The sequence below is a fragment of the Rosa chinensis genome, chromosome 7, assembly GCF_002994745.2.
Source record: "Rosa chinensis cultivar Old Blush chromosome 7, RchiOBHm-V2, whole genome shotgun sequence".
NCBI classification, from domain to species: domain Eukaryota; kingdom Viridiplantae; phylum Streptophyta; class Magnoliopsida; order Rosales; family Rosaceae; genus Rosa; species Rosa chinensis.
Window position 1 is genome coordinate 24,348,827 of NC_037094.1, and position 72,089 is coordinate 24,420,915.

Genomic DNA, 72,089 nt, shown 5'->3' on the forward strand with positions numbered 1-72,089 from the left:
ACTATACTTCTAGTAGTGGCCCTGTTCTGCATTTGTTAATAAACATATGGTTTTTAAATGATTAGTACATGTGTTCTTTTTAGTAGATTTATTGGGTCTGGGATTTATATACATGTGGAGAGAATATCATCATTTGTAGTGTTAGCAAGAACCAAAAGGAAAGTGAATAGAATTAGGCAAATGGATTTCATGTAGTGTTCCAAAAGCATTCCTAAAGTTAATGGTAAATAGACTTGTTTCTCTCAGCTGGAAAACATATCATGCAGCGTTCTTTTGTCTGATAATGCTCTTACCTGTTACTAAAGAAAGAGATTTTTTCTCTCAAGAACTTGAATTGGAACAGATCGTCAAATTTTGTGGATGGATAAAAGTATGATTAAGCCCTTGAGATGATATTGGCTGTGTAAAGGATACATCTCATTACTCTTTTAAACAGTTGAGAATGACTCGCACATTCAACTGAACTCTAAGTTCAAAGTTATCCTTTTTTAAACGCCCATTTTGGAGACATTGTGACATTTTGTGCCTCTCTGTCATTTTATCTATTTAGTTGTCAAGCTTATGGTTCGTTGCTGTTTTCAACTTTTCATTTAGGGTCATAAAGAATGGCTTGCAGAGGTTCAATTTCTTGGTGTGGTAAGTCACCCAAATCTAGCAAAGCTTCTAGGATATTGCTCTATAGATGGAGAAAGAGGGATCCAACGGCTATTGGTATGTGAATATATGCCTAATAGGAGCTTAGAAGATCATCTTTTCAACAGGGTTTTGAACCCTCTTCCTTGGATCACGAGGTTACAATAATGCTTGGTGCTGCTCAAGCTCGGATTGGCTTATCTACACGAGGGACTGGAAGTCCAGGTGAATATAGTTTTCATTTATTTGACCTATGTGTGACCTTGCATTTCCTTTGAGTTTGTTTGGAATGTAGAACTACCATATCATGTGAACATGTGACTCATCCATGTGAATTTGACCAATGGAATACCAAATCAATATAATGACCTGCTTAAGCTAGTGAAGTATTAGAAGTAGGACTAGGAATGTAGCAACTACTTATTACGTCATACATCTTTTACTTGTTTGCTGCATTTATAGTGGCATCTCTGGTTTTGGAACTTAAATTGTATCTGCTAATAATATTATTGCCTTCAGTTACATACATGTTGGACACTGTCACTTCAGTAACTGTCCATTATCTTGATGTATTCTGTTCTCTAAAAGCTTTAGCTGTTGGGACCCTGTGGTTGTGTCACATAGTATAAGAGTTCTTGAGTTCAAAACCTTCAAATGACAATGCACTCTTCTTTGCTGTCTAGTACAAATCGAAATTGGACATAAAACTTGGAGTAATATAAGAAGCATGAACTAAATTGTCATTATGTAATTTCTGCGCGTTAATTGGTACCCACTGTTTACTTCAAAACACTAGTCCCCTGATCTTGTTCTTCCATTGCTGTAGCTGAAAGTCAATTAAGGGGAAAAATTTAAATTCTCGCTACTTAAAAATGCTCTCTGTGCTTTAATGTTAATGTTATAATACTACATCATAGATTTGGTTCAGCTCTGCTTGTGAGCCTGAAACAAAAGCTGTCTTCTATTTTTGCTTCTGCCCATCAATATCCAAATGCTAAAGCGTGTATTTAAGGATGGTAGATAATGGCTTACCTCGCATGGTAGCTCTTTATTTGTTTGAAGACAAGAATTTTTATGTACTTTGTTGAACCTTTTTTGTTGCATTGTTTGAATAGGTGATATATCGAGATTTCAAATCCTCCAACGTGCTCTTGGATGAGGACTTTAAGCCGAAGTACTCAGACTTTGGGCTTGCTAGATAAGGGCCAAAGGGTGACCGTACTCATGTATCGACAGCAGTAAGTAGATAATAGATGACTTATTTTATTACTACCCCAAGTTCTTTTAGAAATCAATGTCAACTTCATTTGGAGGTTGGCAGAATCTTGTTTAAATTGCAATATTGAGAGGACAATTGGTATTAGTTATTATTCGCCTTTCTGATTCTTTGCTTCTATTTAACATTTTCCCTGGTTCATATTGTATTTGCTTTTGTTATCGGGTGTAGGACTCATGGATATGCTGCCCAGAGTATGTTGAAACAGGCCATCTTTCCATCCATAGTGACTTATGGAGTTTTGGTGTGGTGCTATAGAGATCCTCACTGGGAGGCGTGTCTTAGAAAGACACCGGCCAACAGCGGAGCAGAAGCTTCTTTATTGGGTTAGACAGTACCCTGCAGACAGTAAGAAGTTCAGCATGATAATAGATCTGCTCCTGAGAGACCAGTATTCTATTAATGCAGCTCGGAAAATCGCCAAGCTGGCAGATAGCTGCCTGAACAAGAATGCAAAAGACCGGCCAACAATGAATCGGGTAGTAGAGATATTGAAGCAAGCTATACAAGATTCACAAAAGGGTACCAACTCTGTAAATAACAATTATTGATCTGCATAAATGAGTTCTTGATTTTATTATAAATATAACAAAAGTTTTGAAAAAGGAGAATGGTTGTTCATCCTCTGATGTGTTTGATCAAATGCAAAACATACAAAGAAGATAAGTTCATAAACAGGTTTCATATAGGGTCAAGTGCAATTGGCTCTTGCTGTATTGTATTACTTCAAAGTCTGTGATAGCACCTGCCAGATTCTTGGCTCTTTTATGCGTGAGTGATATATGGACTTCTGTATGATATGCTTCTATACTTGCTTGTTTGATTGTTTAATTAAAATTATTAAATATGTTTGGAGATTTAATTGTTTCCAATTATTGATTGAATACGTATTGTATACGGAAGATTTAAGTAAGAAACTAGGAATCTAGGATGGGACAAACTTGGCCGAAGATGTATATTCTTTTGAGTCCTTGACATGAAGATGTATATTCTCGTGTTTCTTAATCAATCCCAAAGCTCAATTAGGGGTGAAACGCAGTAAAGATGCACAAATTATTTTCATTGAAAAAGTTTCTGTTTGAATTTTGTGTTCATTTTCTGTGGCAGAACTTTTATTCTGATGGCAGAAACAGATTTGAAGTTCAATAGTAAAAATGCACACCAACTATTTGAGATTTTGCTTGTGCAAGCAAGCCTGTTTAGTCTCTGCTTAGTTTTCTACAGTTACCCGTCCGAGCTTGCAGGGTCAATGATGAATCTATTTTATTGATTTTGTACATTTGCTTTAGTATTTGTAACTTTTCAGCATTCAAGTCCACAAAGCAGACAATGTAGCTATTTATAGCCAGATTATAGAGATCTTTCTTTCGCTTTATTCATTACTAAACGCACAGGCTATATTTACATTATGAGTGGTAAATGTTGGTTGGGCTTCTGTGCTTGCTCGTTACCACTGCAATTGGTTGTTCAAGAGTTGGGAGCTCCAGCATAAGATCGGATTCATATCAAAACGGCCGAGTACAAGGCAAGAGCACTATAGGGGATACGTCAGTACAATCTTGTTCACCTACTCAGTTATTTTCATGATCAGTTGTACTCAACTGCCGTTAGATCTAAATCCAATGGTGGAGGATACTGATGGAAAGTAAATAAATTTCAATCACCTTATTGTTATCCAGTGATTTAGATTTTTTTTCTTTTTTCCTACTAGTCCCATTTTGCAATATCCAGACATGTTTTCTTTTGATTTGTACATACTTCCATACAAACGTCCAACTTATTTTGGTTAGAGTCAAGGTCAAGCAAGTCGATCGGAATTAATCCACATCAAAGTCTTGATCAAACTTTCGTGTTATTTTCATTCAGCTTTGGGATCCATTGAAAAACTGAATCCATCTAATTGAAAAAAAAATAAAATAAAAACATTAGAAACACTAAGAATACTTAATCAAAATGGTCTCATTAAACCATATGTATAAGGGTATAATCCGAGAGAGACGATACTCTTTATGAAAGAAAAAGAGTACTACACACTCTTAAAAACACAAAAAAAATTACAATATACTGCACTGCAAATTAATTGTTCCAACAATACAGTCCATATATATACAAGTCCATTTGGGATTTTGGGTCATCTTGTAACTTTTATATAGGTTTGATTGTGACACGACCATCTTTGTCTATGAAGAACTTGTGAATATGGACAAGATCAGCCATAACTACTTGTATATCTTAGTCAAGTCGAACAATTTCCAAAGACTTACCCAAAAGCAAGTCAATTGCAATTTTAACACACACGTATAGTCTCCAAAATCTGGTGTCACAAAACGAGCTGAATCAATTTTCTTGCAATAGTTTAACAATTAATTATCGAGCTATTTAAGTTGAGCTGAATTCACTTTCACAAACTGAAAATGATTTGACTGAGATTGGGGCTGTTTTGGAGGGAGTTCGTCTACTGCTGCAGGAGTTTGAGTTAGTGAATTGGAAGCATGTTCGTAAAAAAGCCAATCAAGTAGCCCATGAATTGGCTAGATCAGCTTTGAAGAGTGTCCAGTCCATGTTTTGATGGGAGCGTGGTCCTCCTTGGCTTAGTGAGTTAGTTGAGGCAACAAATGATGTTAGGGGCTGATCTCAGTTTCTGAGATTGTATTAGCTTTCCCTGTATTACTTGTTTGAGTTTAATAGAGAACTTTCCTTGAATCAAAAAAAAAAAAACTATCTATGGTTAGTCGGCAGTACCTTCTAACTATCTATGGTTAGTCGGCAGTACCCTTTAACCATCACCTCCTCGTCCAGTCGGCAGTACCCTCTGATGCGTCCTTGGTCGGCAGTACCCTCCAGGTGGCATGAGATGACTAGTTGGCAGTTCCCTCTAGTCATCGCCTATTTTTGAGATATGAGTATTTATAATGAGATTTATGGGACTATGAGATTTCTGAAAGGTGTTCGAAAATGGTGACCAAATTGCATCCACTATTGAACTACGAAATTAGACCTTGATTTAAATTTCTCTTAATTTTCTTGGATAAAATTGAAATTAATAAGCCTCGATTTAATAGGAGCCATTGATATTTTTTTTCCCTCAAATATGAGCCGTCAGATTCAAAATATATCTATTGCTGTTTAAAAAAAAAAACCGACATTAGAACCGTCCATATAAAATGGATGGATCATAGCCGTCCAAAACATAACCATTGTAAACTCACTCTGGTCAGCTGGGGACATGTATGTCAGGAGAGGCCCACCATAGCAGTCCAAATTCATGGATGTCTTCTCTCTCTAGCGCATTATGGCGCGTGCACGTCGTCCTCTTCATCCAGCCCAGCGCGTCCTTTTCAACCTCTCCATCGGGGTGTTTCGTTTGGAGTTGGCCTGACCCAGCCCACATGTGTGGCCCCAATCACTATAGCCAAGTCTTGGTTTTGAAAAAGTCTCATATATATATATATATATATATATATATATATATATATATAGGACTTGGTTTGAGTCCAAATTATATAATTCCAAGACCAAGTCCCCCTAAAACCCATTGTTGGAGAACCCAAAACATGTTTGAGTCTCAAGTCTGGTATGGCACCCTTATTGTTGGAGTTGCCCATAGTAGAAAATTTAGTCATGGATCCGGCTTCTCTAAAGTGCATAGTCAGTGAAGTTCGTAAAATTCGTAAAATCTCAATCTTCCAAATAATTCAACGATTAGATTTAGAACCACATCACTTAATTAATACTAGTTTATTGGTGTTTTTCTTTTTATACGAGTTACACTGCCGTTAACTCCAAAAATAAAAAAAAAAATTTCCGTTCAGAACCTCGTACAGCCGTTCACGATAATACTAGTTACCAGATATAGGATCCTCTCCTTGCAACAAATTAAAAGAAGAAAAGGAATGCTAACTTTTTCTTCCGTTTTGCTTTCATTTAGTCTCCGTCAGTTGATCTCTCACAAACATACTAAAGGGCTTAAGGCTATCAGATTTGTATATATTTCCAATAAATTGTTTCAGGTAATTATTACAGGGCCTTTAAAATTCAAATATACCTGCAAGGTTTTTCGTTTATAAAATTGGTCATGGGTGCTTCCCATGTTTTGGAAGTTGTTTCTTGTCATCTATGTTATGGTTGAGGTGAAGAATTGCTTGTTCAGGGGCGTTTCATCAGGTCCTGATTGCCCTATAGCATTTTCAGTTGGTTTTGTATGCGTATGCTCAGATCCTAGTCTTTTTATAACTTTGAAGAAGAGAGGATTTCTTTTTGATGTAGTTAACGGCAAACAAGTCTCAGTTTGAGCAAAAAGCCTCAACATAGATATTAGGTGATGTGGTTCTAAATCTAACCGTTAAATGAAATGGAAGATGGAGATTTCACGAACTTCAGGAACTTCACGGTCTTTGAACTTTAGAGTAGTCGGATCATATATTAATGGGAAAGGATCCTCTCCTAAGCAATGAAGTTGCCTAACCTACCTAAGCTTTTATCTATATGTTGACATGTGGATATAATGAATCCAACGGTCTACAACTTCTCTCTTTATTAGTCTCTTCCTTCACTCCTCTCTCCTCTCCTCTCTGTTCTTCTTTACGAGTCTGTCTACAGTGGAGACTAAACAAGTAGAGGAGAGTAGCCTGAGGCAAGCTCCAACAGATTGGAATATGATTTCGACACCATTTTCTCTTTGAGAAAAATTCAGTCACCGTCCCCAAACTATGCTGCCAAGGCCAATTTGATACCCGAACTCTCAAAAGTATCAATGTGATACCCAAAGACCTATTTTGACATCAACGTGATACTTCCATCCAAAATCTCTGACTGTGCCGTCAACTATGTGGCAAGGGTAAAATTGTCTTTCTTTACTAATTAATTATAAAAAAAGGAAAAAAAAAAACAAAGCAAAACAGATCGAGCTCTCTCTCTCTCTCTCTCTCTCTCTCTCTCTCTTTCTCTCTCTCTCTCTCTCTCTTCTATTCCAATCTGATCCTCTCTCCTTTCTATCACTGGAATGGATTTTTGGATTTATGAAGAACAGCGGAAATGGAGAAATTTTTTTTGATCAAAAGTGTTTGTGGCTTATGAAGAACAATCAGAGTAGCGAGAATCGCTGCCGATGTCGGTGACAAGGAGGAGACTCTAGTCCAGAGAGCTCAGGTGGAGGTGGACGAACTACTGGTCAGAGCGGTGGAGGAGAGAGTAGCGGTGATGATCCAGGTATTGAATTAGAATCTGGGAAAGAAAGCATCTCTTAAAAGCAAAACACGCAAATCCTTCTTGGTTCCAAAATCAAACTCCCAACTGCTCAAATCCACCCATCACAGAAATCAAGCTCCATTCTAGAAACCTTAGCAGCATAGTCTCATAGAAGTACCACAAAACCTCGATCTGTCAAATAATTCTCTCAAAGGCTCTGTCCCAGGTTGGTTCTTGTCTCATCCAACCTTAGTCGAAGTCAATCTCTCAAAAAAAAGTTCGGCAGCAGCTTCGGGTTTGATAACGGTTCGGTTTCCTCAGTCCAGAAGCTATCTCTCTCAGCAACAGGTTCACCAACTCTATTCTGCTTTCTGGTTTCCCACACCTCAAAATCCTCAACCTTTCTCACAACAATTGGGTGCTCTCCCTTCTGATCTTGCCAACCTCACTAATGTCCAACACCTAGACATTTCGAGCTGCAAAATCTCCGGCAGCTTGAAGCCAATCTCTATTCTTTGCGCATTGACCTACTTAGATGTCTCAAACAACTCCATGAACGGTTCTTTCCCTTCGGATTTTCCCCCAATTAGTCCCCTCAAACATTTCGTTCAATAATTTCAGAGGTATAGTCGGCTTAGAAGAGTACCAAAAATTTGGGAAAACAGCTTTCTACAAGACTCAACCTTTACATAAGAATAACAACTACCCAAACCAAAATAAACCCATAAGTGAATCCAATGATCAAAATCTGAGTGACCCATTACATTTTGCCTCTTCCAACCGTTTGTTGCCTGTGGTTTTTGTTGTTTCAATGTACAGTAACTATGTTGTTGTGTTGTCCAATTGGATTTATATAGTTAACAGTTGAACCCAAGAACCCATCCCTTCTTATTGATTCTCGAAACGAGCTGCTGTAATTTCCTTATGGATTTGAAGATCGAATTGCAGTGGATTTGGTTGAGGTGGAGATGTAGAGGTGTTCATCAATCAAAATTGGATGAGAAAGAAGGAAGAAGAGATAGAAATTGGAGAGGATCTTGGCAGCGTTGGTGATGGTTTGGGCGAAGGAGAAGGAGAGGAGAGAGAAGAAGAAGGAGACTGAGGTTGAAGAAGAAACATAAGCCATTTTCTTTGATTTCTTGAGCGGAGGAAAAGGAGTGAAGCTTGCGGCGGTTTGGCTAGAACAAAATCCCAAAAGAAGAAGAACAAGAAGAACAAGAAGAAAAAGAAATGAAAAGAAGAAGAAAAAAAATTAACAAAAAATTGGATAAATTGGTCATTTCATTTTTTTGAGGACCTACATGCTTGCCACATCATCAAGTTGACAGCACCGTCAGAGATTTTAGACGGAAGTATCATGTTGATGTCAAAATAGGTCTTTGGATATCACATTGATACTTTTAAGAGTTCGGGTATCAAATTGACCTTAGCAGCATAATTTGGGGACGGTGACTGAATTTTTCTCTTTCTCTTTACCTAAAACTCTAATCCATCAAAATACTCCATATCATTCCCTGCCCCAATAAATGATACATCCCAATTAAAGCAAAACCTTCAAGAATCTTCCCAACAGAAAATGTAGGGAAAATGCTCATTTGTTACCCAAAACACTCTAAGGGATTATTTCCCTTTACCCAATTAATGTTAAAGGAAAAACATATTGTGTGCCTTCGTCAAAGTGATTGATGGAGAGGGAATCAAGCAATTACCGATTAACATCAATCAGCATGAATTATGAACCAATCAGTAGTTAATGTCATCATTGTAATTGTTCTTTCCATTGTAATTCTCTCCCTATATAAAGGGGTTATGAAATGAAATGAGTAGACCAATTCCAATTCCCATTTTACTTTTACACGTTATCAACACGCTCAGAGCAAATAGCAAGAGAAAAAAAACTAAACCTTAGTTTTTTTTCTTTCTGCCGCACCAATTAAAAAAAAAAAAAAAAAAAACCGTGCAGATCGGTGACCGCCAGCCCACGTCACCGGCCTCCATCTCAATCCAACGGCTTTCCCCCTCGATCCCAGCCCTCCAGGCCGCTCGCTGCAGTCTCCGGCCTACAGCACCACCTGCAGCCCACACCCACGCCTTCGACCAGATCGGGGACCGCCCCTGAGCCTGCAACACCGGCTGACCAGCCATTCCAGCCGGCCTCAATCAAATCCCATCATGCACCGATCCATACCGGCCAGCAGCACCGATCTCAACCTGCAGCCCTGCTCCAGCCTACTCCGTCCTCCTACCCATGCGGCCAGCCCACAGCGCCGATCCCAGCACAGAATCCGGCAGCCCATCTGCAGCAGCGCCTCCGCCAAACGCTCGGATTGGCCAGCCGGGATCCGCTCGTCTCTTGCTCCGCCCGGCGCCCCTGCCTAGCCTAGCCCAGCGCCCCGCGCCCTCGTCCAGACCGGCTTCTGCAAGAAGTTTCTTCTTCCTGCAAACAGCAAAACAAACAGAGAGAACCAGAAAGACGAAGACACGAAGGAGGAGGAAGAGAGAAAAAAAACGAAGAGAAACAGAAAAAAAAGTGGTGACCGGGCTCAAAGATCAGACCCGGCCCAAAGAAAAAAAAAAAAAAAAACAGGGTGACCCGGCCCAAATTTAAAAAAAAAAAAAAAAAGAGAGCAAAAGTGACCTGGCCGAAGTAAAGACCCGGCCCAAGAAAAAGAGCAGGCCTCTGCAACCCAAAAAAAAAAAAAGCAAAAGCAAAGAAAAAAAAGAAACAGGCCCTGCGGCCCAGAAAAGAAAGAAAAAGAAAAAAAACAGGCTAATAAAAAGAAAAAAAAAACAAAGCCCACTGCTGAAAAGGGAGAGGAAGCGGCCTAGTTTCATAAGCCCAAAAACATCGCTATGCACGCCTACATCAACACGCGTGTGCGCTAGAATTGTTTTCTTTTTCGAAACCAAGTATGTTCTTTTTAATTTATTTTCATACTATGGTAAATTCTCATTATTTATTTTCTTGAGCATGCTATATATTTTATTGTTTATGCTTTTATTATAAATTTTTCGAGCAAGCTTAGTTAGATTATATTAATTATTTTACGCATGCTTTGTCATTTATGCTTTATATAATTATCTTTAAGCCATGATTATATATTTGATTTTTGAGCATGCCATATATATCATATATATTGTTATATATTATTTATGAAATTTTGAGCATGTTTTTATTTTATTTACGCTTATATAAATTATGTCTACACATGCTTTGTATTTTACTAATTGTTTACATTTTATTTTACGCATGCTATATTATTGCTATTATTATGTGTAATATATAATTTGTTGTATATTTGTGCAATTTGAGCATGTCATGTAGTTTATTTTTATATGCTATATTTAAATGTGCTATGATTATTTTTAATGCAACATATCAATACCGTTTGGCCATGATAATGAAATTCATGCGCATTATACACACACTTACTGTGATAAAGTATTTTCACATAGCATCAAAAAAAAAAATGTGACCATTACGAATCTTGGTCTTGAAATCTAATTCATATATTTGGAAAATAATTTACGTGGATGTTTTATGACTGTGTAATTTATATCTTCTCTTGTTTTATGTAGATGGCTGATCCAACTCAACCTGAGTTTGACATCTTGGACTCAGAAGGACTTGAGTACCATCGTTGGGTTTCCGATATGGAAACTGCCTTTGTGGCAAAAGACTACACTGCCACCATTACTGATCCCAAAGATGATGAACTATCTAATAAGGTGAAAGCAGATGCCTTAATTTTTTTGAGGCGACATATTGATCTAGCCTACGCTGGGAGTACCTTCAGTTGAAGACACCCAAAGCACTGTGGGATGCCCTTAAAGGACGTTTTGGGAACATTCACGATACTTTGCTCCAGGACTGGCTTTCAGTGGAATGGAATCCGCTTGCTTGACTATAAAAGGTCAATGACTTCAACAAGGACATGTTGCGTTTAAAGGCACGTCTCAATTTCTGTGGAAGGGAAATCACAGAAGATGATATGATCTACAAGACTCTTACCACCTTTCCTAATTCAGCTTTATACTAGCGAACCAGTATCAGTTGGATTAGACAACAAAAGAATCACAACATTCAATAAGTTGATAAGCCTACTGCAAGTGGCTGAGAGACAAAATAAGATTCTCTTGAATAACAATGCCAGGCCCACTGGGACAAAGAAATTCCCGAGGCTAATTATGGAAAAATGAAAGGTGGAAATAACTCCAATGCAAGGGGTTTAGACGTGTTGATCCCTACCCACGTGAAACCATGCACCACGTGGAAAGGGACATGGGGATCATGGCAACAAGATGCAAACGGAAAGAGTTGACAATGAACCATGCTATAGGTGTGGATTCATTGGGCATTGGTACAAGAACTGCCAAGCAAAAACAGAGTAGCAGCAAATTACAAGAGGTATAGAGAGTCTAAAGAACAAGTGGCTCACTATATGGAAGAAGGAGGTCATGACCTAGACGTCAACCTTACAGTTGCAGACTCTAATGGCAAAGAGGAACTTGCTAAGTCAATGGATGCTCTCAATCTTGACTGATCTGCTTTATTCATTTTATTTTCCAAAGACAGTTGTGAAGGCATAATGCCTCATTTTTAATTAGACTATTGTTTGGTCTTAAAATTTATTTTCAATCATGGATTGATGATTAGATTCTGAAGAAAGACCTTTGATTTGCTTATCGTTGGCTTATTAATAAATTTTGAATTTTATTCTGAAGCACTGAAACTATTCAAATTTATTTCTATACACATATTTACATGGTTCGAAATAGCACTATCAAGATGTAAGCAATACATCCAGAAAAAAAAATTATTAGAATGAAAAGAATACCATTCTACGCAAATAGAAATACTCTAAAGAATATGAGTTATATTTTCTAAATACCTCCCATTTATTTGTAGGAATGAATGGAGGAGAACTTGAGTGCTTAGATGATAGTGGGACTACCCACACAATATTAGAAATAGGAAATTATTCATTGAACTAATAGCCTATAAATTCTCTGTGACTACGATGATTGGATTATCACAACTAATAAAATGGCAAGGAACTGCCAAATTTTTGCTGCCTATGGCGCAACATTTCAAGTCACAGACGCTCTATATGCACCAAGAGCTAATCGAACTTGTTAATGTTTCAAAGCATTTGTGCCAACGGTTATCATGTAAAAACACACTGTGGAGAATGGAACTGAATACCTGATATTAACTCTAATGAATGTGGAAGGAAACGCATTTTAGAGAAATTTATGAGTCAATCTAGTGGACTGTACCCACTACGATTTGGATCATTGAATCCTATATTGTCACCAAAATGAAATGTGGGACCTGACTCATACAGGCTTTGCATGACCGCCTATGGCACCGAGGTCATGACATGATCCGTATTTTTAAAAAGCACTACACGGACATCCTTCTTTCGAGTGAAAAATGGGAGAAAAATCCGCCACACTGCAAGGTGTCGTTCTAGTATTGCTCAAATGCAGTCATTGCTTTCTGAAGTACCAGAAGCACTACCTCCTCCATTATGCCTCATTAACTATTTCAAAGGCACATCACTCGTTTTGCAAAGCCTGCTTTTTAGCAAAAACATGATCGAGACCTTCCTATGCTAAATACAAAACAAACATTCCATTCTTACAAAGGATACAAAGAAATGTCTGTGGACCTATCCATCCAGAATGCGGACCATTCAAGTACTTTATGGTTCTGGTGGATACTTCGACAATCTGGTCACATGTCGTTTTATTGTCCACCAGAAATGCTGCAATACTCCTAGCACAGATTATACGTTTAAGGGCTCGCCACCCTGATCACCCTATAAAGTCTATAAAGGCTTGATAATGCTAGAGAGTTTACATCAAAAGCATTTGATGATTATTGCATATCTATTTGGATCGATGTAGAGCATCCTGTACCCCATGTGAATACAAAATGGTCTCGCAGAAGCCACCATCAAAGGCCACAGATGGTGGCTAGGGCATCGGTTATGCGCACCAACCTGCCTATATCTGCATGGGGTTATGCAATATTGCACGCAGCTTTACTTATTCGTTTAGACCACAGATAGCCAACCATTTTCTGCGTACCAGTTGGTAACTGGATATGAGCCTGACACTTCACACTTACGCATATTTGGTTGAGCAGTATATGTGCCTATTGCGCCCCATAGCGGCACCAAAATGGTCCTCAGAGACGATTAAGTATTTATGTTGGATACGAATCCCCAACAATTATTCTCTATTTGGAACCTTGACAGGCGATCTCTCTACCGCTAGATTTGCGGATTGTTACTTTGATGAGACAGTCTTCCCGTCGTTAGGAGGAGATAGGAAAAGGATTTTCCAAGGGAACGACAGGAATTGTTGTGGTTTGTCCCCACTCTGTTCTCTTGACCGCACTTCACAAAGTGAAAGTGAAGTGAAAGAATAATCGATCTTCAGAACGTAGCAGATTCGATGCCTGATGCGTTTACTGATATCGTAAAAGTGACGAGATCACATATACCAGCTGCAAATGTGCCTGCAAGGTTAGAAGTCCCCAACAAGGGGCACGGTGCCGCAGATAGAGGCACTGCAACGCACTTAGTGGAGGTGTGGTTGAGGCCGTGGCTCCCCAAGGAAGAGGGGAGGTCACTTGGTTCGATTGACACTCACCCAAGAAAAGAGGGTGAGTAAGGCACAAACCAATCATCAATGTATAGAATCCCTCTCATGAGATTGTCTCTGATTATAGTTATTCCATGAATCAATACTGGAGGACGCTCCGATGTTTGAAATGATTCCAGAGAACAAAGAATCTCAAAGGATTACGAGAGTGTATGAGTTGATAGAAAGATCTTCCATACACATTGATGATAGATACTGTTGCTCAAGGAATCATAGAGCACGATGATATCGAACCACGCTCTATTGAAAAATGTCAACAAAGAGCATATTGGCCTAAATGGAAAGAATCAGTCCAGGTAGAATTAGATTCTCTGACAAAGAGACAGGTATTGGTCAGGTAGTGCTAACCCCACCAAGTGTAAAGCCTGTAGGACATAAATGAGTCTTTGTCAGAAAGCGTAATGAGAAGAATGAAGTCCTGAGGTACAAGGCTCGCCTTGTGGCGCAAGGTTCCTCACAACGCCCTGGAACTGACTACGAGGAGACATACTCTCCGTAATGGACGTTATAACGTTCCGCTACTTAGTTAGCTTAGTAATTTCCGAAGGACTGGAAATGCAGCTCATGGATGTGGTTACTGCATATCTCTATGGGGATCTAGATTCAGAGATATATATGAAAAGTGCCTAATGGCCTTACATTACCCAAGTCAAGTGACTCTAAACCACAGAGTGCGTTTGCAATTAAGTTGAAACGCTCACTTTACGGATTGAAACAATCCAGACGGATGTGGTATACCCGTCTAAGTGACTACTTGATTGGGAAGGGATATAAGAACTATGAATTATGCCCCTGCGTATTCATAAAGAAAACAAGTTCCGAATTTGCAAATTGTAGTAGTATATGTCATAACTGGTACTCTTGATGAAATAAGAGAAACCGCGAGCTACTTGAAATCCGAATTTGAGATGAAGGATCTTGGAAAATCTCGATTCTATCTAGGTCTTGAACTAGAACACCGAGTTTGTGGAATATTAATCCACCAGTCTGCATATGTCACTACTACAAAAATTGAATCAGACGACGGCTAAAAACTGTCGTCTGATGCGGAGCTGACTGTCGTATATCTCGCTGCCGTCTGATGAAACATGATTTAGAGAACTGTCATCTGAAGAACTCGGCATCCATGTCGACAGCATGTCGACAGACTGTCGATAGCTTGTCGACATCATTAACTGTCGTGTGAACGTCACTCAGACAACGGGCAACTGAAGAACCCGTTGTGTGATGGTGATTCAGAAGTCATTTTTTTTGTTAAAACTGTTGTGTGACTGTTATTCACACAACTAAAACATTGATTGCATCCATGATCTATATTACTCTCACACAACAGTTTTTATTGTATGGCTGTTGTGAACATTGTGTACGTACAGCAGAAAATGAAATCAAAAATCACCAAATGAACAGTAATTACCAATATATATCTAATATTGTTATAATCCACATAATTGTACTGAAACGTATTAGACAATATTGCCAAAAAGGAGCACTATACTACTCCAACACCAAAATATGGAGCACATCTATACTACTCCACTAGCAAAATAAGTGAATAAATGTACTTTAAATTCACTTTGGAGCACAAAAACACATTTCTAGCCTATTTCTTCACATAACTTGCGAGCTCATTACGCACTTCATCAATTTCCACTTGACCATAAACATGGTTGGCTCTCCTAGCCCACTGTAATAGTTTGAAATAACAATGAAAGAAATGTTAGAGAAGAAGCACATAGCACATATATAGAGCATAGAGTATGCAAACAGATAAAAGCCTCAAGGATACATTAAAATACCTATAGACTGCGCAGACTCAAGTCGGTCTACAACAATCATGCAAAACAAAATGTTATAAATTAAATGGTATGCATGTTAATAGTCTTTTTTGAATATGGTACATAACTACATTGTCCAACCACTGGAAATAGGGTATTGACTTCAACAGTTCAGCCTTCTAGGTTACTAAAATTTTCACTAGCCAATTCAAAAAAAAAAAAAAAGTACAAGCTATTTTTTCAGTGTTCGTGTATTAAATCTGATGCAATGAGTGTAGCTACTTCTTATAAAGCCTAAATAAAGTCATTTCTAGCAGCAGAACAATTCTTAAAACTTCCATATATAGTATATTAAAGTAGTTACCTTGATGGCTAAAGTAAAATGTTTTTGTTAAGACTAAGACTCCAGAACTTATGTTAATTATTTGCAGTCCCAACTCTATCCAGGAAGGTCCAAATAATTTCTGGAAACACATAGGTACTTCATTTACCTCAATTACAACGGAATCAAACCCCTGGGAAAACAGAACAATTGGAACATATGACCTTTTGCCTTAACATCTATACTGGATTCTCAATTCCCATACAATTAACACCAATATGCAACCAGGAGAAGAACAATTAACAACAAGAACAGCAAACATATGGCAACTGATTAACAAAATTATGTTTAAAGTTTGTGAGGTAGAAGATAAATTATCAAGTTACATTATATGGAAGAATACCTCTGCCTTTGATTCTACTAGAGCGGTCTCTGAAGACTCATAACACTTGCTGTATCTTGCAATAGTTCACTTCATACTGTAAAAAATTGGCACAGATAAACATCAGCAGCTATAATTTGTATAAAACAGGGTACAATTAATTTCATGTGGCTATAGCACTTGCATTGCAGCATCATTTCTAAGTTATTATATATGAAATCAGTATTAGATCGGCAACCGAATTAATGCTTCGTCTCAAGCTTAATGCAATCATACAAGAGATGCTCTAACCGAAAATATATGGTAGAAAGATACCAATGGAACCAACTAATTAACTAAAGACATTACTTTGTTTCACTAATCCTTGGAGAAAAGAAAGTATGGTTGCCAATGAAATGTCCCATAAAGACTGGGGACTGGAGAAAGCACCTTTACCTAAAGAGGAGACAGCATCTTCAGAGAAAGACTAATAGCTTAAGAGAGTAGGGATATTCAAATATTGTAATATCAGTGAGGACTAAGGACATATGAACTCTCACTCAAGTGCTAATTGATCTTCTATAACAGGTGGCTACACACAAGTCAAGACACTCAAACAGAGATTGTAGACTTATTTACGCAAGGTGAATAGGTTAGCAGAGATTTGAGACTTGGTTAATAGGTCATTAGAGAGCTCAACAACAAAATTCACAGTCTGGATATAAAATACAAGAACCAGCCAGACCGGCATTGCATCAGCATAAGGCGAAGACTTAAAGTCATGTAAGAATCCTCAAAATCAACCCATGTCCAACTTCACCAAAGGCACAAACGAGGAACAACCAAACAAGGGAGTTCTCACGAAACAAAAATCTCCTTTAAAGTCTAGTAGAGTAGATTATTTTTCTGCTATAGGTTTCAACGCTAGAGTGACCAGATTACCAGTAATGGAAACTGAAACTGAACCTTCCAGAGTAAACAAAACCTTTTACAGATACGCATCAACATTAGCTTACCAAGGTCCACTTCAGACTCAATTAAGATAGAAAAGAGGTAGCCATTGATTTAACAACAACAAGGTGACCAGATTTCAATTCTGGACTCGCATCCAACTTGTCACAAATAACACATTGTTTTGCAGAATACATAGCTTCAAATTGCTCATTAATCATCACTACCCACAGAGGAAAACCCCCAAACTCAACAACTATTAGTACTAAACAACTATTGAGCAACAATGTAGGATTGACATTCACACGAACCCAAAAGAAAACATGGGAAACAGAAGCACCCACTAGTCCATCTAATAGAATAAAAACAATAAAATATAAACAAATTATAGATGTGATGCAGACATTGAAAAATTTAAATCAAAGCCCCAGATAATTTCAACCAAAGACAAAAGGAAAATTATAATAAATAGAGTAAACATGATCAGAAACACATGCATGAACCTCAAAAAATTCAGAAAACTTAGCCCAAAATTAAAAAAAAGTAGAAAAATTACCCAGCACTGGAAAACTCAAAAAGCTTGCCAGTGTTAGAGAAGACGATGACAACAACCTCAGCATCGCAGAGAATAGCCAATTCCTGAGCTTTCTTGAGTAATCCAGCACGCCTTTTTGAGAATGTGACTTGTCTGCTGTTGGTGTTCTCAATCTTCCCCCTACCCATTTTTTTCTTCATAACCCCAAAAAAACCCAGAAAGCCAAAACCAATTAATAACCCCCCCCCCCCCCCCCCAAAAAAAAAAAGCCTAAAGGCCAGAGCTTTAGACTACCCAATTCATAAGAAATGAAGAATCTTTCTGGGTTGTGTCTCTGCCTCCCTCTCCCTCTCTCTAAAATCAAGAAAAGGAGTGGTCTTTCTGGGCCTCCAACTCTTGCTGCACCTGAGAAAATCTACAAATAGAACAACAATAAAGTATCTTAGTTAGAATTTCAAATAGGAGATCAAAACGAGACCTAAAGATGAACTACATGTGTCTTGGGTTGGCTTTACCTTCTCCATCACTTATCAAACCCCACCACAACACACAAACAACAGAATGAAGAATACCCTTTCCTAATCCCCAACAACCAAACAAAGAACATGAAGAAACAAACCCAGAAACCCATCCATAATTTGGGTCCTCATGATAAAATACTAGGCGCAGTTGACCCCATGATAATTACAAGAAAAAGATCAGAACTTGAGAGAACCCAACGGAAAACAGGACGTAATAATCAAAACTCATTTACAGAATCGGAGAGAATCAACAGAAAGAAAGTTTTAATACCTGAAATCGCATCCAATGTGGGAAAAAAATGGAGGCGCGCGAACAATTCGGTCTTGCATATGTGTATTCGCTTCACCAACACGCTCGGCTGGCTTAGTCAGCTCCGAGTTCTGAGTTTTCGCTCCAGGTTCTGAGTCTTACCAGATTTCTCCAACAGCTTCGCTCCAAGGGAATCAGGTCGAGCTGAATAAAATCGATCTCAGTTCAACGCCTCAAATCCCGTTCGCAGTCTACCATCGCACTCGAGAGATGAGATTGGTTTGGGAGAGTGACATTTTGGCGAGAGAGTGAGCTAGCTAGGGTTTTGGTTTTGGGTCGTCTGTTGAGAGTGAAGCGAGTCGAGAAAGGGCTTTGGCCTGTTTCGATCGGTCTATAGAGAGAGAGAGAGAGAGAGAGAGAGAGAGAGAGAGAGAGAGAGAGAGAAGAGAGAGTTTCGGTATTTGTGTCAGTCTAGTTACTTTAGTTCTTTTTTTTGCTGAAGTGTAGGGTTTCAACCGGGTTTGTGATGAGACCCTATCAATTTAGACAAGGACTCACACAACAGATTTATCTAAGATGTGTATGAATGCAGCCATCTAAATTGGGATAGTCTCCTATTAATTTGGCTTCCCTCTTTGGGAGCTGGAGGAAACATCATGGTGGGAAATCTCCCTCCTTTCTGTTAATCGTATAAATCATACCACAGTTTTATTGTTTCTCATTGTATGATAGCACCTGTTGGGCAAAATTTTAGACTTGAGATGGGATTTGGCACCACTGACATGGTGGAAAGTTGCCGCTCAATTTTTTAGGGTCATACAACAGTTCTGTCCTGAACGTTGTCTGAATTTGATTCATAATTCATATCAGACGACAGGTTTACAAAAACGACGTCCAAAAAAAAAAAATCAATCAGACGGCAGAAAACTGTAATGTGTCGTCTGATTCAATTTTGTAGTAGTTGTCCAAAGTCAGCGATATAACATGGACAAAGCACATTATGTTAGCACTCCATGATCGGTCGAAGTTTGGATGCAAGAAAGATCCATTTCGTCCAAAGGAAGATGACGAACAAGTATTGGGAGCTGAAATTCCCTATCTAAGTGCAATAGGCGCATATTGTACTTAGTCCAATTTACTCGACCAGACATTGCATTCTCAGTGAACTTGTTAGCTAGATTTAGCTCAGCGCCAACGCAGCGTCACTGGAATGGTATCAAGAACATTTTCGATACCTAAAAGGAACCATTGACTTGAGACTGTTCTTTCCCTATAGAGAGACAAGAGGGACTGCACATGGAACTGCAATCCCTAAAGGAAATGTTGATGGCGAAAACGCCACTCACTACACTAAAATGCCAAATGACGTTTTGGTCGGTTTTTGTTGACGCTGGATACATATCTGACCCACATATCGTTCCCAAACTGGTTATGTATTTACCAATGGGAACACAGCGATATTTGGAGATCAACCAAGCAAACCTTTGTGGCGACCTCCTCGAACCACTCAGAGATCATTGTTCTACATGAGGCGGTTCTTGAGTGTGTATGGTTAAGAACTATCATTGCACATATTCGAGGACTAGTGGTTTGAGTTCTATCACTGAAGAGCCTACTTGCATTACGAACACAATGCAGCTTGCATCGAACAGATGAAGCTAGGTTATATTAAGGGTGATAACACAAAACACATACGCCAAAGTTGTCCTACAATCAGCAACAACAGACTCTCCTCAAGATTCAAATGAATCAAGTAAGGTCTGAGGAGAATGTGGCAGATTTGTTCACCAAATCATTACCTAAGGATACATTGAGAAACATGTGAAAAGCATAGGAATGTGAAGACTTTCCAAGCTCCCTAGATTAATGTAAGTATCAGGGGGAGGTGTAGACGTCAGGGGGAGTCTAACACACACATGTCATACTCAAATGTAAAAGGTGCGTTGTGCTCTTTTCCTTCGACCAAGGTATTTTGTCCCACAGGGTTTTTATGTTACTTGGCAAGGTTTTTAGTGAGGCAACAACTCATGCACCATTTCGTCTTTGACTTGGCACAAGGGGGAATGTTAAAGGAAAAACATATTATGTGCCTTCGTCAAAGTGATTGACGGAGAGGAATCAAGCAATTACGATTAACATCAATCAGCATGAATATGAACCAATCAGTAGTTAATGTATCATTGTAATTGTTCTTTCCATTGTAATTCTCTCCCTATATAAAGGGTTATGAAATGAAATGAGTAGACCAATTCCAATTCCCATTTACTTTTACAATTAATTCTTTTTTTCTTCTTTTTATTTATTTTTGGGACTTTTTTGCCCTCTTCCCCCTCACCGATTTCTCTCTCCTCCCCCCTCACCTATCTCTCTCTCTCTCTCTCTCTCTCTCTCTCTCTCTTCTCTCTCTCTCTCCAGACGACGTCGGATTTCTCTCTCCCTCCCTCCATCCCTCCAGCAGGTCGCCCACGACACCTGCTCTCGCCATCGCGGCGCCGAAACTCGTCGTCGTGCTCTCCATGGCCAAGCTCGACGCTAAGCCAACGGTCCTCGTCGCTTAGAAGCTCGGCGAGGCCGGGGTTGACCTTCTGAAGGAATCGACGACGGACTGAAAACTGCTATCTGGGACTGAAAACTGCTATCTGCATTGTGCAGTCATAACCATAAAAGTTGTTACATTAGTGCCTCCCAGTAGACTTGTATTGGGGGCCAATGTGACTGCTTTATTATTGACGGACTGAAAACTGCTATTCCAAAGTAAATGTAGTGTTAAATTGCAGTAGTCGATAAATGAAAAAAATGTGTGGTTTGTGTCAATCTAGTGGGGGTAGTAGACAGAATATTGACCCTCAAATCTGGGTTTTTAGACATTATCTGTTGTTTTTGAGTGTGAATAACTTCTATATCTGTGAAACATAGGAAGCGGTGTAATGTTTGATGGTCTATTGGGGGCAGTAGACACATTAGTGCCACCCAGTAATGTCTTTCTTAGGAGACAGTAATCATCTCTTGTTGATTTGTTTGTTGATAAAGTGCAATACACTGTGAATCCTTGAAACTGGTGCAAGTTTAATGGTTTAGTGGGGGCAGTAGACATTACTGCCCCCAAATAATGTCTTCATACGAAGTCAGAACCCTTCACTAACTGTGCAAGTTTAAATGGTTAGTGGGGCAGTAGACACATTACTGCCCCCAAATAATGTCTTCGTTTTAAGTCAGAACCCTTCACTTAACTATCATTGACAGATTATTGTACTTTAATAAACTCAAAACAACATAAGACTTATCAAAACTCTAATTTCATGATTAATTAACCACAATTAAGAATTAGTGGGGGGCAATCATCTGTCTATTACCCCCTAATAGACCACAGTTTTGACGTCATCCGAGACCTGCAAGGGAAGCCCACACCAGATTCCGGCGTGGAGCTTCGGAGCTTCCGGACATCTGATGAACAAAACCGGTGAAGCCCATACCCGATTCCAGCGTGGAGAGCTTCCCGGACATCTGACGACAAAACCGGCGAAGCCCAGAGGGTTGGATCGTGGAGTTAGATGGCGTCATCCTCTGGTGGTCCGACGGTGGACGGAGTGGCGACGGTGGAGGCCGACATCGACGGTGGAGTGGTAGGCGTGGTGGCTCAGAGAGAGAGAGAGAGAGAGAGAGAGAGAGAGAGAGAGAGATAGAAATAGATGAGGGGAGAGAGAGAGATATGAGTTTAATTGTTAATTAAAATGAGGCAATACTGTCAAACACTGTTAGATTGGGTAAATGGGGTTAAAAAACTCTTGGTGGATAAGTGGCAATTTTAGCCAAAATGGGTAAGTGTCACAGCCCCAAAAATGTAATCCTAAGCAACAACATATATGTTTGAAGATAAGTTCAACAACATATTAATCTAGTGCTAAAGAATAGTTATATATATGTTCATGTTTTGACTATAAAGAATAGTTATATATGTTCATGTTTGACTATACTTCTAGTAGTGGCCCTGTACTGCATTTGTTAATAACATATGGTTTTTAATTGATTAGTACGTGTGGTTGTTTAGTAGATTTATTGGTCTCTGTGATTTTATTACATGTAATAACTTAATATAGCTTGTCAGTTGAACTTGTTGTAAACAGAAAAATTTATGAGAGAGAGAGAGAGAGAGAGTTTGGACACAGATAATCAGATTGTGTGTGTATTATCTCACCATGAGGGGTTTATATAGGAGTACCTGATGTATACAAATAGGCAATGTTTAATAGCAACGTCAATTACTCTTATTCACAATCCTATCAATCACTAATCTATAGTGAAAGGAAGGCATATATGACTCTCCATCTATTTACATGATATTAGCCATAATTATTTACAACACTCCCCTTGGATATTTCATGTCAATAGTGTTTCCTAGGCTTAGCGTTCTAAGTTGGCCTCGTCAAAACCTTGCCAAGTAATAAAAACCCTGTGGGAGAAAAACAACCTTGGTCGAAGGAGAAAAAAGAGCACAACGCGCGTGAATTGGAGTAGTCGTATCACAATAGAGATAGGTGAAGTCTTCTTATCATCATCATAAGTAGATAGTATGTCTACGAGAGGGATGCATTAGAGTGCTACACCAAACCTGGCCCGGTAAACCCAGTGGAGAAACCCGTGTCGAAGGAAAAAGATGAGCAAATGCAGATATGTCAAATCAAAGCATCTTCAGGATGTTACTATAATTGGAGTGACCATGCTAAAGATGTGCCTCGTTAAACTTGCCAGGTAACAAAACCCAGTGGGACAAAATAACCCTGGACGAGGACAAAAGAGTACATGATGGTCAATGGGTATGCTTCAGGATACTCCCCTTGATTTCGACTCCCCTGAAAATTACATGTTAGGTAATTCAGATAGTTTACATAGACCAATATCTTGAACATGCTTCTGGAATGTGTACATTGGTAGTGACTTGGTAAAGAGGTCTGCATGATTGTCTTCAAATCAAATATGCTTAACTTCAATCTTCTGATGCTCCTGTTGTTGCTAATTGAAGGAGAACATCTGTACAATATGTTGGTGTTGTCTCCTTTGATAAAACTCGTCTTTATCTGCTCTATGTAAGTAGCATTATCCTCGTAGATATGGTTGGTTCATCAGTGTGGAATGCAGTCCACATGTGCGAACATGCTTGTAACGCTTTAGCCATTACATTCACATACTGCTTCGTGAAGAGCTAGTATCTCATCATGATTCGAAGAGGTAGCAACAAGTGTCTATTTGTAGACCTCTAAGAAATTGCAGTATTCCCAATGGTAAAGACATAACCAGTCTGGAACATGCCTTGTGCGGGTCTGATAGATATTCTATATCAGCATATCCAACAAGGCAAGCATCATTCTGAGGATCAAGGGGGTTGATCCATTCCTTGATGCATAGGGTAGAATAAGCCCATATCCGCCTTACCTTAAGGTAGCGAAAAATGTCTTTTATGCCATTCCGGTGGCGGCGTGTTGCGCAGAGCTATATCTAGCTAACAAGTTCACATTGAATGAGATGTCCTGTCTAGGGCATTGAGCCAAGTACAAAATGCGCCCATTGCACTTAGATATGGGACTTCTAGCACCAATATCTCTTCGTTATCATCTGCAGGATGATACGTTCTCTCTAGACTTCAGACGACCATGGCTGTGCTTGCTTTTATCCTCATTAAAGCATCTTAACATCTTCTGGATATAATTTGTTAATGGACCAAAATTCATCTGCACTGTGCTCGGGCTCCAGGTCGAGACAATAATTTGTTCTCCCAAGCCTTCATCTCAAATTCCAACTTCAGGTGCTTTGCGGTTTCCTTGATTTCTTTAGGAGTATCGATCAAATTCATGTCATTACATAGACCACCACAATACCAAACTAGGAACTTGTTTCCTTAATAAACATGCATGGGCATAGTTTATTATTCACCTATCACATCCCGATTAAATATTCACTTAGACGTATACCACCTCCGTCTGGATTGTTTCAATCCATAAAGTGAACGCCTCAAAACTAATGAAGAGCGTGTTCCGTGGTCTAGAACTATTTGCATCGGGTAATTAAGTCCTTCAAGAACTTTTTGTATATCTCTGTATCGTGATCCCCATAGAGATAAGTTACGACCACATTCATAAGCTGCATATTTCTGTTTTCGAAACTACCAACTGAAAAGGTAGTGGAACGTTATGACTCCATTACGGGAGAATACGTCTCCTCGTAATCAACACAGGGCGTTGAGAAAATTATTGCGCCACTAGACGAGTCTTGTGTATCACAATCTCTTTTTCTCATTACGCTCCTTACAAATACCCATTAAATTCTACGGGTTTAACATGGGGAGTGTAGGAACAACAGGTTCAAACACCTTTCTCTTTATCAAGGAATCTAATTCGACCTGGATTGCTTATTTCCTTTTTGGCCAGTCGTCTCTTCGTTGAATTTGATCAACAAAGCAAGGTTCGAGGTCATCGCATATTATAGTTCGGTGGCCACCGCAAAAACTAATATATCATCGATGATGATCTCATTCCATTCCAAATCTCACTAAATTTACCGAGATCGGATGGGGTTCAAATGTTGGAGCGTCCCCCAACATCGTCTCTTCTAGGACAGACCCATAATCGATTATCTCATGAGATGATCGGTTTGTGATTGCGATTTAGAGGATTCATTTGTGCCAAGTTTACCCCTCTAGGGATAAGAATCCTCGAACCTAATGGTCTACCTCACTTCAGTGGCAGGACATATGACTGGTTAGCCGCCATGGTCGTACTCGTCCATCTGGGACGATACATCCTACAGGCGTCTATCCTTGCAGCACATTTGCAGCAGGTATATATGATCTCGTCACTTTAGCTAGATCAGAGAAAGCGTCTGGAATATTTTGGGCTACACTCTGTAGATCTAGAATTCTCCGCACTTCATTATCACATTGTCGGTTCGGGGATCAAGATGAGACATAGTGGGGACATCCACGTCAATTCACGTCGTTCATCAGAACGGTAACGTTCTTATCTCCCCTAACGGCGGAAGACTGTCTCATCAAAGTGACACTCCGCAAATCTAGCGGTAAAGAGATCGCCTGTCAAGGCTCAAAGAGCACATAATGGATGAGATTCATAATCGACATGTATGCCATCCTTTGTTGAGGACCCAATTTGTACGTTGTGACGGCAACAATTGGCACGAGGACTGCATACCCAAATCACGTAAGTGCGAAACATCAGGTTCGTATCCAGTCACCAACTGTAATGCGGAGTAAGGTTGGGTAGTAGTGGGCCTCAACGGACCAACATAGCTGCATGCAAGATTGCATAGCCCCACACAAAACTAGGAGCTTGTGCGCATTACCAAGATTCTATTTGCGAGACCATCTTGGGTGTGAACATAGGAACTATATGTTCAGCATCAATCTCAAGGGATATGCAATAATCATCGAAAGACTTCGATGTAAACTCTCCGGTATTATCAAGTCTTATAGACTTTATGGATAATCCGAGTGTGAACCCTCAATTTCATGATTGGGTGAGAGTTTAGCAAAAGCAACGTTTCTTATGGACAATAGTTAACATGTGATCACTTTGTCGATACATCAACCAAAACCATTAAATTTTAACTGGTCCACATGGTGGTTGGATATGTCCACAAATTCCCTGCATTCTGTGCAGAAAAATGGTGTATGTACTAGTCTTTGCATATGATGGTCTAGTATGGCATAGCGTTCATTATATACAAGACCCTTATTCAGAAGGGGTGCACCTACGATGAATTGAGGATACGGTGCATCATACTTTGACCTGGGTGTCCCAAAAGTCATGCCATCGCAAGTAGTTGCTTGAATTAGTTAGCTTCTAGCTAACAGATTCAATTCTCCAATGTACGCTTCTGGCCGCACACTCAAAGGTTATGCAAAGATATTCCACGCATTTTTCTCAGTGGTTTCAAGTGGTAACTGTTGGTTCGAATATCCTTAATACTCAATAACGTTCTTCTGGAACGTGGAGATTATAAGGCCTCATTAATGGTAGGTTCAGTACCATTGGACAACATATGGTGGGTTTTGCCATAGCCCTCTATCAGGTTGGATTGCCCTGATACGGTTGTCACAGAGGTATGAATAGACAATAAGTTTGAAAAACATCTCCGATCTGGGAGTATGGTGTGTGTAATACACTTTTAACCAGACAACAAACTTCCCCACAGAATATGTCTATTCATTTATTTAATTCAATGGATCACATGTATAAATAAGTTTATTGAATTAAATACATTCGAACATAACCACATTTTCATAATCCAAAATGATTGAAAACATAAATCACCAAAAATAATCCGAAGATGTTTCATTCATTAAGATGAAATAGATATGACACAAGGGACCAATTATACCCATGTCTTCGAGTTCTAATCCTCGGTATGTTCAGTAACTGCCTGAAAATCCATGATCTCTAGTGTGGAATCGATAGAAAATTACCTCTTCAATAAAGTTGGTATTTCGAGTTCCGCGACCGGCGTAATACTCATCTACTGCTTCGGCTATCGCACAACAGGTGCGGGACCAGCAGTCAATTCCTCCACATCGATAACAAAGATCATGCTGATTCTGTGGCAGCGGGCCGGACCAGTGTTCCTTTCAACTCGGGCTTGCTGAGTTATGGCATCATGGTTCCTACCACATGGGCCTTGGCCACATGGAGCTGATTACATGGCCTCTTGGACTTTGGCCAAGTGGCAGACGGTCATATGGGCTAATTTCGTTCTGCCAATCATGTCTTGCTTCAAGCAAGAAATGGTCATCTGATGGTGAAAGTGCTCTTCCAGAGCGACCCAAAGAGTCTGTATATCCTCTTCATCGGATACTCAACTTGGAGTGTTTACTCCATATGTTTCCTTTTGAAATTATGGCACTCATATTAAAACCTCAATGACGACATTGTTAGCATTGATTGTTGATCTATCTTCTTTGCAGTCAGATGAATTTTCACATCTTGAGTTCACTTTAGATAGTTTCTTCTGGAGACCTCCAAAGCAACAAAGTCAAACATGTTGAGATTTGACATTTCTTACAGGAAAGGAACAAATAATATTAGTGCTTTGGGTAATATCATCCATAAGCAAGTAATGAGAACTTCAGGTTCTATAACATGCGGATTAGACATGTAAAATCTACTGGTTTTATCATGTGTGGTGAATTTATGAAGGAAACTTCAAGTTTCTTAAATGGCATTATCGAAACTACAAGTTCGATTTATGTATGAACTACTGGTTCATCAGATACCTGCATTTTCTACACATATATTCTAATGCGAAAATTTGGACAAGTAACACAATAATATTGAATGAGCAAATTGAAAAATCTCACAAATTGGATAAATAAAATCACAAATCAATTGAGATATTAATTGCATGCTAGTAATTAACAGATTAATTATCACACAATTATGTGAATAAATGCTTCTGGCAATTAATTACACATATTAAATATGGTGAATCTATTTACAATATGAAATCATTTTTCCTTTTATTTTGATTCTGCTGGACCAAAGAAGGAGTGGGCTTGATAGTGAAGCCTATCGAGCTTAGTCTGCGGGCTCGTGACCTAGGCTTTCATGCGCTAGTCAAAAGTATGTGAGGCCTGCTGGGCTGCTAGGTCCTGCAGAGGGAGAGTGGGCCTGCTGGGCTCAGGCTAGTCTGCCAAGGAATGAAAAGTTATTACTCAACCCTTTCGGTAACTCCAATTGAATACGACCAGGTAAGGAAAGATGAGGTTTAGGTGGAGCGAGGCTCGCTTAAGTACACAGCCTCATCTGAACCTTTCCTAGACATCGCATCCAACTGGATGAGCCTAGTTTGAGAAGATTCATAACTTTTGTCATGGTAACATGTAGTGAGCTTCTATTCTGGCCTTGCAACTTGGGCCTGAGCTTCTGGCTCGAATTTGTTGCTATGACTTTGGGCTTGATTTGAGCTTCTGACTCAGCCTCATTAATATTCACAATTATAACATAACCAAATTCAATATATGTTATTAAATCGTAACATAAATATATTAATGCAGCGGTTATATACCTAGGAAATGGGTTCAAATCCCATTAATGCTTCTGGCATTATGTACAGGTAATAAATTTGGCAAATGCTTCTGGCACAATGTTTATGTAATAATCACGTAATAATTTAGCCCATAATGCTTCTAGCATAAAGAATTATAATGGCAGATTCAAATTTGTGTAACCAAAAATTAAGCCCATAATTCTTCTATCATAATTCACGCAATAATTCAGAATTGTCTCAATGTGATAATGAAGTGATTGTGTAATGAGCAAAATTACAGTGGTAATGAGCATAAATTACAATGGTAATTGCTTAGATAAAATCAATCAAAATCAAATCACGGGTTGATCAATCACCAATTAATTGCCTCAAATCTGCTTCTGGCAGAATTAATACTAAATAATTGTAACACATATTAACTGCCATAGTGGTACAGTGGACAACATGTTGAGTGGTACCTATTTTAGCTGGGTCGAATCCAGCAACTGCATAATATGTTTTTTTTCTTTCTTGTTGAATTGATGTACTGATATTGATTTGTACTACTGGACCAAGTACTACAGATATATAGTTGCAGTCCATAAATTTTCTCTTTTCTTTTCCAATCAAACAATCCCAAACACATGAACAAATATATACAAATACGTATACCAAATAAATAAATCATGTAGGATTTGCTAGGGTTCATGCATTATGGTGATTTTTCATATTCATCAATAGGTCAATCAATAGGTTTTGGAAACGTTACTTGATGAAGGACGGATAAATCTTCAGCTTATGTGTGCAGAACTGAGAAGGTGTTCTTCAGCCAATCCAAGAACTATTGCCTCTTCTGGTAGGAAATCCCGAATCTCAAAGCTATTCGATCCAAATCTTAGAGCTAGTTGTGAACACGGAGCAGATTCTCTTCTGAAAGCTGCCACTTCAAATGGTGTACAGGTCTCAAAACGACTCCAATATGGCTGAAATTTGGAGGTCAGAGAGAAGAGCAGAGACGAACAACTTTGATGAAGGAAAGATTTGATCTGAGGTCCCGATCAAGAGTTTCGGGGCGTGCAAACAGGCTGCAGCAGGGTTTTTTTTCTGGTTAGGGTTTGGGTTAGAGCTTCGTGCTGATAACGTGTTGTAAACAGAAAATTCTAGAGAGGAGAGAGGAGAGAGAGAGAGGAGAGATTTTGACACAATAATCAGATTGTGTGTGTATTCATCTCACCATGAGGGGGTTTATATAGGAGTACATGATGTATACAAATAGCAATGTTTAATAGCAACGTCAATTACTCTTATTCACAATCCATCAATCACTAATCTATAGTGAAAGGAAAGGCATATATGACTCTCCATCTATTTACATGATATTAGCCATAATTTTACAACAGAACTTAGATTTTCATTGGATTTATAAGAAACACTATGCAATTCCTCCTGTTACTGCTTCAATATAATCCCAAATACATGGTAGCACTAGGCATAGAAATGGGGCGGAAAAAGGGCATGAGTTTACCAACCCATCTGTCATTCCTAATTCTGGCCAATTGGAGTGGAATGAAATGGAAGTTAATAATCAATAGAGAATGTGCTAAAGTGAGTAGGGAATAAAAAGGCTAAATGCGACCTAATTAATGATTTCTATCGAGGTTGAAAGAAATCTGAATGTCTTCTATTGATCAAGTCACTGAAGTTCTGTGGCATACATTAGTTATTTAGTTAACGACCCTACATGTAGTCTGTGGTATATGACAATTGTGGACCTTGGAATCCATCGGTGCTGGAACTCTAGGAATGTGGAGAGTATATCATCAATTGTAGTGTTAGCAGAAACCAAAAGGAAGTGAATCTAATATAAGGCAAATGGATTTCATGTAGTGTTTGGAAAACCATTCCTAAAGTGAATGGTAAATAGACTGTTTCTCTCAGCTGGAAAACATATTATGCAGCGTTCTCGTCTGACAATGTCTTACCAGTTACTAAGAGAGAGATTTTTGCTCTCAAGAACTTGAATTGGAACAGACTGTCAAATTTGTGGAAATGTACTTTATATTGAGAATGGATAAAAGTAATGATTAAGCCCTTGAGATGATATTGGCCTGTGTTAAAGATACATCTCATTACTCTTAAACAGTTGAGAGAGACCCGCACATTCAACTGAACTCTGAGTTCAAGTTATCCTTTCCTAACACTCATTTGGAGACATTGTGTGCTCTCTATTATTTTATCTATTTAGTTTTCAAGCTTATGGTTCTTTGCTGTTTTCATATAGGGTCATAAAGAATGGCTTGCAGAGGTTCAATTTCTTGGTGTGGTAAATCACCCAAATCTTGTAAGCTTCTAGGATATGCTCTGTAGATGGAGAAAGAGGGATCCAATTACCGGCTATTGGTATATGAATATATGCCTAATAGGAGCTTAGAGGATTATCTTTTCAACAGGGCTTTGAACCCTCTTCCTTGGATCACGAGGTTACAAATAATGCTTGTGCTGCTCAAGGATTGGCTTATTTACACGAGGACTGGAGTCCAGGTGAATATAGTTTCATTATTTGACCTATGTTTGACCCTGTATTTCCTTTCAGTTTGTTTGGAATGTAGAACTACCATATCATGTGAACATGCGACTCATATATGTTATTTTGACCATTGGAATACCAAATCAGGTGACCTGCTTAAGATAGTGTAGTATTAGAACCACGACTAATGATTGGAATGTATCGACTACGTATTACGTTATCCATCTTTTACTTGTTTGCTGCATTTATAGTGGCATCTCTGGTTTTGGAACTTAAATTGTATCTGCTACTAATATAATTGCCTTCAGTTACATAGATTGGTGGAAACTGTCACTTCAGTAACTGTCCATTATCTTGATGTATTCTGTTTCGTAAAAGCTTTAGCTGTTGGGACCCTGTGGTTGTGTCACATGCATAAGAGTTCTTGAGTTCAAACCTTCGAATGACATTGCACTCTTGTTTGCTGTCTAGTACAAATTGAATTTGGACATAAAACTTGGGAGTAATATAAAAGAAGCATGAACTAAATTATCATTCTGTAATTGCTGCGCGTTAATAGTGCCCCCTGTTTACTTCAACACGCTAGTCCCCTGATCTTGTTCTTCCATTGCTGTAGCTGAAAGTCAATTAAGGGGAAAATTTAAATTCTCGCTACTAAAAATGCTTTATGTGCTTTAATGTTAATGTTATAATACTACATCATAGATTTGGTTCAGCTCTGCTTGGGAGCTTGAACAAAGTCATCTTCTATTTTTGCTTCTGGCCATCAATATCCAAATGCTGAAGAGTGTATTTCAGGATGGTAGATAATGGCTTACCTCGCATGGTAACTCTTTATTTGTTTGAAGACAAGAGTTTTTATATACTTTGTTGAACCTTTGTTGTTGCATTGTTCCAATAGGTGATATATCGAGATTTCAAATCCTCCAACGTGCTCTTGGATGAGGACTTTAAGCCGAAGCTCTCAGACTTCGGGCTTGCTAGAGAAGGGCCAAAGGGTGACCGTACTCATGTATCGACAGCAGTAAGTATATAATAAATGACTTATTTTACTACTAGCCCAAGATCTTTAGAACTCGATGTCAACTTCATTTGGAGGTTGGCAGAATCTTGTTTGAATTGCATATTGAGAGGACAATTGGTATTAGTTATTATTCGCCTTTCTGATTCTTTGCTTCTATTTAACATTTTCCCTGGTTCATATTGTATTTGCTTTTGTTATCAGGTGGTAGGGACTTATGGATATGCTGCCCCAGAGTATGTTGAAACAGGCCATCTTCCATCCATAGTGACTTGTGGAGTTTTGGTGTGGTGCTGTATGAGATCCTCACTGGGAGGCGTGTCTTAGAAAGACACCGGCCAACAGCGGAGCAGAAGCTTCTTTATTGGGTTAGACAGTACCCTGCAGACAGTAAAAAGTTTAGCATGATAATAGATCCACTCCAGAGAGACCAGTATTCTATTAATGCAGCTCGGAAAATTGCCAAGTTGGCAGATAGCTGCCTGAACAAGAATGCAAAAGACCGGCCAACAATGAATCAGGTAGTAGAGATCTTGAAGCAAGCTATACAAGATTCACAAAAGGGTACTAACTCTGTAAATAACAATTTTGGGGCATCTGGGTCTAAATTGGGTAGAAAGAACCCAAGTTGAGGTGATATAAGAGAGAACCCTGTGATCAAACGAAAGCATTATTAATAGTGTCTGTTGTGACTGTTCTATTTAAATTTTTTAACAGGTTGAGATGGATGGATAGTGGAAATGGGAGTTTTGTAAAAGTTTCAATTTTGCAGACTTCAAATATTTTTAGCCTCTCTGTTTTTACACCCTTCATATTAATCGAAGTTAGGGGCTCTGGTCCAACATAGGGTGGTTTGATCACTACTCGGTGTACTACTTGAGGGGGTTCAAGTACAATTGGAAGGTCATTATTTCTACTTTTTGTTTCCCTGAGATTGAGGCTGTGAAAGTTTGAGCAAAGAATGCAGAAAAGAGGGAGTGAAAAGAATGACAAAAGAATCGATCACTCATTAGAAAGGGTAGTTGATTTTATAAGGCTTTGATAATTTCACCACCTCACTGTCAAATGATCTCTTGGAGCTACAATGTGCACTTTCTTGTTTGCTGGTTAGTGATGTATGAACCTTGAAGAAACTACTGTACAATATACATCCGTTTTTGGTTGCTTGTCTTAGAAATTAAGCGAAATTGTTATATCCTGTCACATTCTCATATTTGTTATCTTACATTAGAAGTTGTGCATTGTGAAAAGGAAAGAAAGAAAGAGCGAAATGCAGCTACAAACTGAAGAAACAGAAGGCAAAGAGATCTCAAATCGAAAAAGCTCCCATATCCTGGTTACTGCATGTGGAGTAGGCTACTAATTCCTTCCTCCACATAACAGTAGGCTGCAACTTATAAGATCATTTTCTAAAGAAAAAAAACCACACTACAAACATTTATGTAAGTTCAAAACAATAAATGATGATCTGCTAGTATTATTAGATAAATCCTATCTTTTGTACTATACATGAATTTGAAATAGGCGCATCCATGAAGACTTTAGCAGTGAAGTGTCACAGACTCCCCAAATCTTCTGAAGAATCCAAGCAATGCACTATCGTAATAAAATCCTTGGTTTCTGATACCATCAGTTTTCTCACTTCCATTGCCACTAGAGATAACAGGATCTTGAGTAGTCCATATCTGGGGGACTTAAGTGTTAGCTGTGGTCTGCAAAGTCAAAAATTCCCAATAGATGCAGAGTAATAAAATCTCTGAAGTTTGAATTCTTCCTGACAAGTTATTGTATGGTAAGTCCGAGGCACTAAGAAATTTCAAGCTCGAAAATCTTGTAGGATTCTACCGGATAGCTGTTTTTTGAAGAATCAAGAAACGCCATCATCTTCAAGTGACCAAAGTTGTTAGCACCCTTGCCTGTCAAGTAATTTACGTGAGAGCTGGAGAAGCACATTCCTTTTGTTTGGAGGAAATGGTTGTAGTAAGTTGTTAGATTTCAATTGAATTGTAATCAGGGTGCAGTTTTTTTTTTTATGATAGGTTGGAATTTCTCGGGATTTGATTCACAGAGCGCTAGAATAAACTTCCAATACTTGTTAGGCACTGAAGCGGATATTCCAAAAATTGCAGAGATGAAGATAATGATGCTCCCTCTGCTCTAAATCCAATATAAAAAGAAAAGAAAGGAAAAGAAAAGAAAAGAATGGTATGCGTAATATGAAATGTTGGATTCTCATCTGGACACAGGCTGAAACACCAAGACACATGGATGATTATTATAGTGATCAAGTTAGATTGACATAAATGAAACTTCTGGAAAACAAGTTGAATAACACAAACATGATCAAGTTAGATTGGAATAGATACATTGAAATGCTCTGGAATGGAACAATATTTAATTGCAGCTAATTACTTTGAAATCAATTGAGAAATCTAGGTTTAAATTACAGCCAGAAAGATTAGGAAGCTAAATAGAGGTCTTGTTGCATGGAATCAAAAGTTATAGCAGCTCATACTACATACAATCCATTATTCATACACATATCTCAAGAGAAACAAGCATAATATTTATTTCTTGCCGGAAGAGAAAGCAACAAAATCTGAAAACCTTTAACATTAAGCCTTGAATTTGTTGGAGAGGAAAGATCCCACATTGGAAAAGTGACAAATAAAATATAACTTATAAGTGGGTGGATCTCACCCAATTGTACCGAGGCCTTTTGTGATTAAAACCCAACACCTAACTGGTGGTTAAGTTGGGACAGTATCGGTACAATGGTGGACCACAGCCACGCTTGTCGCTGTTTAACATGGTATCAAAGCGGGTCCTTCTCCAATTGCGTCTCCATGTAGGCACGTATCATGAGCCCAAATTGGGGTTCCCTGTATTGCCATCAAAATTACCAAGTGTCCAATGTGGGCCTTGGATTGTATCGACCAAGTCTCCGATATGAGACTTGTGTCCCAATTTCTAATGTGGAAATTGGATTAATTAATTTCACGTGCAGACCTAGAGTTAGGTTGCACGTGAGGGGGCGTGTTGGTATCGGTACAATGGTGGACCACGGGCCACGCTTGTCGTTGTTTAACAGAATTTGTCCACTTCTGGGAAATTAGGGTCATCAACAAATCTTTTGTGTTTCCAAACGATTGTTATACTATAAATTTGAAGAGTTTTAAGTATATCTAGCCAGAAATATAAACACTAGAAAAAAATAAGGATTATGTAGCTTAGTTTACCATTTATCTTTGAAGTGTCCTCCGCACTTTTGCCTTGTACACAACAGTTTTGACATAAATCCAATCTTTTGCATTGTCCAGGAATCTGAAATAAGCATATCTCCAAGAAGTCTTAAGCTATAAACTGCCGCAGACCATCCAAAATCCAGTGACAAATCCCAGCACTGCACTAATAAAGAATCCAAGGTTTATGAGACCATCACTAACCTGTTCTTTGTTATCAATTTCAGTTCCTCTCGTGATTCCATCATCTTGAACTGTTCCTTCTCCTGGACAACTTTGTGTTAGCGGTGGTCCACAAAGTCCACGATTTCCCATATATTGAGAAGCATTAAAGCCCTGAAGTTGGGTGCCTGATGGAATTCTTCCTGACAAGTTGTTGTGTGACAAGTCCAAGACACTAAGAAAGTTTAAGCTCGCAAAACTTGTAGGAATTTGACCAGATATCCGGTTTCTTGACAAATCAAGAGATTCCAACATCTTCATGTTACCAAAGTCTTTAGGAAGCTTTCCCGTCAATTTGTTTCCAGACAGGTTCAGAGATTTCAACTCTGTCATACTTGCTATACTAGGCGGAATTTCCCCAATCAAATAGTTGCTTGAAATGTCAATGCTTCTCATACCATCAAGATTTTTCCCAAACTCAATTTCTATTCCTTTCCACACAAGTTCCACAGTAAAACTTCTACTTCCTCCAGTATCATGAGCCAAAGCGGTAATGTTATTCAAGCAATGCGGCAAGCTTCCTGAAATATTGTTGTGAGAGAGGTCCAAAACATTAATGGCAGCTAGACTGCACAGGGAGAAGGGTATGATTCCATTAAACTCATTTGACCGTAAGCGTAGAATCACCAAGTTTGGTAGGCTTTGGCCAATCCATGTTGGTATCTTTCCCGACAATTTATTGTTGCCGAGGTCAACCATCAATAATTGGGTAGAGTTCTCTAAAGAAGGCAATTCTCCTGAAAAGTTGTTATCATGTAAACGCAATATCCCAATTGACTGTAGATTGCCTAACCAGCTTGGTATTTTTCCAGATAATTTATTCTTTCCCAAATTCAACAGTTGCAATTCTTGACATTGCATCCAACAATTAGGAAGCTCCCGAGACAATAGGTTCTTAGAAATGTCAACATACCAAATACCTAGAGCACAGAAGGAAGACAAAGGTCCTGAAAAACTGTTATTCGCGCGCGAGATACAAATACCTGAGCATAGGAGGAAATGATGGCAACGCGATATAAATAGATTAGAAGACAAGCCAACTTCACTTAAACTTGTCAATGACAGATTCGGTAGTTTCCCATGGATTTGGTTCATAGAGAGATCTAACCACTCTAAGCCAGAAAATAGATCCCAAAACTTATGAGGTAATGATCCTGATAGTCCAGCATTAGAGAGAGAAAGCCTAAAAAGATTTGTCTGCGTTAGAATCCACTTGGGAAAAGCTGGGCCCACCTTGCAAGAGGACATATCTAACTCACCAGTAAGCTGAAATGGTGGATTCCAATCAGAGCTTAGGTTGATAGAGAAACGATTACCAGAAATATCCAAAGTCTGTAAACGAGAGAGGTTCAAAAAGTGGGCCTCTGTTATGACACCACTCAAAGAATTCCCGAAAGAATTAATGTTTCAAGGCTAGAGAGTTGCCCGACACTCTCGGGTACAGACCCATTTCCTTGATTAGCGCCAAGATACAACTCTCTTAACTTTGAGAAACGTGTGAAATCCGGCAACGATCCCCAAAACTGGTTCCCTGCCAAGGCCAAGGTCTCAAGTGTGTTCTCAGCACAAGACAAGGTTTTAACAGAGTCCTCAATGTTTTCAGACAATTGGTCAACGACTCTAAGCTGCATAAGTTTTGAAAGCCTTTTGGTATCCCACCTTCAAGTTGATTGGAAGAGAGATCAATATGGACAAAGTTGCTGCTGACATTGGCTATCCAATTAAATATTGAAGAATTCAGAGAGTTATAAGAGAGGTCAAGGAGTTGAAGAGAGGTGGAAGAATTAATAAAGGCAAGTGATCTTGGATTGACATCAGGAAGGTTACACTCGGATAACTCGAGCTCTCTCAGTAAAGTGAGCTTGCTCAAAGATTCTGGCCAATTCACAGCCTCAGACAAATTCAGCCATGACATGTTCAGGTATCTCAAGGAAGAAAGATGAGATAACCACTCAAGATTTTCTGAACTAACAACTTGGTTACCGTAAAGATCAAGAGTGTGCAAATTAGAGAGGTTTCCAAGTTGGGGAGGAACAGGTCCACTGAAATTAGCTTCTGCAAGTTTGAGTTCTTTCAATTGACCCAGAGAGCCAATGAATTTGGGAATCATCATTCCTTCAAAATCATTGGAGGAAAGATCAAGAGTGTGCAAATTAGTGAGGTTTTCAAGTTGGGGAGGAACAGGTCCACTGAAATTAGCTTCTGCAAGTTTGAGTTCTTTCAATTGACTCAGAAAGCCAATGAATTTGGGAATCATCATTCCTTCAAAATCATTGGAGGGAAGATCAAGAGTGTGCAAATTAGAGAGGTTTCCAAGTTGGGGAGGAACAGGTCCACTGAATTTAGCATATGCAAGATTGAGTTCTTTCAATTGACTCAGAGAGCCAATGAATTTGGGAATCATCTTTCCTTCAAAATCATTGGAGGAAAGATCAAGAGTGTGCAAATTAGAGAGGTTTCTAAGTTGGGGAGGAACAGGTCCACTGAAATTAGCATCTGCAAGATTGAGTTCTTTCAATTGACTCAGAGAGCCAATGAATTTGGGAATCATCATTCCTTCAAAATCATTGGAGGAAAGATCAAGAGTGTGCAAATTAGAGAGGTTTCCAAGTTGGGGAGGAACAGGTCCACTGAAATTAGCATCTGCAAGTTTGAGTTCTTTCAATTGACTCAGAGAGCCAATGAATTTGGGAATCATCATTCCTTCAAAATCATTGGAGGAAAGATCAAGAGTGTGCAAATTAGAGAGGTTTCCAAGTTGGGGAGGAACAGGTCCACTGAAATTAGCATCTGCAAGTTTGAGCTCTTTCAATTGACTCAAAGAACCAATGAACTTCGGAATGATCATTCCTCCAAAATCATTATAACTGAGGTCCAAGTAATTTAGATATGGCAATTCAAGTAGTGAAGGACTAATTTCACCTCTCCATTTAGTGGAATCGTAATAACTATAAGAGAGATCTAGAATGATGACATGACCTGTTTGGTTGTTGCATGCTATTCCTCTCCACTTGCAGCAAGCTTTCTCACTTTTCCAAGAGGCAAGAGCATTGGAGTCATCCACAAGGCCTTGTTTGAACTGGAGAAGAGCATGCCTTTCACTCTCCAAGCACATGATGTTGTTAGAGCTTCCAACATTTGAACAACAAATAGCAGAGGCAATGGCCAGGCACACAAGCCCAACCAAACCAGAATGCATAGACCCACCACTCATTATACTGAAAAACATGATTATGAAGATGATATGCAACCTGCAAAGTGAAGTATATATAGTTGAAGCAAAAGGATTTTGGAAACTACATATGTATAATCGTGGAAACAGCAATGGAGTTGCTTCATTGACTGACTTGATCGGCATAATTTGGAAATTGGTTTTTTCTTCATTGATTTTCTAAGATGTAATTCAGTTAAACTCTAAGATGTAATTCAGTTAAACTTTGCTCATCAAGATGGTGTTTTCCCTCGTTGTTTAAGTTTTGAGGTCGCATTATAGGCTCAACATGAATTGGAATTATAGTATTCTTATAGCTGACAGATTAGTTTGAATCAGTTTTTTGGGGGAATGATGTGGTGTCTGAACCTGGACAGTAGATGCTCTACTCCCTCCATTTGGGTGCATGTTAATTAGTCTTTTACTGCTTTTATATATTTGGCACTCTTCTCCGCGTACTTGAAATTAAATGTGAATTGAAATAGCTGCATGAAATGTCATTCACAATGTGAATTCTTGTTTAAGTTTGAATTTTGATTCATGTATCAAGTAGGGATCTCTGTTTAGATTGTGACTTATTCAGGTTTTGGGTGCAGGTTGATGGCATCAGGTGGGCAGTGTGGAAATCCCTTCATTTGTTAAAGCTTGAGAAAACATTGTCTTAAGGCCTTACTGGAAAACTCCTTCGGCCATCTTCGGCTGTTTTCAGGTCATCTTACCTATCCTTGACAGCAGAATGTGTGTTCCTGAGGAGTTCAGATATTAACTTTAAAACCTTTATATGCTGACTTGCATTGAAGATACAGCTTTCTGCTGTGACATAGTTGTTATTCATAGTTGCTGTGCATGAATTAGATAATGTAGTTGCATGCTTAATCTGTTTTGGAGTGCCAAAGTTGATCTGAGATGATTGATGGATAAATATCTTGACTTATATATTACAATGACTGGATTTTGCTGTTTGGAAATTCTTTGGTTGTTCACCCCAAAATGAAAACTAGCTGATTTTCAGTTAGTAAGTGCCAGTGCGTACATTACCCTTTTCTTTCTTCAAAAGAGAAGTATTTTGTAGTTAAGGAACAATCAAGTCAATTTATGGTCACATAGATATATGTGCTGATCTTCTTACCATTCTGAAATAGATAGGATGATATGACAACTATGAGTTTTACTGATAACTAAAGGCTGGGGAGGAAATTTCTGTAATTGATTTGATTCACAAACGTGTTGAGATTGCTTCTTTGTAATTCTGTAATCTTATTACCATTCTGGAATAGAAAGGATCATATTGTACTTGGGCATTTGGCGGTTGTTTGCAGTGTATTGGTACACAGCGGTGGGGTGCATGGTGGACATTACTAGGCCTTTATCAGGCCGATGCTTTCCAATCATTGGTATCTGGTTCTTATTTTTCTGTCATGCATCCGCTAAAATGTGCAGACAATTTTTGCATTTGTGGACAACTTAAATTTGATTGTCATGATTTTACTACATCAATCTTAGTTGTGGTTTTTCATTCAGAAAGTTTCAGAAGCATGTAGGACACAAAGTGGGTAACTTAGGTTGTTAATCATCGCTGAGCATTATTCTGTTACCATGCCATTAAGATTTGTGTTTCTCATGAACAAATTTGATGATGAGAGGGTAACCAGAGAAGATATAAAGAGGGCACTAGAAGAGCAGTGTGGTGGTGAGGAAGATGTATTTCTTATTCTGCATGCACTATTGCATCTGTTTTTCCTGCTTAAATATATTCAGTAAAATGTTAATCCTCAAGTTCTAGTCCTTTCTCTTAATTTTCTCATGCTTCGACAGCTACCCTAGACAGACCCTGGGTTTAACACTCCTTTCAAATTTACAAAATATTCACACGCTTACATGCTGGTGTACGTAAGTGAAACTGACAAGGACAAAATACTCTTTATATATGTCTATGTATAATCTGGTGTACATGGGTTTAATAACACTCCTTTCAAATGAACTGAATGTATCCATAATCTGGTGTACATACACGTGCTTGCTGCATATGTTCATTGGCATTATAGACTTTAAGGGGTGTATTTATAGGGGAGGGAGGGAGCGAAAATAACTACTTTTGTTGTGCTGGTACATTCTATATCCTGAATAATGTTCATACTAGCATTGCTGGGTGGGTGGAATGTGAAGTGAACAGAGTCAGACCCAAAACTTATAATGCTATAGTTTCCGTTCATTCATTTGACTTCTAGTTGAGAACATCCTTGCTTTGCAGTATGGAAAAGTTGTGCAAGCTCTAAGAAGAGGCGACCTCCGACTTCTTCGGCATGCTTTTCAAGAGCATGAAGACAGGTATGAATTGCTTTCATTGTGAAAAGCTGGAGATTGTACTGCATTCTCTATGAGATTCAAATATATCAGGTTCTTTAGGTTTGCTGTATATCTTGTCCTAGAGAAGCTAGAACTTCAGGTCTATCAGAGATTGTTGAAAAAAAGATGTAAGTTCCCAAGCAACTATAAATCCGCCCTCTAACAGTATAATTTCTCTGAAGATTCAATTCATGATGATGCTTTCTTCATTGTGCAGTTATATTATCCAAAAGCAGAAGGACCCAAGAAAAGCTCACCAGCTGAAGTTGGAAGTAATTGTCAAAGCATTGAAATGGTCATTGATGTGGATGAGGTACTTGCTCTGCTGTCCCTTTCAATCTTGTTTTATTTCCAGTTTCTGTTGTTGATAGGCTATTTAATCAAATATCTGGTCAAATTTGTAGGTGGAGGGCATAATGGCGATACTAATACACAAAAGTCTGGTAAAGGGATACTTTGCACACAAGAGTAAAGTTGTGGTTTTAAGCAAGCACTGATATCCAACTCTTATGCAAGTCCATAACAATAAATTATACTCTGCTAGTATTATACTATTATTAACTTGAAAGACTCTAAAATATAGTTGAATAAACATAACAGAATTAGAAAAGAACTAGAACAGTATTAGCTTTACCATTCATCCATGGGGTTTGCTGTTCCTTTTTTCCATGTACACCGTCATTGTGATATAAATTCTATCCTTGTACCATCCGATAATTTTAGGTTGCCATACTAATATAATAAAATTCTAGGTTTCTGATACCATTAGTTTTCTCACTTTCTTTGTCAGTGGAGAATTGGAGATACCAGGATCTTGAGACTTGAGTAGTCCCATCTTTGGGGGATTTCAGTGTTAGCAGTGGTCTGGAAAGTTCAAATTTCTATTTATGCAGAGGAATTAAAACTATGAAGTTAGAATTCTTCCTGACAATTATTTTATGATTAGTCCAACGCTTCTGCCTGTCATGATGATGAAATAATAAATTTATCTCAGATTTTCCATGCAATGTTATCTTTATTTTTCAGAACGGCTAGTGTTATGTTTCTGCTCTGACCTACTCTATTGTACAGAAATATGCAAACCTAGTGGCTAATAAGTGGTTGATGATTTGGCCTTTTGACATTTACTTTGGTTGCTTTATCAGAAGTTGTCAACTAATTTGCTAAAACACTCAAAACGGTATTAGTTTGTTAAATTAAGCTACGTTAATATTTGCATGAAGCCCTTTTTCTTCTTCATGGTAAAGATGGTAATTTGAAGGGACATTGAACTTTCCTACAAGAACTAGTTTCTTGTTCATCAGCAAAAACAAGAAGCATTCTAAAGTCTTGAAATTAGGGAGGTTTGAGCTCAACAGGGATGAACTGGTGGCTGTTAAAACTCAATTCAAGAAAGAGATAAGTGAAGTAAAGAAACCAGTTTGATATAGATCTTTAGTTTTGTGCATTTCTATGAGCTGCAAAATATTTATACATCTCTAAACTCCACCTGCCTGCACCCTCTTTTTTTTTTTCTTTCACATATGTAGACATGATATTGTTTGTTTCCAACATTAAGTATATCAGAAAGGGTTAGTATGAGTCTTCCATTTCCCGCAGGGTAGCTATATTGAAACAATAAGCAAAGAAAATAGAAATTAGAGCTGATATATTGGAAGTTGCAGATGCTTTCACTAAGAAGCATGAACGCATATTACTTGACACACTGGACTAGGTTGACAACTATTCTCAAGAGTCGTCTGAACATCCCCTAAACTAGAAGACAACTTGGTTTGAATGAACATCAACTGACCATTCAGGTAATGAAGAAATATACAGGGAATAGTTTAACCATCTTAAGCCTCAGCATCTGATGCCAAGTATGGCTTGCTTATAATTAATTACTCCTTTTATCCCTCACTCTTTCCCTTTGCTTTTTTCCCACTATATAATAGTAATTAACTATATACTCGGATACTCAGTTTGTACATAAAGATGCACTTAAAACAAATTTTCTACACAAGAACAGTTTCCTTTTCTTCCTGGACATTCTTCTCTTTGATAAAACGGACAAAAAGGCCGGTGCCAGTGGAGTTGCACTCTGACAGTCTTTCATAGTTTCATTCCATTGAGGAACTTTAACTGTTTGGTTAATTTTTCCATTTTTTCTGTCTGTTTTATTCCACTTGGTTTTTGTCCATTACTGCTTGGCTGATTCGCCTGATTGGTTTTCTTAGTCTTGGATGTTGAATGATTGTGATGGTAGCATTGAATGGTCTTATAATCTGATCCGAAAGAGTTGTTATTATTAGATTGTGAATTATATTACCTTGTTATTTTGGGTTTGAATTATTCCTAAAGAATTATATATATATATATATATATATATATATCTCTATATATATCTTCATGTTTTGACTATACTTCTAGTAGTGGCCCTGTTCTGCATTTGTTAATAAACATATGGTTTTTAAATGATTAGTACATGTGTTCTTTTTAGTAGATTTATTGGGTCTGGGATTTTATATACATGTGGAGAGAATATCATCATTTGTTGTGTTAGCAAGAACCAAAAGGAAAGTGAATAGAATTAGGCAAATGGATTTCATGTAGTGTTTCAAAAGCATTCCTAAAGTTAATGGTAAATAGACTTGTTTCTCTCAGCTGGAAAACATATCATGCAGCGTTCTTTTGTCTGACAATGCTCTTACCTGTTACTAAAGAAAGAGATTTTTTCTCTCAAGAACTTGAATTGGAACAGATCGTCAAATTTTGTGGATGGATAAAAGTAATGATTAAGCCCTTGAGATGATATTGGCCTGTGTAAAGGATACATCTCATTACTCTTTTAAACAGTTGAGAATGACTCGCACATTCAACTGAACTCTAAGTTCAAAGTTATCCTTTTTTAAACGCCCATTTTGGAGACATTGTGACATTTTGTGCCTCTCTATCATTTTATCTATTTAGTTGTCAAGCTTATGGTTCGTTGCTGTTTTCAACTTTTCATTTAGGGTCATAAAGAATGGCTTGCAGAGGTTCAATTTCTTGGTGTGTTAAATCACCCAAATCTAGCAAAGCTTCTAGGATATTGCTCTATAGATGGAGAAAGAGGGATCCAACGGCTGTTGGTATGTGAATATATGCCTAATAGGAGCTTAGAAGATCATCTTTTCAACAGGGTTTTGAACCCTCTTCCTTGGATCACGAGGTTACAAATAATGCTTGGTGCTGCTCAAGCTCAGATTGGCTTATCTACACGAGGGACTGGAAGTCCAGGTGAATATAGTTTTCATTTATTTGACCTATGTGTGACCATGCATTTCCTTTGAGTTTGTTTGGAATGTAGAACTACCATATCATGTGAACATGTGACTCATCTATGTGAATTTGACCAATGGAATACCAAATCAATATAATGACCTGCTTAAGCTAGTGAAGTATTAGAAGTAGGACTAGGAATGCAGCAACTACTTATTACGTCATACATCTTTTACTTGTTTGCTGCATTTATAGTGGCATCTCTGGTTTTGGAACTTAAATTGTATCTGCTTAAAAAATAATTGCCTTCAGTTACATACATTGTTGGACACTGTCACTTCAGTAACTGTCCATAATCTTGATGTATTCTGTTCTCTAAAAGCTTTAGCTGTTGGGACCCTGTGGTTGTGTCACATAGTATAAGAGTTCTTGAGTTCAAAACCTTCAAATGACAATGCACTCTTCTTTGCTGTCTAGTACAAATCAAAATTGGACATAAAACTTGCGAGTAATATAAAAGAAGCATGAACTAAATTATCGTTGTGTAATTTCTGCGCGTTAATAGGTACCCACTGTTTACTTCAACACACTAGTCCCCTGATCTTGTTCTTCCATTGCTGTAGCTGAAAGTCAATTAAGGGGAAAAATTTAAATTCTCGCTACTTAAAAATGCTTTCTGTGCTTTAATGTTAATGTTATAATACTACATCATAGATTTGGTTCAGCTCTGCTTGTGAGCCTGAAACAAAAGCTGTCTTCTATTTTGCTTCTGCCCATCAATATCCAAATGCTAAAGAGTGTATTTAAGGATGGTAGATAATGGCTTACCTGACATGGTAGCTCTTTATTTGTTTGAAGACAAGAATTTTTATGTGTTATAAAGTAGGGAGAAGATAGGGAGAGGATAGTAGGGAGGAAGTAGAAGTATATCATTCAGTCTCATTAGCCTCCTTTATATAGAGGTAGGGTTTACATCAAAGTATACAACTAATGAGTATTTACATGGACATCCACATAGATAATAATATTTACAACACTCCCCCTTGGATGTCCACCAATGAATGATGGTATTGGACGCGCTTATTGTTGCCTCGTTAAAAACCTTGCCAGGTAACAAAAACCCAGTGGGACAAAAAATAACCCTGGTCGAAGGACAAAAAGAGCACAACGCGCATATGTCCTAGGTAGCATGCTTCTGGATGCTCCCCCTGATGAGAATCTCCCCCTGATTGTTGCAAGCCTCATTTATGTATGCGATAAGCTACATGTACCATGTATAGTAGTTTGACGTGTCTATCACCGAAGTGAGACCACGTGTGCTTTGCATATAGGGCTCATCACAAATTTTCATACCTGCAAAGTTTAAGCAATACCAACAAAGCTAGACGATTTTCAATAAGTCTTACCTCATATAATAAGGTTAGAAACAATCTCATATGCTCAAATTTATTCACTAAGTAATAGCTAAACAATATAAAGAAATTGATACATTTAACTTTGTATAGCTTAAAACATTGAAAATCATTATGGCATGCCTAGCCATACACATCAATATCTTTGTGTATTGATATGTCTCATATAAGCTCTTCAAGAGCTCTAAATAATTCATAACTTTGCGAAAGTTAGAATATGCTGCAACATTATAATCATAATTCGAATTTGATAATAGTCTCGTCATTGTACTCATTAAGGCAATTTAGATCTCGTTGACTAGAACGAAATGAGTACATATGAGCTAGCTTTAGACTCTTTGATTCCATGAGTGAGCTTCAGACTCTTTCAACCTTTCATGGACTTGCATTTGAATCATTCATGTATTTGAATCCCTTGAGGATTTGATAAGAAATACACTTATTATGACACTTTGCTTTTGAGATTTTGCTTTTAGCAATGTGTCTTCACAATATACGATGACAAAGTGTCATAAATCTCTCGTCAATATAACAGCTATATGTAACACTGTATTTATAGAAAATTGTCATTCATAGAAGGGAAGATATTCATAATCTCATGTCTCTATAAATAGACATTGTGTCATAGTGATTTATCTTCACTTTTGATAAATACCCTTTTGTAACTTGTAGGGTTAGAGGTCCAAGTATTTCATCACGTTTCAAATATTGAATTTCATTGGAATTGCCTCTTTCCAATTTGGCCAATAATATACTTTGTCGACATTTATGGTGAAACGTGGTATAGCGTCCATACAGCCCTTAAAGATTTTGGTAGCTACCAAATGTAAATTATCATCGATGATCAACAATCATAGATCCCACACATTCTTATATGCATGCATTAGCTATAATAAGCTTATTGATATTGGGTACCCATGCCACTTCTGGGCATACATTGTCGCTTCTAGGACAATCATCTCTCATAGATGAATTATGTAGCGAATGTGGATCTTTTTACTTATAATCTCATATAGAGCATTATAGGGCTTGTATAATCTTCCCTGTTTTGGGAATTTAAAACTTTAGACCTGGTGGATACAATCCACACAAATTCACGCCGTTATTCAAATGACAGTAGTCTTTCCTCCCCTAACGGCTGGAAGACTGTCTTATTATGACCATGCTCAAAAGATGCATTCAAAAATCTATCACTTTCTTTGGAGTGAAGGTGTTCATTGGCTGGTGGCGAACCCAAACCAAGTTTTAGGTCAAAAATGTTTTGTCCATTAGCATCAACCATATTGATTTATTATTGTATCACTAAGACATCATTTCCGAATGGCGTACTTACACCCTCTGTATGTGTAGCCATCTTAGGAGCTGTGATATTGTTTAATGACATTCTCTTCAGGAGAACCATGTCAATTGGATACATTTGCATCCTACAAATCAAATGGAGTCTACATTGTTTGTATTAATATGGTTGGTCTCAAGGACTTTAACCCAAGCAGATGCCTTTGCATTGAGCATATAATTTTGTCACTTTCTTTTATCAATTCACTAGTTTTGATATTTCTCAAAGTCAAAATGAGACGGTGGATAAATATCTCACACCAATTCATATTGTTCTTCAGGAACAATATTTCTCCCCCTCATTGTAGGAGGATTGTCTATTAAAGTGACAACTCGCAAATATGTAAATAAACAATTTGCTTGTGAGTAAGATTAGCAATCATCAAACTTGTAAGTGATTCCATGCAACATGGTAGACAAAAGATGAAGTAACCGGTCATGCCAAAATAGTGTATTTGGTTCAAGGAACTTCAGGTTCATGACATCATATGCCTTAATTTACTGCAGAAAATTCAATACAGTATATATCCGATGGCATAAAGTCTTCTCCAACCATATAATAAGCAAATAATGCAACAATATTTTAAATTCGGTAACATGATAGTAGCTCATTTGGAGCCATAGATCAAGATCTACAACTCTTGATATGGTTGTTACCTTAGCTTCAGTAAACATTAATTATGAAATACTGATAATTGGAATGGACCAACTTCATTTTGAACTACTGGCCAAAATGATATACTCGAAAATTTCGAGTTAAAGACTACAATCCATAATAAAAGAGTAACTTTATTAGTGAAGAACCTCAAGTTCACTGTCACGTATATATTAATTTGTGTAGTCATAAAGAGGAGGGACTTCAAGCCCTCATATAATTGGAGATCCAAGAAACTTCAGGTTTCAATTTTTTTTTCAATTTATAACAACCTCTTAAGGAACATCAGGTTCTAGATAATCGGATTAAGAAACATTTAGTTTCAATGGGGACTTTAGAGGTTACAATAAATCTAAGGAATAACACAATAGTGCTTTCAACTTTGCTTATTGTAAGCAAAAGACATCAGAGATGTGAGATGAATCTCAATGTTCTTACTAGTCAATGCAATTTAATTTGACCAGTGCCCTTTCGAAAGTGGCTTGATAATCATCCACCATATAGTGTACCATAGGTGACACACACCCAATTTACAATTTCCTCACATATGTGGATGTTAGGACAATATTTACATTGACTCCTGATTTTTCTCTTGCCATGATCCACTTCTGGTGGCATTTCATGGTATAGCCATGTCAATCGGCTTTCTTACTATACAATGAGATCTATGAGACGGGGAGATTACACATCTCTAGTAATATTGGAGGCATAGAATGCAAAGGGACAATAATGTGTGCTCTTCTGGAGCCATCAATCAGATATGTAAGATCTGAGATGATTGTTATATTAAGCTCATAAGCATAAACCTTAATAATGTTTTCTGGACACCATGGATAAAATTGCATTGCCTAGAAGTGACTCAAAACATAAGTTTGAAGATGACAAAAATCAATTGGTAAGAATTGAACAGTAGATCTCATAGGATATACACGAAGCTTCTGGTCCGTGTTATACAGGTAAAACATGACGTTTAATTATTGTATTGTTGTTTGATGTAGATTAACATCAAATGCATTTTGAACTTCTGGCCAAAATAATATACTCGAAATGTCGAGTTTAAACTTCATGACCATGACTTATGAGTGAAGGACTTTAGATGGTCATCTAGTTAGTATGATCATTGAGGAGCTTCAGGTCCTCATGTAATTAAGGATCAAGGAACTACAGGTTATGATCTCTTTTAATTACAAAAGTCACGATCACAAATTTGGAGTATATTCATACTCATTCGTCATAAACCAACGGTCAAATATCTGCTTACTTTTAAATTGGTGTCAATAAAATCCCCTCAAAACTTCAGGTTTGGGGTTGACCGAGATTAAAACTCTTCGATAAATTGTCCACATATCCACTCGAAACTTATGGCTCGAGTTTGCACAATTAGAACTTCAGGTTCTAAGGTGGAATGCTTTAAGCAGGCATAAAGAAAAATGTATCAATCGACATATGAAAATTTACTCGAAACTTCTAGTTTGAGTTGACATAAGGTCATATAAACTATGAATGAATTGTATGTGTAATCGAAGCTTCAGGTTCGAATATTTTTTTTTTCTATGAACTGCAAGTTCTAAAATTTCGTAATTTGAACTTCGGGTTCAAATAAATTTGATGCTCGAAACTTCGGGCTCGAGGTGACTAAAGTGAAGTTTCAAGTTCACTTTTAACTAATTTATATTTGGGTTAAATACTGTTTACTCCCTGAACTTTCAGGGAAAACACAGTTCAGTCCCTCCCTTTTTAATTTCACACGTTTACTCCCTCATCTCTCAATTTTTGACCAATAGGTCCATTCCGTTAACTTACCCGTTAAATTGTCATTAAGTGGCTGACGTGGCATCTCTTTCGCAATAAAATGTCTATTATACCCTCTCATACCCTTTTTTTGTTTGGTACTGTTTACCTCTTCTTCTTGTTCCAGCTCTCTCTCCATCTTTCTGTTTCCCAATCTTCCTCAGAAAATCAGATTGCCCAATCTTCCAGTTCTCTCTTCATCTTTTTTTCCCCCCTCTGTAACGCCCCAAACCGCACCTCACCAGCTTGGGCACGTCACAGTGCCGCGGGGCTCTAAAATATAAACCGAAAGCTCGATTCATATTCTAGAGGACCGCTAGGCTTTTTATTTGTAAACTTTTCGTATAAACACAGCGGAAACTACAAATATTTTTTTTAGGTGAAAACTTGAATTGCTAGCAACTATTGTGTTTGTTCAGAACTTGGATAAAGACGTACACGGGGTACGGATTTCAATGAAAGAGAATCCAACTGAGTTTAACCTGGGGCTAGATAACAACAAGCTCCGAAGCACGAAGTTTGAGAAATATAAGTTAACACAACTCCAGACAAGGGTTTACCGAACTTGTTATGCACACCCGGCTCCATCCGCTATTGTCCCATCACCAATGCACAGTACCTGCATTCATACTGTTGTAGGGGTGAGCTTTCGTCCTCGCTGCTCAACAGGAACTCTAACTCGACTAGGCATGAAACCAATAAATAAATTTTGGAGCTCCAGTATGAAAATAGGCTTAAACCAAGTACTTGAAAATGAACGACAAACTTTAATATTTTCAACGTGAAAACTGATGCATGATGCTTAAATAAATACGGCGCCAAATCCAAGTGTTACCTGATGGCCGGTCCCATAGACCCGCTACACGACCTTACCTCAAATTAATTTATCACCAGGTAAGCGTAGCGAGAACGTCCACTACCTAGCTACACACACGTACCGAGTCTGTGATTGCAGATACTCGGACGACCGGTATAGCTAACCCTCCGGAGGTTTAGGGGATCGAACCCAAGGAAGTCAATGCCCCTTTCGCTCTCAAGCCATCACATCTCTCACAATTTGGTTAGTATGCATTGCATTTTAACATAACCAAACCGTACTACCCATCTTGCATCATTTTAACACAAGATATAAGAAAATAACTAACCGAGGAGAGTCCTGAATCCCTACCTGGATTCCGATGCTTTCTTTCACGTACTCCAAGAGTCGCGAACCTTCCGTTCCTCGGGTAACTGGAATCCTAAATTCCGACATTTCGATAGTTAATATCTTATTGAACAAGTATATGAAATCACGACGATTAATAAATCGTCCAAACCAACCTTTCCTGGTTTGACCAGGATTGACCATTTTAACCATTGTTTGACCAACGTTTGACCATCTGAGACTTGTTCGATAATTAACCCAAATTACCGAACCTTTACTTATTTTCCTTTCTTTGCTTATTACCATTTCATATAATGCTCATACAACGGAAATTATAATAAATTTCCAATCTCGTCAACGAATAAGTTCGACTTCACTTAACGATTGTGTCGCGTAGTAATTCGACGGAATTACTAAGGACACCCAATATTTTTCCAACATAATTTCGACTCAATATGGATGTACCTAGTTTACTCTGGACACCCAATACTAGAAATTGATCTTTTCCAAACTTTTCTCAATCATCTAAAGTCTCATCAACACAACCATTTCAATATTACCAACAGATCCATCAGTTCACTCCAAATTAATCCATAATTCACAAACTACCAAAACTGCACAACTCGATTAAACTAGGAAAAACACCACAGTTCATCCAATATGCCAAACGTGCCAAAGGTGCAGAACTTCGATTTACCTTCGATAGCACAAATTGCAGGTGAAAAACCCAGGCTCCCCTTTCCCGGAACCCGGCTAAAAACACACTGCCAAATCGATGTCCACCAATGCACAGCTTCTGAAATTTCAACTTCACCAAAGCAACAACCCATCAACAACGTCACAACAATCACAACACACCAAAGCCGAGAGTAACTCAACTAACCTTATTTTGATCCTCAACGTTTTCTGGAAAACTCGACGAGGCTCACTCGTGAAGAAGTACGGTCTGGCCGTCACCAACTCGAAATTTCCAGACTTTAACCTCAATCAAGGTCAGTCCTCGCCTATAGATGCAGTCGAGGTGGAAGACAAACCCAGAGGTGCCAGAGAGCGAATGCGCCCTGAATGGTGGCCGGAAACTTGCAGAAACTGGCCAGAGCAGTCACTGCACTCACCGCCACATCTCCCTCCTCGTTCCGTGCATGGACGATCAGAAGCTACTGGGATGTAGGCGATGCAGAGGCGAAGGGAATGGTGGGTATGCGCCGTCGTGCGGTGGCCGGAGGACGGAGTTCCGGCCGGGTTTTCTTTCTCGGGTCGGTGGCGTCCGGTTCTGGTTCTATTCTCTCTCTCTCTCGATCCTTCTGGCTCTCCCAACAGAACACATGGATATATAGACTGATCCAATTAAGGATGAAAGGCTAGGATCAAGAGGTGGAGTCGGTGGATGGCTAGGATCACGCCATCTGTTCCTAATTTCTTAATTTAATTTCTCAAAATTCCTCAACTTCAGAAAATAGTTAAAAATAGCTCGGGTATCCGGAAAATTCCCCGAAAATTTCCACGAACTCGCTGTGCCGTATACTTTACCATCCACCTCCTAAATTGAGGATTTCACCCCACGAAATTTCTGAAAATTTTTCCCGAGTACTTTAACTTTTATCGAAATCGATAAGTCAATTAGCGAACTATTTCATTTAAGCTCGAGAACTTTTCCGGGGCTCACACCCCTTCTCTTCTTTCTTCTCTTCCTCAGCAAGAGAGCTAGAAACTTTGGCTTCAAATAGTAGCGCTTTTGATTTCCACTTCTGCAAACCAATTTCTCCTCCACTAGTACTGCAGGCTCTCCTAGAAAAACCAGAGTCAGGAAGAGTAGTATGTGTCCGACAAAGCAGAAGCTCCGGTAAATTTTAACTAATCAAGTACCATAAGCTTTTCTAATCATATAAGTTTGTATTAGCTTTTATGCAAAACAGCAAAGATTCCATTACCTTAAAAGTTGAAAACTTCAAATTGATCATTATCGATCACAAAAGTCTCAAACAACATGAATGAATCAAGAATTCAAAACCAAAGCTGGGTTCTTTTCTGAGAAATCTAACAAACACGTATAAATGCGATTCAAACCATTCAAGTCGGAGAAAAAATATATATACAAGCTCCACGTATATGTAAAATTTCAGTTTATTATCAATATTCTCAGTAACAAATTGACGAACACAAAAACAATGAAAATGGAAAATGAATGAGCAGACCAACCTGTGTTAATGTCTCCTCCGCCATCTCTCCAATTCAATCCAGAACAAGGATCAATAACCCCTCGAACGAATCTCGACCACCCTCATCTTCTTCGATCAAACGATCAAATTAAGCAGCTTTCTCGATTGTGGGTAGACCTGGGAGGGATCTAGAGGGAGGGAGGTGGAGTTTCCGGAGGATATGGCGGTGGAATTGGCTTCGAAGACGGTGGCCATTTAAGATAAAATTTGGAGGAGAGGAAACTGAAATCAAAGCCGAGGAAGACGATGATGGCGAGTGGTGCCCCAACCAAGAGCCCGATGAAGATGAAGAAGAAAACGAATCTCCGCCTGAGGGGAACAGGCTTCGCGCCTTCTCGATTCCAGTGCTCGAAGTCCCCATAGCCGCCGTCGACGATGACAATGAGGAGTTCTTCGATGTGCGCGGCTCCGGATTTGACTATTTCGAGGTCTTCGGAGGCTTCGAAGGCCTGGATTTGGCAGTCGCGTACGACGACCTAGTCAAGCAACCCTACGGCGGAGACGGTGGTTCCTCTGACGAAGCTTGGACTCTCAGCAGAATCTGGGTCTCTCTTAGGAGAGTCGAATCATTCTGTGAAGAACCAAAGCTTTACAGATGGAGATCCTTACTATTCATTTGATGGCAGCTCTGAGTTTGGCATCTCATATAACAAAGCTCTTAAAAAAAGACATAAGGAAGAAGAAGTGGGGAAGGTTGCAGAGGAGAGGTTTCTAGAGAAGAGAGAGCTGAAAGAAGAAAGAAGAAGAAGAGATAAAAAGGCCAAAAAAAAAAAAAGTGAGGGTATAATGGACTTTTTGACGCGGAAGGATTGCCATGTCAGCAATTTAACGGAGTTTTTGAACGGAGAGTAACGGAATGGACCTATTGGTCTAAAATTGAGAGATGAGGGAGTAAACGTGTGAAATTAAAAAGGGAGGGACTGAACTGTTTTTTCCCATAAAGTTCAGGGAGTAAACAGTATTTAACCCTTTATATTTTATACTCAAAGCTTCGGGTTTGAGTTTTACTATTAGAACTTCAGGTTCTACTATGAAATTTTGAACTTCTGGTTCAAAAATATTACACTCAAAATTCATATGTTCGAGGTATAGGACTGCTGGTCCGTATGAGTAACAAAAAAAAATTAATTTAAAAGATAAGTACTGTAATGAAAGTACATAACAAAATAGAAAAATTGCAGGGAAGAAAAATAAATAGATAAACTATGCAATAAATTAATTGTGGAAACTTCTGGTTCCATTAATGAAGAAAATACACAGAACTTCTGTTCTGCTTCACTTCACAAAATGATAACTCTTTTTTTTTTTTCCTCTAATCACACAAGAACATAATTTTATCTTGTGGAGAATGTAGCTTCTAGCTTTACATTCAAAATTGAACTTCAAATTCACATTGTCGTGCGGAGGAGGGAACCCCAATACCCAAACATTTTGAGGAACTTCCGGCCCTCTTATAATTATTGGGGATAAAAAAAATATGTGAGTTCATATACCCAATTATATAACTCTAAGGATCTTCTGGTCCTCGTAATTGTATAAATTTATGAGACTTCATATCGCAATTTTTCCACTTTGAGGAACTTTAGGCCCTCGTGTAATCATATAAAGAAAATATTTTGATTGCATTGAATTTACAATGGTCATTGAAATCCGTCTATGAGCAATAAAATCATATCATACGTCCTTACCTTTTGAGCATACTTATGCACATAATCGTAGGATTGTATAACCTGGATATGAAAAAAATATTGATCCGCCTTTGGGAGTTATTGATCCTGCCATAAATTGAATCAACATAGATAGTGGTCATCACTCTCATCACGTCAAGATTGCTTCTCATATTAATCAATTCATAAATACATGTGCAGATGACAACATAAGGCATATACTAATACTTGTAATCATGAAATATATGACGAATCAGGATTGATGCCTAACGACAATTGAGGGAAACACACAAAAAATCTTATGAGTGTATACTGACAAAAAAAAACCCCCAGAAAATGCTATTAAATAGACAAGTAAAAACTAATGCCTCTATTGCACCTTATGGGATAATACGTTGGGTTTTGGTTGCAAAACCAAAAATAAAGGAGAGGCATGATTATTGACAAAAAAAATTGAGATTGTTAGAAAGGAAAACGGGTATGATTCTATTTGCTTGATCAACCAAAACTTTCAGCAATTATACTCATATATGAGAAAAAGAACACATGTATATCAGTATATAAAGCAGGAATTGATGGCACCGTAATGATTATATATAAGATTAAAGCATAGATCATGGATCATGAAATAAACTCATGAAATAAAGCAGGAATCGATGGCACCTTAAGAAATAAACTGATATGCATAAATGACATAGATCATGAATAAACTCATAGATCACAAGTTATAGTTAATAGCAACAACGTTGCACCATAAACTCGTAGATCATCATAGAGTTTTCAAAAAATAATAGCAGAGCGTGCTGATAACGTGTTATAAAGTAGGGAGAAGATAGGGAGAGGATAGTAGGGAGGAAGTAGAAGTATATCATTCAGTCTCATTAGCCTCCTTTATATAGAGGTAGGGTTTACATCAAAGTATACAACTAATGAGTATTTACATGGACATCCACATAGATAATAATATTTACAACATTATGTACTTTGTTGAACCTTTTTTTTGCATTGTTTGAATAGGTGATATATCGAGATTTCAAATCCTCCAATGTGCTCTTAGATGAGGACTTTAAGCCGAAGCACTCAGACTTTGGGCTTGCTAGATAAGGGCCAAAGGGTGACCGTACTCATGTATCGACAGCAGTAAGTGGATAATAGATGACTTATTTTATTACTAACCCAAGTTCTTTTAGAAATCAATGTCAACTTCATTTGGAAGTTGGCAGAATCTTGTTTAAATTGCAATATTGAGATTTGAGAGGACAATTGGTATTAGTTATTATTCGCCTTTCTGATTCTTTGCTTCTATTTAACATTTTCCCTGGTTCATATTGTATTTGCTTTTGTTATCGGGTGGTAGGGACTCATGGATATGCTGCCCCAGAGTATGTTGAAACAGGCCATCTTTATTGGGTTAGACAGTACCCTGCAGACCGTAAAAAGTTCAGCATGATAATAGATCCGCTCCTGAGAGACCAGTAATCGCCAAGCTGGCAGATAGCTGCCAAAACAAGAATGCAAAAGACCGGCCAACAATGAATCAGGTAGTAGAGATCTTGAAGCAAACTATACAAGATTCACAAAAGGGTACCAACTCTGTAAATAACAATTATTGATCTGCATAAATGAGTTCTTGATTTTATTATAAATATAACAAAAGTTTGGAAAAAGGAGAATGGTTGTTCATCCTCTGATGTGTTTGATCAAATGCAAAACATACAAAGAAGATAAGTTCATAAACAGGTTTCATATAAGGTCAAGTGCAATTGGCTCTTGCTGTATTGTATTACTACATATCATAACATAGTGATCGTATATGTTTAAAGGCTATGAAACCTTCAAAGTCTGTGATAGCACCTGCCAGATTCTTGTTTCTTTTATGCGTGAGTCATATATGGACTTCTGTATGATATGCTTCTATACTTGCTTGTTTGATTGTTTAATTAAAATTATTAAATATGTTTGGAGATTTAATTGTTTCCAATTATTGATTGAATACGTATTGTATACGGAAGATTTAAGTAGAAGAAACTAGGATGGGACAAACTTGGCCGAAGATGTATATTCTTTCGGGTATATGTTTTGAGTCCTTGACATGAAGATGTATATTCTCGTGTTTCTTAATCAATCCCAAAGCTCAATTAGGGGTGAAACGCAGTAAAGATGCACAAATTGTTTTCATTGAAAAAGTTTCTGTTTGAATTTTGTGTTCATTTTCTGTGGCAGAACTTATATTCTGATGGCAGAAACAGATTTGAAGTTCAATAGTAAAAATGCACACCAACTATTTGAGATTTTGCTTGTGTAAGCAAGCCTTGTTTAGTATCTGCTGAGTTTTCTACAGTTACCCGTCCGAGCTTGCTGGGTCAATTATGATGAATCTATTTTATTGATTTCGTACATTTGCTTTAGTATTTGTAACTTTTCAGCATTCAAGTCCACAAAGCAGACAATGTAGCTATTTATAGCCAGATTATAGAGATCTTTCTTTCGCTTTATTCATTACTAAACGCACAGGCTATATTTACATTATGAGTGGTAAATGTTGGTTGGGCTTCTGTGCTTGCTCGTTACCACTGCAATTGGTTGTTCAAGAGTTTGGGAGCTCCAGCATAAGATCGGATTCATATCAAAACGGCCGAGTACAAGGCAAGAGCACTATAGGGGATACGTCAGTACAATCTTGTTCACCTACTCGGTTATTTTCATGATCAGTTGTACTCAACTGCCATTAGATCTAAATCTAATAGTGGAGGATACTGATGGAAAGTAAATAAATTTCAATCACCTTATTGTTATCCAGTGATTTAGATTTTTTTTTTTTTCCTACTAGTCCCATTTTGCAATATCCAGACATGTTTTCTTTTGATTTGTACATACTTCCATACAAACGTCCAACTTATTTTGGTTAGAGTCAAGGTCAAGCAAGTGGATCGGAATTAATCCACATCAAAGTCGTGATCAAACTTTCGTGTTATTTTCATTCAGCTTTGAGATCCATTGAAAAACTGAATCCATCTAATTAGAAAAAAAAAAAACATTAGAAACACTTAGAATACTTAATCAAAAGCGGTCTCATTAAACCATATGTATAAGGGTATAATCCGAGAGAGACGATACTCCTTATGAAAGAAAAAGAGTACACACACTCTTAAAAACACAAAAAAAATTACAATATACTGCACTGCAAATTAATTATTCCAATAATACAGTCATTTGGGATTTTGGGTCATCTTGTAACTTATATATAGGTTTGATTGTGACACGACCATCTTTGTCTACGAAGAACTTGTGAATATGGACAAGATCAGCCATAACTACTTGTATATCTTAGTCAAGTCGAACAATTTCCAAAGACTTTCACAAAAGCAAGTCAATTCAATTTTAACACACACGTATGGTCTCCAAAATCTGGTGTCACAAAACGAGCTGAATCAATTTTCTTGCAATAGTTTAACAATTAATTATCGAGCTACTTAAGTTGAGCTATTGATTTATTGAGAAGTGGTTTTCGGAAAGTCATTGATTTATTGGGAAGTGGTTTTCGGAAAGTCATTGATTGAGGAAATATTAAGAGAATTAAGAATTTTCGAGTATTTGAGTATGATCCATTTTTCGAGATGGAGTTCAGTTATTCGAGGAGGCAATTATGTTAGCACATGCATGCATTACATAGTCGGCAGTTCCTTCCAGGTAATAGTCTGGTCGGCAGTATCCTCCAGAATATTTCGGTCGGCAATCCCCTCTAGATGACATGAGATAGTTAGTCGGCAGTACCCTCTAACTATCTATGGTTAGTCGGCAGTACCCTCTAACTATCTATGGTTAGTCGGCAATACCCTCTAACCATCACCTCCGGTCGGCAGTACCCTCTGATGCGTCATTGGTCGGCAGTACCCTCCAGGTGGCATGAGATGACTAGTCGGCAGTTCCCTCTAGTCATCGCCTATTTTTGAGATATGAGTATTTATAACGAGATTTATGGGACTACGAGATTTCTTAAAGGTGTTCGAAAATGGTGACCAAATTGCATCCACTATTGAACTACGAAAATGGTGACCAAATCGCCTATTTTTGAGATATGAGTATTTATAACGAGATTTATGGAACTACGAGATTTCTGAAAGGTGTTCGAAAATGGTGACCAAATTGCATCCACTATTGAACTATGAAATTAAACCTTGATTTAAATTTCTCTTAATTTTCTTGGATAAAATTGAAATTAATAAGCCTCTATTTAATAGGAGCCATTAGTATTTTTTTCCCTCAAATATGAGTCGTCAGATTCAAAATATATCTATTGCTGTTTTAAAAAAAAAAAAAACCGACATTAGAACGTCCATATAAAATGGATGGATCATAGCCGTCCAAAACATAACCGTTGTAAACTCAATTAATACTAGTTTATTGGTGTTTTCCTTTTTAACGGTTAGATTTAGAACCACATCACTTAATTAATACTAGTTTATTGGTGTTTTCCTTTTTATACGAGTTACACTGCCGTTAACTCCAAAAACAAAAAAAAATTCCGTTCAAAACCTCGTACAGCCGTTCACGATCCTTCATCGGAATACTAGTTACCAGATATAGGATCCTCTCCTCGCAACAAATTAAAAGAAGAAAAGGAATGCTAACTTTTTCTTCTGTTTTGCTTTCATTTAGCCTCCGTCAGTTGATCTCTCACAAACATACTAAAGGGCTTAAGGCTATCAGATTTGTATATATTTCCAATAAATTGTTTCAGGTAATTATTACAGGGCCTTTGAAATTCAAATATACCTGCAAGGTTTTTGTTAGAAACAGTATGCTTAAGCAATCACAAACATATAATTTAGAACCTATACTAGATCAAATCATGTATATTCAAAAACTGAATTCTGTTCCAACAGTGTTGGAAATCTCCTTGAGTTAAATTCAAGTGAGAAGAAATCTCCTTGAGGAAGATTCAAGTGAGGTGAAATCTCCTCTAGACAGATCTTGGAGAGGTAATATCCCCTTGAGATGGATCCGAGTGAGGAAGAAAATCATTAACGGATCCCTTTGAGACAGATCTAATCCTCTTCAATGGAAACTGATTTCCATTCAAACTCTAACACTGAATGTAAGTATGAAATAGGGATTGAAAACAACATATCAATCCTGAAGCTGCAGAAAACAAGAACACAAGATTATGAACCCAGAAAACTTACTCGATGCACTCCCACTGTCCATGATAGCCTTCTCTTGATTTCACCCTTATGTTCTTTTAGTATATGGGACTAACAACAAGAACAACTCGTGCATCAGAAGGGACCAATCTGACATATACATATAGCAATGCAGCAAATCAGTTTCATCCATAAAGAAACTAATTTCATTGCTTAACTGCCTATTTAACTGCTCTGCAACTGTATTTCTATTTTGAATTCAAAATAATATATATAAGCTTATCCATAAGTCAAGATTAATTGACAGCTTATACACCTATTGTTTAAACTCTGATCAAATTACATATTTATATGAATATATGTACACTCGCATATCAGTGTATGAACTCTAAGCAATGTCCAGTTCCATATGTAAGCCATGTCATAGCTTACAATCTCCCACTGAACTTGACATTGCCTCAAAATCATATATGACAATGATACATTATATACATATAAATTGATCTACTAAAGTGTGCACTGTGAGTTTAAACACTTAAGTGATTCAAATTCAATTGATTAATAATTCTGTCAATTATGCCTGCTTCAAGAAACCTAAGAACAACATGGTGAATGAGGATAGACACCAGTGTTCCAAGATCACCTTGTAACAGACTATAATCACATGAATTTCACCCATAGCAGTATAAGCATACTTGTGTTATAAATGCATTTAATCACATGTATGCTTGAAGTCCTATCAAAATTTCTAAATTAATAGAATTGGCAACCAAATTATATTTCACACTACTTAATATTGTCAATCTGCAAGATTTGCTATTCATTGATAGCCAACTGAATTTGTACAACTTGAGTATGCAGAAGACAATAAGGTGAAATTGCATAAATGTAGATGAACTTTACTGACCAATTTACTGCAGAACAATGAAAACCACTCTATACCATGATAAGTAAGAATGACGAACATCCAACTAATCTTGTATATGACATATTTTCCATGATTTTCTTCGGTAATGCATTCTTGGGGTACTAATCTTTATGAGACTCATCTCCCTTGGAAATTGTTGACTCTCCTTTTGTTTCCTTCAACAAACAAATATTTCTGCTAGAAGATAACATATGATCATCAACATATAGGATCAGAAAAATGAAGTTTCTCCCACTGGTCTTAATGATCATCTTCTACAAAACCTTCAAGCTGCAGCATTTAAATTTCTGCACTTTTCATTATTCATAGAATGAATTGCTTCTAAAACTGAAATGGGATCATTCTTTTCTTCTAAATCAGTCACCATGATGATCGGATACATGTAATTATCATCTGATGTGGCTGGTTTTCTTGCTCTTAAGGATTTTCTCAAGATTATAGCTTGTGATGCTTCTGCAATTTTCATGGTTTGTATTGACCACCTGCAATCTGCTCATTTTGAGCATTTGTTCCAGTAATAACATTATCCATAATTGAATCACGTCGTGCTGCACGTACACTTAGATTTTTCTCCATTGTCTAGGATTGATATATTGCTGCAATCCTAATCTAGTATTCTGGGAGTGATATGTACGTTGCTGCAATCCTGATCTGAAGCCAACTAATATGTTGCTGTCTTGATGGATAAATCATTTCTCTATTTCATTAGCTATTTGTGTTGAGTTTGCATCCATTTATGAACCATTTGTTGCTGTAGCATCCTCCACCAAACTTTCATCAGCCCAAGAGTAAAGATTTTGATCTTCTTTATGGAAAATCTATTGTAGAATTTCCATTTAATAAGGATCATTTACCATTCTTGTTCTCTGCCAAAAATACAACATGTACAGAAAAGAGGAATATAGATGAGAAGGTTTGCTCAGAACCTCATTATTCTTCAGTACATTCACCTTCTAGTTCTTGTTTTTCGACTTCCCTGTATCCAATCTAATCTCTTCAAAGTAATTTATTTTTTTTCCACCAAGCGTTTCTCCCGCACAAATTTCACATTGGATAGAATCTTTGATGACAAGTCAATAGCTTGATCGAAACCATTCTCTCCTCCACAGCGAACACTCACCACATTTAGTATTTTAGCCTGCAAACATTGATCGAACTTTTCTGACCCACCAAGCACAGTTTTGAAGTTCGCTGATCCTGTCGGTATTAATCCTGCAACATTGACATTTTTTGCTGCCTTAGCAATATAGTTGTGGCGTGCCTCCTCTCCAAGATGATCAAAACAAAGAGATGATTGCCCCTTCTTCCATATTTCTTTGGGAGGTCAACATAAGAACCTTATAGAATATCTGTTGATATATTTATCTTTTTCTCATCACTGGTTCCACCACTCCCACGTGAATCAAGGGGTTGATCAATTATCAATTTCAATTTACAACTCTGACTATCAATATGGTCATCTTTAGTTCACATGTTGTTTACCTTACCATCATGGCCCAGGGATATAGCAACTTTCTTACTACTTTGAATAGCTTCCTGAGTCAGCTTTCCACAATGAGTCTCTTGAATGGTTTATCACATCTTGAGTCAGTGAACTTTGTTGAACAAGAAGGCTTTCAGGCAGGGCCCTTTACTAATGCCAATGGAATCATAAACATACTTAACAAGAGCACCACAAGAAGATTTATGTCTAGGAAATTATCAACGCGTGATTAATGCCTGAAGAGAAAGGAGTCAGAAACCGAAATCCAGAACTCTTAACCTCCAAATTTCCCACAAAATAAGGTTCATAAGTCCTCCATCATCCTTTTAGTTACTGTAGACCTCTAATGCTCTTCTTACTCAAACTTTGGACCCTTCCAAACGTGTACCTTTTCTTTTCTTGATGAACTCCCCAAATATTGCCTTGTCCGTTGAAGCTATACATAAACATTGATATTTCTATGCAAATATAACTAGGATAGATACTGCATTTGCAATCCCAGAATTCCAGAAAACAAAAACTTAAGAACAACAAACTTACTTGAAGAACTAGATTCGTTCATTTTTAATGCATCTCCTTGCTGTTATTAGCTGCTCTCAGATGGATTTCCTTCAATGCATGATCATAATCTTGTACTCCCAAGTTCAGTTCAATGTCACTTTACCATTTTCCCCAAATTTGAGCCATCCTGTAGTTCAACCTGATTGATGCTCAAAGGAAAATGCCTAGATGTATATGAAGTTGATCAGTAAAATCATTCTAGTTTATCATAATACTAGAATTGTCTGTATGTCCCAATAAAATGAAAATTCATGATTTGACCATTCATTTCACACTAAATGCATATGTTCAGAAAATAGAACTCAACCATTTTCAAGATTTTGACATCCTTTGGGGTGTACTAATCTCTAATGATATCTGAATGTTCAATTTTCATCATATACAAAATCAAGAACCAAATGTTTGATACCAGACTTCTTTGGAAATAAGGATCAAATTAAATTTTAAGTTGCTTGATTTTATTGTTGAAAACCAAACAAGATAATTAATCTCCTTTACACTAAGCCATTTTGACAGCATTTAGCATCTAAGAAGATTAATTGACTTTATATCAACAATGTGATCATGACCAATCTGAAAGCCATTTACTGAAATATGTATGTATATATGCAGAAAATGAACTCTTCTATTTTCGAGATTTGACGTCCTTTGTGGAGTACTATTCTCTAATAGTTCTGAATGCTCGTTCACCTAATATATACAAGAGTATGAAACCAAATGATTGATGTAAATTTCTTTGGAAATTATACTCAAATTTAATTTTAAGTCTCATAATCTCATTCTGATGAAACTGAATACAGTGTAATTGCTATATATTGGCCACTTTGACAGCACTTTATTATGTAACATATAACTGAATTCATACTATATATTTCACCAGCATATTTGATCCTTTAGAATCTTCATATATGAGACCACGCAACACACCACATATGAAGTTTTCAAGATCAATATCAGAAACTTTAAACATGCATATCCATTATTTAGCATTTCAAAATAATATGGATAATATAAATATGCATTGAGATGAATACAATGTAATCTACATATGAGATAGAGGTCCTGTATGAAACTAAGGTGTTATAGGAGTCTGCTTTTGCCTAAAGTAAGCTGATATCAGAATTTCTGTGACTGACTCCTGACTTTGGAAATTCATAACTAATCCCAGAAAATTCTGTTGTGGGTGATTCCAGTTCCAAATGACTCTTTAAGATGTCTACTAAAACTCTTTAGAAGAAACTGACCTCAAATTCCCAGTAGATCAGTACAGTTTTGCAAATGTAAGTGATTGGCTTGAAATTGCAGAAAATCTGAAAATGGCTAAAATCTCTTTTCTTTGGCCAAAAAACTTTTCATCACCCAATTTTTCAACCAAGGAAAGCATTGTGATTTCTAAGCAATGCTCTAAGGCTATTGCTCGGATTGAAAGGACATCAATTAAACATGATACAATGCTCAATAATTAATGTATGAAAGACAAAGACAAATTTGTTCTTGTTGCTGACCATTAAAACAACAATTATCTCTAACCATGTAAACACTTGGACATATATAACAACTAAGATAATTAAAATAGCAACAACATTTGTCAAGATCTGTCATGCAAATCATGCAGGTATAACTGACTATGAATTTTAGTTAATCCTGAGTATGCTATTATACAGATCAACACATGCTAGATAATTAAGATGACTATGCCAAATATGAGATTGTAAATCAACAGTAACATGAATCAAGGCCAAAATACAATCTGCAGCAAATTAAATATTAAAACCAGAAAACAAAACTGATAAGTGTATGTGATACTAACACGATGTAGTTCCAGAATCCGTTGATGCTTCTCCAAGATCCACTCATCAATTATAATCCAAGTAATTAATACATCAACACTACTAATTAATTTAGCCACACACTAACAATGTAAGCAGCATACATTAATATCAATAACCAAATAAAATTAAAGTTTCACTATAATGCCTCAAGGGAACTCACCAAATCAAAGACTGATATTTTGTATACATATCTCATCTGCTTACAAAGCAAGACCTGGATCGACACCAACTTGGTAGAAGCTGCACTATTTGGTGATCAACAAAAGTGATAGAATTTGGTAATTGCCTTAATTGCTCTTTGGTCGTTTTCTTCTGCTCTCAATGAATGAGGGTAAAGGATAATAAATTTGGGAGAATCCAATTTCATTTACATCAATCCAGAGCAAAATGGATTTGCAAAGGTGAGAGCGTACATATGTGGATAGATGCATCAGATATGCAATATACATGTAGATAACTGTATGCGGATTATACGAACAAAAAATTCCCAGAATTCACAATTGTAATGCAGTTGGTTTCTTCAACATGTAATTGATCTATGTATGGTTGCTCTGATACCAATTGTTAGAAACAGTATGCTTAAGCAATCACAAACATATAATTTAGAACCTATACTAGATCAAATCATGTATATTCAAAAACTGAATTCTGTTCCAACAGTGTTTGGAAATCTCCTAGAGTTAAATTCAAGTGAGAAGAAATCTCCTTGAGGAAGATTCAAGTGAGGTGAAATCTCCTCTAGACAGATCTTGGAGAGGTAATATCCCCTTGAGATGGATCCGAGTGAGGAAGAAAATCATTAACGGATCCCTTTGAGACAGATCTAATCCTCTTCAATGGAAACTGATTTCCATTCAAACTCTAACACTGAATGTAAGTATGAAATAGGGATTGAAAACAACATATCAATCCTGAAGCTGCAGAAAACAAGAACACAAGATTATGAACCCAAAAAACTTACTCGATGCACTCCCACTGTCCATGATAGCCTTCTCTTGATTTCACCCTTATGTTCTTTTAGTATATGGGACTAACAACAAGAACAACTCGTGCATCAGAAGGGACCAATCTGACATATACATATAGCAATGCAGCAAATCAGTTTCATCCATAAAGAAACTAATTTCATTGCTTAACTGCCTATTTAACTGCTCTGCAACTGTATTTCTATTTTGAATTCAAAATAATATATATAAGCTTATCCATAAGTCAAGATTAATTGACAGCTTATACACCTATTGTTTAAACTCTGATCAAATTACATATTTATATGAATATATGTACACTCGCATATCAGTGTATGAACTCTAAGCAATGTCCAGTTCCATATGTAAGTGACTTGATACACATTTACGCAAGCGTACGTATCATTGTCAAGATAGGGAAATATTATGCCCAAAGTTTATCGTACCACGGGGATTAGTGGCTAACCCACAATCCTTGGGTAATCGGAAATAAAGACACTTAGCAAACAAAGAAAAGAAAAAGAAAATAAATAAAAATGTTAATCTAAGGCACCAAGTCTTAGCAATGCTCGGCTTTGATTTTCACCAAAGCCTAATCAAAACTAAGAACCTAGTGGTGGATATTCACAAATGAGTGGAAGAGTTCAATATTTGGGAGTTGATTTCAACTTAACAAAAAGATAATGAATGTAAAGCAATAAAAATAAAATGAAATGTAAACAATAAAAATGGAATGTCGGGTGCTAGGGAGGATCCTTCACCAAATCCATGTGTCGGAAGCTAATCTAATGTAGATGCATATTTCCTATTTTGGCGGTAGTCGTATCCAAGGCGGTTCAAGGCTCAAGGACCAAAATTCCCTTTCATGGTATTCCTACTCCGGTTCAAGGGTCGTAGGAACTCACTTGACATGAACTAGAGCCGGTTCAAGGGTCACTAATTCACATCAAGAGGCGTAGAGATCGAGGAATTAGACTACTAAGCGACCCACCCGCGCAATCACGCAACGGGTGTAAATCACCATGCTTATAACCCCTCGAATACGAAATTGAAGGTTTCTAGCTTAGGAATTAGAGGGGGTCAAGCCTCTAACTCCATCCTAGACATGCTCAAAATACACACCATAGAGTTGACTAGTGATTCACACGGATTTACGTGTGTTTCTAGCCCTAATTACCTTGAAATTAGCGAATACTCAAGCATTATTTCGTATTATTACTTTGTTTTCTTCATTTGTAGGAAATTATGGTCAAGAGAGGAAAAAGACGATAGAAGTAGCGAATTCAAGCAAAAAGTCAACTGGTTGACCATCGGGTCAACCAACTGATTTTAGTGCTTGAATGCAACTTACGCGCAATAAGGGCACGGTCATCAAAGAAGTGGGAAATATTTAGACCCGAAATTATCGTACCACGGGGATTGAAAAGCTAACTTCAATCCTTGGTTATGCCGATTACTAAGTCACTAACAATTAACAAAGAACCTAGAAAAATAGCACCAAACTATTTACATGCCCGGCTCGGAACAACCAAGCCTAAAATTGGTCAAGAGAACCACAAATAAATGCGGAAACCCACAACCAAGTGGTATTGACAATGAAAGTGGTTTATGAAATTTGATTTTGATTGTGAAAAATAAAATTGACAATTGAAAATTAATATTGGAACTAAAGATAAAAATAATAGAAACTTATCAAGAAATGAAAATTAGGTCACTAGGGTATCCTCCTAGCCAAATTCAATGCATAAATATGCTCCGATATGGTCATTTAATTCATAATGGCATCAAGAACCGTACCCAAGGCTTTTCAAGGCTCATGGGTCAATAGATTCCTTAAAGGGTATTCCTACTCCGGATCAAGGGTCGTAGAAACTCAATTGGGACAATCTAGAGCCTTGTTAGGGCCTCTAGTTGCACCAAAAGGCGAAGAGTCCTAGAATCAAGGTTCCCAAGCTAGCCAATACGGCAATCGAAATTGGTATTGTAACTAACCATGTTCTAAACAAGTGTCCTAGCCATAAATTAGAGAAGTGATTAGGTCCCCTAATTTTTCTAGACATGCTCATCTACATATTCAAGAGTTAATCACGCTCCTAAGCATGCATCTAAGCCAAATATTATAGAATAGAACATATGCCAAACACGAAATTGAAAACCATTAAATCAAAACATATTTATTACATTAAATCCATGCTAGGGCTCAAACCCTAGCTTCCTAAATAGACTACTCACAACCCATCCACAAATCAACAACAAAATACATCAAATAAAGAGATAAAAGTGAAGAGGAGTGAGAAGTCACAAGAACAAGTCACAAATTGCTATGGAGCAATTATGACAAGCCTTGATTTATGATTTTTCACTTTTACCCAATCTCAAATATTGATGCTCCTTGAAATCTCTTGAGAAATTGATGTGGAGTAGTGAAGATTAAAAGAAAATATAAAGTGGGTATGGTGGTGTGGTGTTTGGAGAAGAGGGGAGGATGGAGAGGTGGTGTGCGGCCGTTTTGTGTTGATGAAGGAGAGGATATATATATGCAATTAAAATGTAGGGTTCTCGGGTGGTGCATGGCTAGAAGGGAGAGATAATGACACGTGGTAGCTCATGATAGGAACAAAGGAAAAAGAAAGAAAATAAAAAGAAAATGGAAGAAAAGATGGAGAGTGCACGTGTGGGAGGGGAAAGAGGAAAAACATATGCTGATGCTGACGTCATCATGACGTCAGCAAAGGGTTTTTTTTTTCTTTTTCTTTTTCCTTTTTTCTTTTCCTTTCTTTTCTTTCTCCTTTCTTCTTTTCTTCATCTTTCTTTCTTTTCCCCATTTTTTTCTTTCTTCTCTTCTTCCTCAATGCACTTCCACACATTATCAGAGATGGTTTGATTCCACTCCCTTGATGGTGTTGACTACGGTTGACCCGCGTTGACTTTTTCGTCCTTTTGTCGGAAACTCCAATTTGCTCCAATTTCGCACCATTTTCTCTCATTTCCGCAATTTCGCTTATTTTCTACAAAGTAAATAAAAATAGATTAATTACATATTAATTGACATGAGGATTAGCTTAATTCTAGTGTTTTAGATATAATTACACGCATATAAATGCGTATAATCAATAATCAGTAAGCCATGTCATAGCTTACAGTTTTTCGTTTATAAAATTGGTCATGGGTGCTTCCCATGTTTTGGAAGTTGTTTCTTGTCATCTATGTTATGGCTGAGGTGAAGAATTGCTTGTTCAGGGGTGTTTCATCGGGTCCTGATTGCCCTATAGCATTTTCAATTGGTTTGTATGCGTATGCTCAGATCCTAGTCTTTTATAACTTTGAAGAAGAGAGGATTTCTTTTTTTGATGTAGTTAACGGCAAACAAGTCTCAGTTTGAGCAAAAAGCCTCAACATAGATATTAGGTGATGTGGTTCTAAATCTAACCGTTAAATGAAATGGAAGATGGAGATTTCATGAACTTCAGGAACTTCACGGTATTTGAACTTTAGAGTAGTCGGATCATATATTAATGGGAAAGGATCCTCTCCTAAGCAATGAAGTTGCCTAACCTACCTAAGCTTTTATCTATATGTTGACACGTGGATATAATGAATCCAACGGTCTACAACTTCTCTCTTTATTAGTCTCTTCCTTCACTCCTCTCTCCCTCTCCTCTCTGTTCTTCTTTACGAGTCTGTCTACAGTGGAGACTAAACAAGTAGAGGAGAGTAGCCTAAGGCAAGCTCCAACAGATTGGAATACGATTTCGACACCATTTTCTCTTTGAGAAAAATCAATCACCGTCCCCAAACTATGCTGCCAAGGCCAATTTGATACCTGAACTCTCAAAAGTATCAATGTGATATCCAAAGACCTATTTTGACATCAACGTGATATTTCCGTCCAAAATCTCTGACTGTGCCGTCAACTATGTGGCAAGGGTAAAATTGTCTTTCTTTACTAATTAATTATAAAAAAAGGAAAAAAAAAACAAAGCAAAACAGATCGAGCTCTCTCTCTCTCTCTCTCTCTCTCTCTCTCTCTCTCTCTCTCTCTCTCTCTCTCTCTCTCTCTCTCTCTCTCTCTCTCTCTCTCTCTCTCTCTCTCTCTCTCTCTCTTCCTTTCCCAATCTGATCCTCTCTCCTTTCTATCACTGGGAATGGATTTTTGGATTTATGCAGAACAGCCGAAATGGAGAAATTTTTTTTTGATCAAAAGTGTTTGTGGCTTATGAAGAACAGTCGGAAGTAGCGAGAATCGCTGCCGATGTCAATGACAAGGAGGAGACTCTGGGCCGGAGAGCTCAGGTGGAGGTGGACGAAGTACTGGTCAGAGCTGGTGGAGGAGAGAGGAGCGGTGATGATCCGGGTATTGAATTAGAATCTGGGAAAGAAACAGCATCTCTTGAAAGCAAAACACGCAAATCCTTCTTGGTTCCAAAATCAAACTCCCAATTGCTCAAATCCACCCATCACAGAAATCAAGCTCTATTCTAGAAACCTTAGCAGCATAGTCTCATGGAAGTACCACAGAAACCTCGATCTGTCAAATAATTCTCTCAAAGGCTCTGTCCCAGGTTGGTTCTTGTCTCATCCAACCTTAGTCGAAGTCATTCTCTCCAAAAACAAGTTCGGTGGAAGCTTCGGGTTTGATAACGGTTCGGTTTCCTCAGTCCATAAGCTATCTCTCTAGCAACAGGTTCACCAACTCTATTATGCTTTCTGGTTTCCCACACCTCAAAATCCTCAACCTTTCTCACAACAATTTGGGTGCTCTCCCTTCTGATCTTGCCAACCTCACTAATGTCCAACACCTAGACATTTCGAGCTGCAAATCTCCGGCAGCTCGAAGCCAATCTCTGTTCTTCGCGCATTGACCTACTTAGATGTCTCAAACAACTCCATGAACGGTTCTTTCCCTTCGGATTTTCCCCCAATTAGTCCCCTAAAATCCTTGAACCTTTCGTTCAATAATTTCAGAGGTATAGTCGGCTTAGAAGAGTACCAAAAATTTGGGAAAACAGCTTTCTACAAGACTCAACCTTTACATAAGAACAACAACTACCCAAACCAAAATAAACCCATAAGTGAGTCCAACGATCAAAATCTGAGTGACCCATTACATTTTGAATCTTCCCACCGTTTGTTGCCTGTGGTTTTTGTTGTTTCAATGTACAGTAACTATGTTGTTGTGTTGTCCAATTGGATTTATATAGTTAACAGTTGAACACAAGAACCCATCCCTTCTTATTGATTCTCGAAACGAGCTGCTGTAATTTCCTTATGGATTTGAAGATTGAATTTCAGTGGATTTGGTTGAGGTGGAGCTGTAGAGGTGTTCATCAATAGAAAAATTGGATGAGAAAGAAGGAAGAAGAGATAGAAATTGGAGAGGATCTTGGCAGCGTTGGTGATGGTTTGGGCGAAGGAGAAGGAGAGGAGAGAGAAGAAGAAGGAGACTGTGGTTGAAGAAGAAACATAAGCCATTCTCTTTGATTTCTTGAGCGGAGGAAAAGGAGCAAAGCTTGCGGCGGTTTGGCTAGAACAAAATCTCAAAAAAAAAAGAAGAAGAACAAGAAGAAGAAGAAAAAAAATAGAAGAAAAAGAAATGAAAGAAGAAAAAAAAAATTAACAAAAAAAAAGGTAAATTGGTCATTTCATTTTTTTGAGGGACCCACATGCTTGCCACATTATCAAGTTGATGGCACCGTCAGAGATTTTGGACGAAAGTATAATGTTGATGTCAAAATAGATCTTTAGATATCACATTGATACTTTTAAGAGTTCGGGTATCAAATTGACCTTAGCAGCATAATTTGGGGACGGTGACTGAATTTTTCTCTTTCTCTTTACCTAAAACTCTAATCCATCAAAATACTCCATATCTATTCCTGCCCCGAATAAATGATACATCCCAATTAAAGCAAAACCCTTCAAGAATCTTCCCAACAGAAAAATGTAATCCTAAGCAACAACATATTATGTTTGAAGATAAGCTCTAATAAGTAGGAGTAAACAGTAAAGGAATGGAATAAGATTCAGATCACAACAAACATTCAACTAGACAACATCACACATGAACTGCTGATCGGCAAGACCAGAAACTTCAAAATTCAAACTTGAAGAAATTCAAACAGACTTGAGATGTTACTTTGAAATTTGCAAGAACCCAACTATGAAATTGAAAATTGGGAAAACATGGAAAAGAAGCAAAAATTTTGGGTGAATAAAACCTGATGCTTGTTCTTTTCCATTGTACAGAGAAATTGGTTTTCCAATATCATATTCCATTAGTTATTGAAATTTTTACAGGGAAGAAACACATCAGTGGAAAACCCAGCCCCAAAAATCGAACCCATCAATCCCAACCAATTCCAGGAGAAATTTATCAACCACCAAAACCCATAAGGACGAGTCAAGATTCAAGAACTTAATAGAGAGTTAAAGTCTTCCCTGGGGAGATCTGGTGTTGGGAGAGAGAGAGAGACAGAGAGGAGATAGTTGAGGTTTCTGGCCTTCTGGAATTGGTTTTTGATGTCAGTCACTACGTGGCACTATTATAGCCACTAGATGTTGTTTCTACACGTGTCATTACTTGATTAAAATCTTAGCAAGCTTAGGCAATTTTATTGCTTAGGAGAGGA

At 37.8% G+C, this 72,089-nt stretch overlaps 3 protein-coding genes, 2 long non-coding RNA genes and 2 pseudogenes across 5 annotated transcripts; 4 read left to right on the forward strand and 3 right to left on the reverse strand.

The window, feature by feature from the left end:
* The first annotated feature begins 404 nt into the window (after nt 1–404).
* Nucleotides 405–2,009, forward strand: LOC121050531. The gene is made up of 2 exons (XR_005803258.1): nt 405–858; nt 1,749–2,009. It is a non-coding gene; the product is annotated as an uncharacterized LOC121050531 (long non-coding RNA).
* Nucleotides 2,010–9,325: 7,316 nt separating this feature from the next.
* On the reverse strand, nt 9,326–17,903 carry LOC121050634 (agamous-like MADS-box protein AGL15). Its single transcript, XM_040511388.1, has 2 exons — nt 17,737–17,903; nt 9,326–9,533 (listed from the first exon to the last, which is right to left on the reverse strand). The coding sequence occupies exons 1-2, from the start codon at nt 17,901–17,903 to the stop codon at nt 9,326–9,328; spliced, it is 375 nt and encodes a 124-aa protein (XP_040367322.1).
* Nucleotides 17,904–22,037: 4,134 nt separating this feature from the next.
* On the forward strand, nt 22,038–32,695 carry LOC112177645 (annotated as a pseudogene).
* Nucleotides 32,696–35,419: 2,724 nt separating this feature from the next.
* Nucleotides 35,420–36,226, reverse strand: LOC121048821 (receptor-like protein EIX2). Its single transcript, XM_024315915.2, has one exon. The coding sequence runs from the start codon at nt 36,224–36,226 to the stop codon at nt 35,420–35,422; it is 807 nt and encodes a 268-aa protein (XP_024171683.2).
* Nucleotides 36,227–36,906: 680 nt separating this feature from the next.
* On the reverse strand, nt 36,907–38,741 carry LOC112177646 (receptor-like protein 19). Its single transcript, XM_040511389.1, has 2 exons — nt 37,236–38,741; nt 36,907–37,152 (listed from the first exon to the last, which is right to left on the reverse strand). The coding sequence occupies exons 1-2, from the start codon at nt 38,739–38,741 to the stop codon at nt 36,907–36,909; spliced, it is 1,752 nt and encodes a 583-aa protein (XP_040367323.1).
* Nucleotides 38,742–38,956: 215 nt separating this feature from the next.
* LOC112176941 lies at nt 38,957–41,571 on the forward strand. The gene is made up of 6 exons (XR_002927230.2): nt 38,957–39,447; nt 40,058–40,132; nt 40,990–41,066; nt 41,136–41,212; nt 41,302–41,397; nt 41,489–41,571. It is a non-coding gene; the product is annotated as an uncharacterized LOC112176941 (long non-coding RNA).
* Nucleotides 41,572–68,671: 27,100 nt separating this feature from the next.
* Nucleotides 68,672–72,089, forward strand: part of LOC112177647 — a 7,744-nt pseudogene continuing 4,326 nt past the window's right edge.

What these genes read in the sequence shown, in the direction of transcription:
- LOC121050634 (XM_040511388.1), bottom strand. Translation starts at nt 17,903, where the DNA reads ATGGGTAGGGGGAAGATTGAGAACACCAACAGCAGACAAGTCACATTC. An exon ending in TTTGAGTTTTCCAGTGCTGG is followed by an intron (nt 9,534 to 17,736) that starts GTAATTTTTCTA and finishes TGCTGTTTGCAG; the next exon opens with GAAGAAGAAACTTCTTGCAG.
- LOC121048821 (XM_024315915.2), bottom strand. Translation starts at nt 36,226, where the DNA reads ATGGTTGACCTCGGCAACAATAAATTGTCGGGAAAGATACCAACATGG.
- LOC112177646 (XM_040511389.1), bottom strand. Translation starts at nt 38,741, where the DNA reads ATGAGTGGTGGGTCTATGCATTCTGGTTTGGTTGGGCTTGTGTGCCTG. An exon ending in TATTTAATTGGATAGCCAAT is followed by an intron (nt 37,153 to 37,235) that starts GTCAGCAGCAAC and finishes AAACTTATGCAG; the next exon opens with CTTAGAGTCGTTGACCAATT.